This window comes from Netta rufina, assembly GCF_964035555.1.
Source record: "Netta rufina genome assembly, chromosome: 25".
Lineage (NCBI taxonomy): Eukaryota > Metazoa > Chordata > Aves > Anseriformes > Anatidae > Netta > Netta rufina.
In genome coordinates, this window is record NC_140149.1 from 1349959 (window position 1) to 1420708 (window position 70750).

Below are 70750 nucleotides of genomic sequence, written 5' to 3' on the forward strand. Positions count from 1 at the left end.
GTCTTGAGGGATTGTTGCCTTTTTCAGGAATGCTGATACTGCCCCTTTCAGGTTTTTCTTTCATTCAGCAGTCGCAATGACCAAGGAGTTGGCAGAGCAGTGGGCTGCAGGGTGTCCCGTGCCTCCAAGCATGCTGTGTTGGAGAAAAGAGCACACACATACTGAACTACTTCCCTCTGCCCGAGGTCATGGTCCTTATCACCCTCCATCCCTGGAAAGCAGTTGGATATTGTCTTCTCCATCCAGATTTTCACACCAGGCTTCTCGCTTTCTGGCCCACCCCACACACTCCTGCAGGTCCGAGCAACCACCTCGACCCTGCTTGTTTTGGGGATGAAGTGCCAGCACTGCCTCCTGCCAGCCGTGCTCCTAAATAGTAACACACACACACACAAGCGAGCACTTCCCGCTGACTTCGGCGAGACCTCTTGTCTGCTCCCCCCCGTGTCCTTCATGGGGAGAGAGAAAGTGGTGGGAAAGTTGTTTCCCAGGGCACCCAGCTGGCTGCAGCAGCGTCTTCAGGCTTGGAACAATGCTTGGAAGGGAAGATGAGGAAAAAATAGACTGGGATGACGGTGTACAGACTTATCCAAGCAGCAGCAGTGCATAGTTTGCGGTGGAAATGTCCTGGAGTTATTTCCTACAGAAATCTGGTTTGGGTTAGTCAGCCCTGCTAACAGGCTGAGATCTTCACAGCTCCAAGTTCCTCTACTGGACTTTCATGTATTTACCACCAGCTTTTCTGCTACAGGCTTTGCTTTTCCCAAAGGAAATCTGTTGGCCTTCTTCTTGGATGATTTTCCAAGGAATGCTCCCAAAACCACAGCTGCTGGTGGATCTCATCCACTGGAGAACATCACCCTCCACCTGGAGATACAGGGCTACAGAACCCAAGCCTCCAACCTCACTCAGCATCCATCTAGGCCCTGTGTTGGGGCTTCAAGGATGAGTCAGGGACCATGCCAGCCACTATGATGGCTGCAGTTGGGTGAGATGAACCTCACAATGTGGGTTTGTCCAGCAGAGTTAGGGACATGTGTGGTTTGGACCTCTTTGTGTCATCTGAGCACGACAAGAAAAGAAAATGGAAATCTGAGTCTGGGTACTGCAATGAGTCTCAGAATTCAGGGTGAAAACAGGGAAGGCAAGACCTAAAGACCTGTCAGCACTTCTAATACCAACCAGGATGCAAACCACATCTACTAGGTGTTTTCTGAACAAATCAACACTTGAAGACCAACTTCATGGTTCATAAGAATTGCACATGGAAAGTCACCAGCATGTTCTTGTGTTGCATCTTCATGCATATCACTAAGCTTAGAGCCCTCTGCGTAGCTTCAGCAGCACCTCCTCAGTTTTAGGATCCCACTTTGAATGGCTTAAACAGCCTTGCCTTTCCCAGAACACATCGGCAGTGCTCTCCCAAAAGCCATCCTCTTCTGGAAGTTGGTTGGCCAAAAAAACACAAGTTATTTATCCACTACCAGAAACTCCTGTGTTTATTTCTGTAGTTACAGCAACCTAAAACGAAGATGTCTCAAAATGACTGTTTGAGAAAATCATTAACAAGTTTGAAAGACCAGCCAGGTACAAGAGGGCTGAGCTCAGCAAAAGGGATCTGAGCCCTCACACAGCACAGGGCTGGAGGACCATCACCCACCCTCTGCTGCTTCTCCTCCTGCACCATCTCCTTTTGGTCATTGTCAAGGCAATATTTGGGCCTAAATCCTTCAAATCCTGCTTCTACCCACTTTCCCAATCTCATCCAGCCCTTATCTGCTGGCGGGCTGTGTCCATGCATGCACAGAAGGAGCACGCACTGGCTTGCAGATTCGTGCAAACCCATCCGGCGCGCGCATACCAGCTTACGACTGATTTGTATCAGTTTTGCTTGTGTGGTTAAGCGAGCTTGAATCATAAACCAAATTGTTTATTAAACTAATTTAGCTAAAATGTGCAACTTCTGGAAGCAGCCTGCACTCGATTTTTTTCTCCTCTCCTACAAGTCAAATACTCATGGTGGGGGAATCGAATGCTCCAGCTGCTGAGATTTCTAAATCCAGCCATAAAACTTTATTTGTTCTGTTTCTGTTTATCATTTCCATAAGCAATCCCGGTAGGGATTGCACATTCCTCGTTGCTAATTTTAATGGAGAAGGACTGCACAGATCCCCAGGCTGCAGCCAGGAATTCTCCTATGGAAATCACATCGCTGTCCCTGCCAGCATGCTGTGTCCACCAAGTGACTCTTCCCACCTGGCCCCTGGAGAAGGCTTGCAAATGCCTTTTTGATAACTTTTTGGGCTCACCTTGTTTGTTTTTTTTTTTTTTACTTTGCTGGTGGGTGAGCAAGCAATTGGCACAGACTCACCAGTCTTGTTGCTGATGATTCACCACCAACAGGCAACAGCAGCCTCGTCACTCTGGCTTTTCCCTGCATGTCTGGCTGCCACCACCATTTTGGGTTTGGGCTGAGAGGTTTTGGGGACTGGGACCAGCTTGACGCTGGGTTTGTGCAACCCAGGGCAGTCAGGAAAGAAAACATGCAAAATCACCTCTTGTTACTACTGCAACACTGTAATATTGGTGTTTGCAAGGAATGGGCTTCCCATTGGCACTGAGATAAGTTTCCAGCCCAGAATAAGATTCAGCTGAAAAAAAAGAAAAAAGAAAAAAAAAAAAAAAAAAAGCTCACAAAACTCATGAGAAAAGCCCTGTTGGTTTCTTCTATTTATTTTATTTTATTATTATTTTTTTTTATTGTCAGCACCTCTGCCTTCACAGCCTGGTGGTGCCACCACAAGAACTGTTACACATGCTGCTATGCCCACTGCTATGACGCATGACCTCATTTGGTTGAACTAGAAGGCTAGAAAAGCAAACTAAAAGCCACACAGGGTCTGTTCGAGCCATGAAAACCCCCAACAAGTCCCTCCAGTGGCTGATGGACCTCACTGGTGCACACGTGCTCCTTGCTTCCACTTGTAAAGCCCTCACCATGCAGCTTTGCTGCTGCATCCCTCATCTCTCCTCTGCCAAATGTCTCATCCCCATGGAGGAAGGGAGCCTGGGGTCTGGATGAGACCCTCTCTGCCCATGAGGAGTAGGATGGAGCTCCCACCACCTCATTCCAAGCCTTTCCAAATTTCCTGTCTCCCCGACTCCAGCTGTAAATAGCGGTGCTGTAGGAGCCCAAAAGCTGTTGTGCCACGGCCAGGCAGCGCGGAGATGTGCCTGACTGCTCCTCACTAATATTCCCAATTTCTCACCCCAACTCCAGGCTCATGCATGCCAGAGCAGTAAGCCTGGATGGCCATCAGACACATGGATGCCAGAACTGAGGACAGATCTCACCTGCCCACCAAAACACAGCAAACCCCACGGCAGCACAGAGCAAAACACCATAGGGCAAAACTACAAGCAAAATCTTGCAGAACTGGAGAACTCATCTGCAGAACTCCAAAACGAATTCAGTTCTTTGAATTTCTAGAGAGTCTGAGACCTATCTGCTGGGCTTTAACCCATTTGCTCAATTTTCAGGTTTAGGATTATCCTGAAATAGGGACCAATCCCTTGACCAGCCATATTGCCTTGTCTGGGGGTTTAATTCAGTCTCCAGACAAGTTCATACCATGACATGGGTATTTTTCCCTGGAGTTTACCAATATAATAAAGTTTTACCATTTAAGACAAATTCTGTCTGCTACTGACATGTTTACAGGGCAACATTTACATAAAAGCAACTTCTAAATGAAGCTGGAGTTTCAGACCAAATTTTTCTTAAATTTGCAGCACATTTTGAAAACCACCCTTTAGCAGCAATGCCAATATATTTGGGGAAAATGTTTACATAGGTCAAAATATGCCACTTCTATTGAAAAGCCAGAATTAGGAAGAAATAACATGTGGTTATCAGTGTCGGAAGTGCTTGTGGACATCACAAGCTGCCTTAAGACTTGCAAATTGCTTTCATACCCTTGCGTGACAGTGGTAACAGAAACCCATGCTGACCCAGAAACACACCCATGTATAGGTAGGTATTAAGAAAAAAAAAAAAAAAAAAAGTACTTCTTGATGTCAGTGTTGTCATGGTCTGCACTCAAAATGAGAGCATTGTCTCTCCCTTACATCTGCACCATGTAAAGCCAAAGGGGGGGTTTACACTTGTAATGCTGGACAGATGTGCTTGGTTTGGAGCCTGGCACCGTGATACACACAGCAGTGACCAGCAAACCTGTGTGTGCTGGCCCAGGATCACAATAAATTGTCTGAAAACCTGGAAAGGGTCTCTGTTTGGTGGCAGATTGCTGATAAGCAACTCGAGAGCTCTTTAGAAAGAAAAAAGGGAAAGCAAAAATCACTGCTGATCTACTATCCCCTCCCAGTGCTTCAGTGTTTTATCCAGCCATTTCTGGGGTAAATATTTCTGTTATAAAAAGATCGGTTCTCTCCTGGCAGGGCTATTGCTGGAAAGCCCCAGAGGCTCTGACAGCTTCGCCATGGGACCCTGGCACGGGGCAGGCACCTTCAGTGGGGCTGGTGGGGAGCAGCCGGGACAGAGTTGTGCCAGCATGTGTCCCTGCTGTGAGCTGCAGGGTAATGGCTTCAAACTAAAAGGGGGCAGATTTGGGTTGGACGTCAGGGGAAATTCTTCACTCAGAGGGCAGCAAGGCCCTGACCAAGGCACCCAGAGGAGCTGTGGTGGCCCCATCCCCGGCCATGGCCAAGGCCTTGGATGGGATTTGGGCAGCCTGGGCTGGTGGGAGGGGTCCCTGCCCATGGCAGGGGGTGGCACCAGGTGGGCTTTGAGGTCCTTCCCACCTAACCCCTTCCATGGTTTTATTGGAACAAGTTGAAGGGACCAAGGGCTGTGCCCCAGCCAAAAGCTCGGCGCTGCCTCTGGCCAGGCCAGCAGTGGCAAAGGTTTCCAGACTGCAGTGGGCTTTAGGGTTTACATTTAGCAGAAAAAAAAAAAAAAAATCACTTTTTGCCCCAAACAGCTCAACTAATCTTCACCAGCAAAGGGTTCTTTCACCCCCTCCACCCAAGGACAGTAACAAAATCCCACAATTTGAGACCTTCCCCTGAATTAATAGCCATGGCAGTGCAGTGAGTGTGAGGCCACTTGCTTCCCTTTCTGGGTTTATGTTGCGTCCCCCCTGCCCTTCTCCTCTCTTCTTAGCTGGCACAAAGAGCTCAGTGACGATTTTTGTTGGTGGGGATTGGATCTGACATGAAAGAGGCCGCATCGGATCTCAGACAAGCAACACCATGACCCCAAAAGGGAGAAAAGCAACAACTAGCTAACTAAATAAATAAGTAAAAAACGCACATATTGCCCACCCCAGCCTCCTGGACCAGGGTTTCAGAAGGAAAGGGGAAAGGTGACATGGAACTGGGGCTGTGCTTTGCCATTTCGTTCCCTTTCCATGCTGCCCTCCACTCGCTTTTTTCTTTTGCATTCGCGATGAAAAACGAGCTTGCGGTGATAGAGAGCCCGGCAGCTCTGCCGGTGATTTACGGGGAGCTCTGCTCCGACAAGGGCCTTCCGCTGGCCCAGACGGGGGGCGCGGGGGAGAGGGGCTCTGGGGGGGCCGGGGGCGGCGCGCAGGCTGGCAGGCGGATTGGAAACAGATGCTCATGGTGCTTGCTCCAAGGGATGCAAAACGCCTGGGAGAGGAAGGGCCACCTTGGCAGGGGGACATAGTGCCTCCATCCGCCTTTGCTCCTGGCAAGGTGCAGCCACTGATAATATTTCGAGTGTGCCCGAGCCCCCCATAGCAGATGGGTCAAAGCAGGATGGAGCGATGCTCTTTGGGGATGGGTTTGCTTTTTGCACATCATTGAGGTGCCAGAGGCTGTGAGCACTGGCGCCTTGGCAGCACCTGCTTTGTTCTTGTGGGATGCAATGAGTAATTGAGGAAAGGATTTGGTGAAAAGATGTGGGAGTCTCAGGGCTGGCAGGAGCAGCAGCACCCAGCTGGCTCCCAAACAGGGAGAAGTGTTTGTGTTTGTATGGTGCTTTTAAGCCGAGCGGAGGAAGTGGGGTTGCAGCTGGGGAAACTGAGGCACAGAAGTGGAAGAAGCTAAACTTGGTGACAACCCTGCAAGACACAGCTGCTGCCTCCAAATCCATGCTAAATCCATGATACGACCCCTGTGCTGATGCCTCTGGAGAGCAGCCAGCCCCTCGTGCCCTTTCAGACCAGCAGCAACCCCCTTGCTGCTGCCAAATCCCCCGCCTGGCTCCTGGAGCTCACTTAGCAAAAGCTTCCCTGGCTTGAGCAGGGCACGTGCTGCCATCACCAGCACAAAGGTTGCTGCAGGAGCAGCTGGGATGGGGAAAAACGTAGAAACGTTGAAGAAAAGAAGAAGAAGGAAAAAAAAAAAAAAAAAAAAAAAACATTGCTCATTGTGAGGGCTTTTATATTTTCATGCTTACCCCCGTAATGATGGTGTGTCCACCCAGAGAAACCCGCTCCTCTGCACCTCTGTGTCTGCGGGGAACCGATGGGGTTTGCAGAGCACTTCTCTCTGCTGTTCCCCCTGCACCCAGCTCCCCGCCCCCCCGGGGCTGTTTGGTTTTGGGCTCGTGGCCGCGGGCTCGCCGGTGGTCTGCGGTGGGCACGCTGGTGGTCTGCGCTGAGCCGGCGGCTTGCATGGCGCTGGCTTCGCCTCGCGGTTTCCAGCTGGTAAATGTCATTAATAGAAGCTGAAAATACATGGCACCATTCCTGAGACGACGCCTTTTCCATGGTGCCGGTGCTGCAGCGGCAGGGGATGCGAGGGAGGGGGCGGGGGGGGCTGCCCCAGGCTGTGCCCCGAGCAGGCAGCGCGGTGGGGACAGAGGGTTTGGGGAATGTGGGGGGACAAGAGAGGGAAGGGGAAGGGGACGGGGAGAAGAGAGGGCAGGGAGGCAGTTAAGGAGCAGCACAGGGCTGGGAGGGCTGGGGGGAGGAGGTGGGTCACGGTGCCCACCGAGGGTAATTCAGGGGTGGATCAGGGCATCGCAGCATCACCCGTGCGAGGACAGCGCTGCCTCGAGGAAGAAATAAGCTCACAGCAGCTTAATCCACCCACCCCGGTCCCCCAAAAGGATGCTGCAGGAAAGAGGGCGATGCAGCATCTCAGGGAGCATCCCCACCCCGGGATGCAGCATTTTGGGGACCATCCACGAGCCCCAGGACCCCAGCAAGGCGGCTGGGTGCTGGTGGGCGTGTGCCCTGCCTCCCCCCTCTCCCCCCCCACCGGCAGCCGCGTTTTGGCCCCGGCCGCTGCCTCCCCCCCGAGCAGCCTGGCACAATAGCGCATTGTGGGGCCGGCTTTCAAGCGGGGCCAGGGAATGGCAGCGCGGGGGAAAGGCCGCTGGAGGAGCCGGAAAGTTGCTGTTGGACGGCGTTCAGAGGCCTCGGCGCGGCGGGAGGGAGCCGGCCGCGGAAAGCAAACAGCGCGAGGGGAGGAAAGTGCTGATGCCGAGAGGTGGCCCTGGCACCCCCGGCACCACCTGAGGCAGCGCCCGGGCACGGCGAGCCCCGGGGGTGTAAGTGAGGCCCCAGTGCCTTGCACCAGCCCTACAGCCCCAGATATTCTGGTGGAAGGCTCTTGCTGTCCCCAGCAAGCACTTGGCCATCCATGCACTGCATGTGCAGAGGGATGTGCAGGCGTGTGCGTTCACATGCAAGTGTGTGCATACGTGTGCACGCATGTGCAAGGCCCAAGGCATGGAGCAAAGCTCATTGCCACAGGGCTCAGCTGAGCAAACAGTGCAGCAAAGGGGTGCCTGTCCTAGCAGGCTCCCCCAGGACACCCAGCCCAGTCTTTGCACCCTTCCCTCTCCATCCCTCTCCACGTCATTCCCTATATTCCCACTTCTCCCCTTTAAGAGCCTCCTTAGTCCTCTCTTTTTCTCTCTCAGAGATTTCTAGAGAGCCCTTCCCTTAGTTTAGTCTTCAGTAATTTCGGTTCCTGTTTCAATCTCTCTTATTTCCCTCAAGCGCCAGTTCAGATGTCTCATTTCAAGACACCAACCTGAAAAAGGCCGGTTTGCCCCTGGCCTCTATTTAAAGTAGCCATTCTTGGTGCTTTGTGTGTCCACCTTTTAGAGTGCAAAACCAGCTCCCCAGGGTCATGCTGCTGGCTGTGCACATCCCCGTGCTGTCACCTGGAAAAGAAAACCTGTGTGCTGCTCCAGCCACGTATGTCTGAGCACCGGGGGCCAATAGGCCATGCAAAATCCTCGTAAAAGTGCCATTCTCCATGCAGGCTTGTTTCTCCTCCTGAGGAAACAAAGCTGAACGCGGGTGCATTTTTATTAACTCCTGGCTTGCAGCCAGCTGGGTGCATCACTGCCACGAGCAATGAGCCCGGACAGCTTTTGGCAGTGGTGGTGATGCTTCTCCTGCAGCGTGAGCCCCTTCCCAAACCCTGCTTCCTCCTCCCAAAACTCCTAAGCAGGTCTTGCAGCACCCCATGCTGATGCAGAGCACCAGAAGAGGGGAGAGCATTTGCTTCATTCACCACCCCCCAATGCTTCCTCTGGGGGAGCCGTGGACGTTAACTGCTCGCCGTGATTTCCATAGCGAGCGCCGCAGGTGCACGGGGGCTTCCCCCAGCAGGCCACCCGCGTGTATTTTTAGTGCAAGCATTAAAGCAGTTGTCTCCAGGCTGTGCGTGCTGTCGGGGGGTGGGGGGGTGGGGGAACAAGGTGGCCCTGAGGGGGTGGCTGAGTGTCCGCAGGCTCAGCTTCCCATTCTTTTTGAATTCCTATAATCCCATCCTTCCCTCTTCATCGCAGCCTAGCACCACCCTCACGTCCTGCAGTGGTCTACAGAGCTTTGCAGGCACTCCCCTTGCACACCCGTCTGCAAAGGGGGCAAAACGCCCTCAAAGAGCTGGGGCACCCTCTCCCCTTTTGCTTTTCACTGCCTCCACCATAGATGGAGCAATCTGGGGGTCACCTGCCATGGGTCTCTGTTAGGCCCCTGTTCTGGGGTCTCACCTGTCAGAGAAGCCTCTCTGCCAGGCTCTCCTGTAATTAAACCCAGGGGTTATCCAAGTTTTGGAGCAGCCTGGGGCCACACTGCTGCTGCAAGTGGTATGGTGGTTCTTGCCCATCCACATCTCAGCCTTCAGTCCCTCCCTGGGACTTCTTGCTTCCCGCACGCCTGCAAGCTGGGCGTTGCTGTAAATGTTGTTATAAATATTCCTTATCCTGGATTCATCTGTTGCATCCTGATGCAACACACACCGATGACTCGTCCGCTCTTCTCAGTATTCACCAAGTCTGATTCGTGCATTAGTGACCGCATTCAGTGATGATTCAGGCGAACGAGCGTCAGTGACATTGTCCATGAGGAACATGGACATTCCCTATCACAAGCTCACCAGCCCTATGAATAAGTATCGTGTCCTGGGCTGCAAGAACCTCTGCAAGACCCTGACCCTGTTAATGAGGCCTCCACGCCAATGGGCTCTGCTCAGCCCCGTGCCACAGCACAGATTTCCTCCTGGCTTGAGGACAAGGTGATACCTGAGCTGCCATAAATCTCAATGGGAAAACACATAAGGCATTAAAAAATGTATTTTTTACAGATTGTGCGGTGGTTCAAGATGCAAGGATGTACTGAAATGCTGGATTTGCCCCTGGGCCAACAGTGCTGAACGGTGACAGTCTCTGAGGAGCTGGAGAGGACAACCTGCACATCCTCCTGCTGCAGCAGGAGAGGCTGGAAAAGCTCCTGCCACGTCTAGGTCCGCCTTGTCCCCACTGTCACCTGAACAGGAAAAGCAGAGGCAGCACCCAGAGCAAGAACAAAGGCTCAATAAGCACACGGAGACCGAGCGTTATGAATTATTCTTCTTTTAATTTCACATGGTTTAAAATACGATATGAAATAAGGCTACAGTATATAAAAAACTCTCCAGCAAAATGATGTGCCAGCATCAGCAATTAAAACAAAACCAATCCCCTCCTTCTTTAAGTATTCAATGTAGGAGGGACTTTTTTTGTATCCTTTAAAAAAACAAAACAAAACAAAACAAAAAAAACACAACACACGGACACACACACACATCGCTACATCTCTAAGCTACCTCAGCTCAGTTTTTTTAAAAAGCACCTGCTTTTTCCTTTTTTTTTTTTTAATCTTGCTTTTAAAATTTTTTTCCACTTTTAAAAAATATAAATTATATGAAAATACAAGTTGGAAAATAGTCGAACAGCACAATATAACAATCTCTTTTTTTCTTCTTCTATGTTTATCAGCTTAAAAAAAATCCCATGTGTAAAAACAAAACAGAACAAAAAAAACTTTTTTTTTTTTTTTAACTGAGGCAGTTAATTCCTGGAGATATTCCATTATAACATATACGTATACATAGATTTATCATTTATTTAAACCTCTTTGGAATGTAGACAACAGCTCACGGATGTTATATAGACCCTACCAGAGAGCAGAGCACGCCAAGGAATCTGAAATTTGCGACATTTATGACAAAGAAGCAACTAAGCCCCAAAGCCTCGCAGAAAACCCCTCCAGAAGAGAAATAGGCAGGAGGTGGAGACGCTTTCTGCAGCATCTGATTTTTTTGGTGCTTACTGGGACCGTTTTTTGGAGTAGGTGGTGCTTTGGGAATAGGTGTGGAGGGTAAATCTTAAAATATCTTTATTCTTGCCCTGTTGGGCATTTCTCCAGAGCGACCTCACGCTGAATGATCGCCCCTGGAGCTGGGTGGTCGTAGTGTGTAAATAATCTACACGTGCACACTCACCGGGTTCTGCTCATTGTACATGGGGATGGAATGGAGAGGCACAGGCAGCAGCAGATAGATCTGCTTGCTTTTTTTCATCTTTTTTTTTTGTTGTTGTTTGTTTTCCACCTTTTACTGAGGTCCTTTTCCCCTCATGTTCGAAATGACCCGTTCTCTGGGAAATGCACCTTAAAAAGCCAATGGGGAAAGGAAGGTCCCAGCAGGGCCGGGTGCTGCCTGCCAAACCCCAGGGACGCTGCTCGTAAGCGCTGCGCCCCCACGGCTGGGCTCAGGCTCTGCCAGGGGACGAAGGGGACAGAGGGGGACAGAGGGAGACGTGCCCTGCGGGGGTCAGACACCAAGAACAGCAGGTCACGAGCAGGACACAGGAAATACCCAAAGCCACCAAATGCACTGGAGAGGTTCCACACCAGGACAAAATTACCGGCTGCCAAGTGCCACAGGTATCTGCTGAGGGTGAAGCTCAGCTCTGCACAGAGAAACCAGCACAGGAGTGAGCCCCGTCCCTGGCAGATCTCTTGTCCCTCTCAAACCCATCCTTCTGGTTCAGCATGTGCATGGGTTAACCAAATTTTCGTGGCCTCGAAGAAGAGGAGGTCAGAGGGTTTGGGTTCCAGCACATCTGGTTCACACATCCCTCTCCACCAGTCACCATGCAATTAAAAAGCGGGAGAAAATAAAAAGAAACAAAAACAAAAACAAACAAATCTGCGAATTTCCAGTGTATAAAAACAGCACACAGCCCTCTCTGGGATGGTCTCTACAACGGGAACAAAAAGTAGAGGAAAATAGTGAATTGTGAACCTGGCTAAAGAATGTCCCTAGGACTGCACTGCCCCTTTGCTGCTGTACTCACACACAGGCTGTGATCCAGGGTGGCAAACAGCCATAAGAAATGGTGAGGAAGCTCTGGCTAGGGGCTACTTCCAGAAAACAGAGCCACTCTCCATGACCTGCCCTTTCTAACCTTTAACCAGTCTTCCTGAGATCCTTGGGCATGGACTCTTGTGGTCGGTGAAACAGGTTCATTTTGGAAACCTTCAAAAAATCAGCAGAGCAGAGCAGATGAGGGATTTTGCCTGGCAGAATGATGGGAAACTCTGTTTCCTTCCATTTGAGTGAAATGTCATCCCTGTTTTCTGCTCAAAGAAGGCACTTCAGCTGCAGCTGAGCACCTGATGGGCCAGGCACGGCAGGAGGCACTGTCCAGGGCACAGCACAGTGCCACAGACAGGACTTCCAAGGGCAGAAGGAGCAACTTTCAAAGCCATGCTGGAAGCAGCCCTTGAAGGAAAAGCTAAGGACACTTGGCAGCTGCATGCAAGACAGCAACCAAAAGCCTACAGAAACTGCTGGCTGCTGAAAACCCCACCCAGATGGTGTGTCCCATTGGGGTGCCCTTGTGCTCCTCGCCCGCTGCACATTTCCGTGCTGTTGCACCGTGCCTGTTCCTTGGCGAGCTGGTCCCTGCCAGGTAAAGCCGTGGCGCCTCGCTGCGGTTCCCCCCCAGTCTACATTTTCCTCTCTCCAGCTCCAAGCTGCTCCCTTCCAGCTAAGGAGACCACCTAAGTTTTACCTCCCAGCAGGCAGCGTCTCATTCCTCCTTTGGTGCTCCTTTCACCTTCCTCCCGTCCCCTTTTCCTTCCTTTCCATCCACCCCACTACTTTTCTGTACGCTCAGCGGGACGGTGTGCAGCCCCAGCCCCATGAGCATACCCCACAGCCTCCCTCACCTAAGCCCCTGGCTGCTTTCCCCCTGCACCATCCTGCCTGCCCTCGCCTGCCAAGCATCTCTGGAAGGCCTCTCCCTGCCTTGCCCCCGCGCCGCTGTCTCACAGTGCCTCTGTGTTAACGCAGCTACCTAAAACACACAGATGGACAGACAAACAACACACAAACAAGGTACTTTTGGTTCAAATGCATAATACTGTCTTTAAAAATAAAATGCCCAACAGCTCTCCAGGGCAAAAGCCCTGATTCTGCAGCTGGATCCGCACGGGTCCGGCTTTGGGGTCATATCTAGGAATTTTAACTTTTACTGCCCTGTCCTCTTTGTCGCATTGAGCCCAGCCCTGGCATCAGCCTCGGTTTGCTCAGAGCATCCCAGGGACTGCTCGATGAAGCAGGAGTTGCTGCTCTGCAGGCAAACCAGCTGCAGAAGGCTCAGAGGACAGGAGGAGCAGCTCCCCCCAGGACTGATACTGCATCAGTCTTGTGCATGGGCAGGCACACGAGGCCTCTCATTTACCCCAGAGACAACAGTCATATGCTTCATGTTAATCACACCCTGACACGGTTTGCAGGATCAGCCTTACAAAGGGCAGTAAAGAGCCCATTTGCAAGGCCAATTTCCTTTCTGCATGTGCCCGGCTGGTTAAGACATACAGCAATAAAGGTAAAGCTGGTCAAAACAGGAAGGAAGAAACACTTCCTTTTGGTTTTTCAAGGTTTTCTGGATTTTTTCCCCTCATCAATTTGTATGTTTTTCAGTTACCACATTCAAAATATGGGAATTTCTCCCCTACGACCCCCCAAAAAAGAAAAAGATCTTGAAAGCACCAGAGTGTTCCTTGAGCGAAAACGCGCCCTGGAAAACGTGAAAGCCATTTTCACTGCAAATCTCAGTACATTTTGGAAAGCCACTTTGTGCACAAAATGCAGCTGTAAGAAAAAAAGGCCTATTTTTAACAGCAACAACAACAAAAAAGCGCTGTTTCAACCAGCTTTATCAGCAAATGGCGGAGCAAAGCGCGTGGGACTCGAAGCAAGAGCGGCACACCCAGCCAGCATCACCAGGAGCCAGTTTGGAGTTAATTTTCCTTCACATACGATTCAGAGATCACGAGTCGTAGCGCTACACTTCTCCAGTGGGGTCTACATAAACTTTGTGTTTTGTTTTTTTTCCTCACTGTGATAAAACTCTCTGCTGGCATAACAGAAACAAACACACACAATATTGCAATACTGAGACCATCTTAGAGCTTAAGACTATTTAAAAAAAATACTGGCACAAAATTTAATAAAATAAAACTTTAACAAATTAAAAAAAAAAAGTCTTGATCCCTCCTAGCAAAAATTCTGCCTTTTGTATAAAAGAAGACAACCGACAGAAAGGCGATGTTACAAGAACAACAAACAGTTCTTGTTTTTTTCCTATATTGCCCCTCCCCAAAGCAGGAAGTTTCACCCACTTTTGTTTTCCCTCCCCCCCGAAAAAGTTTAAAATCTTCAAATCCTTAGGAATACTGTCATTTCCTGAACTGTCAGTTTGTTGTGCCAACAGCACAATAACCGAAGGGATCCGTTTGTTAATAGTTTTCTAAACAGCAAGGGATGGGGAGGATTTTTTTTTCTTTTTTCTTTTTTTTAAAGTGAGCTACATTTTTCTGGCTTTCTTAAAACTCAGAATTTCACCCCAAAAAAGCCTGTCTTGGAGCTTTCAGAAAAAAAAAGGCCCATCCTTCTCCAAAACAAACTTTTTAGGTTTCGACGAAAAGTTTGACTCTTCCACCACCCTCTCTCCCAACATCCTCAAAGCATTAGATCTGAGTTGCTCTTAACAACAAAAAAAATAACAAAAAAAAAAAAAAAAAGGAAAAAAAAAAAGATAAAGTCCCATCAACTCTCCAGAATGACACGAGGCCATCGGCCACCCCAGCCGGCTGCCTTCACTCATCAGCATCCGGCTTGACGTCCAGCATGGCATGGAGCTCCTCCGGCGTGTAGCCCAGCAGGCTCTGCAGGTCGCAGACGAAGCGGTAGACGTAGCGCTTCCCAGCCGTCTTGTGGATGATGTTCTTGTCATAGTAGTAGCGCAGGCCACGGCTCAGCTTCTCGTAGTTCATCTTGGGCTTGTTTTTCCTCTTGCCCCATCGCCTGGCCACCTGGGAGAGGGGTGGGGAGAGTTAGAGAGGGGAAGGACCGCATGGGGATGGACAGGGAGGGGCTTTCTGGCTTGCTTGGGCATCCTTTGGGTACAGAAGCCAAGGGAGGGAATGAACAGCCCACCCGTTTCCCAAAATCAATGGGAAGACCCAAGTCCCACCTGCACATCTTATTTGAAAAGTTCTGTCACCATGCCTTTCTTTACTGTTTCAGCTACTTCCCACCAAATGTGGGTGTGTATTACTGCTTCCTACATATATATTACTGCAGCCCAATTTTTAACAAGTTTCCAGCTGGGCTCTAATTCATTGTTTTTCCCTACATAAGACCAGAACAACATGACTGCCCCAAACTCAGCCATGAAGGGTGGAGAGAAGAATTATCCTAGCAAATATTTTAGTGGCGTTTGGGCTGAGCACTGAATTCCTGGGTACTCTACCTCATCTGGATCGGAAAGTTTGAACTCCCAGCCATCGCCCGTCCAGCTGATGAAGGACTGACAGGACTTGTCAGTGAGCAGTTCCAGCAGGAATTGCCACAGTTGGATGGGTCCGCTGCCTAGAAAGACAAAGGAAACATGAGACATCAATGCCAGGAAAGCACAGCCCCTTCTATCCTAGCCCAAGGGGGAAAAAAATCACATGCAATTGGTGCTCACTGGAAAAGAAAATAAAACCTACCAATGAGAAAAGAAAAGTCAGTGGCTGCAGGGCAAGATCTGGGCTGGGATGACAACTTGAGAGTTAAATCCTGCAGGTAAAAGAGCTTCCTATTTGCAGTAAGAGCTGAATATTCATGCACTGGAATGCTTCACTTCGAGTTACATAAATAGGATTATTTTTCTGGCACCCAAACAGCGAGCAGTCGTTGTCTTGGCACAAGAGCACCACCGCTTCCTACGTGCCAAAAACCTCCTGGCCATTGAATGAACTCCGGCAGACTCCTGCTTCCCGACCTTGACTCTTTGCTCCGTGGCTGTTTACTGAGATAAAGGGGACCCAGGTATGAAAATTATTTGGCCCCTTTCCAGGGCATGTTGCTGCAGGCACAGACTGCGCTGGCTCACTGAGATGGGCAGGGGCTGGCGGCTCTGGCAGGCAGGGCTCAGCCCCACGCTCCCCAGGGCTGCTGGTTCTCCTTACCCAGCAAGGCAAGAGCATCCCTTGCCACGGTTGTTCAGCCTCTCTTTACAGCTCCATGGTCTCCCTGTTTCACATGGATGCTGATTTTGGCCAAGAGCAATTTGTCTCGGGGTCCTGGGCCTAACACACCTAATGTGCAGTAGCTGGTGCACCGCACTGAGAGACTAAGGCTTCACAGCCTGGTTTTGTCTGGATTAATGGTGTATGTGGAGTGATTTAAACAAAAAACAAAAACACTTATCTTTTCTGTGCACTTGCATCCCAATCAAAGGTAGAGGAGAAGCCCTCAAGCCAAAAGCTCTTTGATGAGCAACTTTCAAATGTGGCCACAGCCGAAATATTGTGCTTAGCTCTAGGAAACGTGTTCTGGGAAAAATTCTGCAATGTTTTAAATGGAGCTTAGACAATCTCAGTAATAATAGTGACAATAATAATAATAAACAGAGCCAGAGGTTAGAGGAAATGATTTGTCACCAAAAAAATTGTGCTGGATTAGGATGGCAGGCAGGATGGGGTAAAGCCGCCTGCTGACACCAATGAGAACAAGCTTCAAGCGAGGAAAGAAGTCATTTAGTCAGAAAAAGGGATGGAGAACAGCCTATTTCCATGGATGACAATGGAGATGTCAGTGCTGTGGCTGCGGGATAACCCGCTGAGGGAGGAGAGGGGTGTTCCCCCTTTTCCACAATGTTTCAAATGACTCAAAAAGCAGACAGGCTGGTAGCAAGCAGGAAATGACAGCTCCAGGACAGGCGCATGGGGACTGGGGAATCACTGCGCCCCGTCCAGCCCACCCCGAAGGGCATAGCTCTGGTTTCCCCTACGAAATCCCTCCAGGTTTTGTGGGCTCTGGGTCCTCCACCAAGCCACGGGGAACAAATGAGCCCTGGCCGGCCAGCAGCATCTCATCCCTGGTACCCTGGCCCAGGCTGTGGGCAGGACAAAGCAGAGGGCTCAGCATCTCTGGCTGTAAATGAGGAGACACTTGGCAGGGAGAAGCTCCTGCCTGCTGTCCTCAGCTGCAGCTTGCCGAGAGGCTGACTCCGAGACCTCCGGCAGGGTGGAGGCAGAGCCGCCTCGCACCACCCGCAGCAGAGCAAGGGAGGAAATGCAGCTCACGCCTTCGCCTTGTGTCCCAAATGGAAGAGGCAAAAGCCCGGCCCAAAATGTCATCACATCTCAAAGACTTGGCCTATGTACAGCACCAAGCTCTACGTACAGGGAAGCTATTGGGCAACAGGGTATTTCAGCCTCCTGAGGCCCTCCACGGGGAATTGCAGGTGAATTCATGCAGGGACAATTTCTCATCCCATCTCACTTTACACCAATCCCCTACACATGTAAGGAGAGCAGCCAGTGCCAAAACCAGGTCAACAGAAACACTCCTAGGGCACAGGACTGAAGCACAACCAGGTTTGTCACCCTGATTTCTCTCTTGCCTAGAAAAAACAAATACTCCTCCTCTAATATATAACAGATGGAAACCCACCGCTTGGGCACCAGCTTCCTGGAGAGCGAATCCCTTCGAAATCCCCCTGGGCCACCCTGGAGGCTTTCGAGGTGTCGGGGACTTGATGCGAGAGGTGCCGCTATGCCCCAGCCAAGCGGCCGGTGTGGTTTATGCGCAGTGCTGGTGGCTCGGCTGCCAGCTGGCGTGGGGAGGTGTTGGGAAACCCAGTAATTCCTCGCCCTCTCTCCAGCGAGCAAGGTAGGCTCCTGCTGCCACGCTGGGCGCTGCTCTGGTGTGTATTTTGGGATTTTGAAGGAAGCGGTGTAATGCAGCAGCTTGTGCCTTGGAAGAGGGATTCCCAAGGTCTATTCCTAGCCGCCTGTGGGACTAGTGTAAAACCCCAAATTCCTCCGTGTTGGACAGGCAATTATGTCAAGAATGTGTTTACTGCACAGCTCGCAGGCATGTCTCAGCTCCTATAAACACACACCCTGCCAGAGGGGAAGGCAGCGGAGGCCCCGCAGATGTGCTGCCGCTGGGGTACAATGCTGAGATGTCAGCAGGGCTGACACGAGGTGGCAGGAACCAAGCCCCAGCACATGCCCAAGCCTGCGTGCCCGAGAATAGCGCTGGGGAGACCACAGGAGCGGTGGTGTCAGTGGAGGAAGGAAAAATGATCAGGGCAGAGGTGCTGGGCGGTCCGTGCATGGGCTGGTTGGGCAGAATAGCTGCAATTAGTGCTGAGAAGGCTCTCTTCAGAGCTTAGTTTCTTTTGCCTGCTCTGCAGCAAAGCAAGGCACAGGGAAGTGTTTCTCCCACCACCTAGGAGAGGATTTCCCCGTGGCACTTAGCTCGCACAGAGACATCCACCCACCCACAGCGCGTCCCCAGCGTGATGCTGCCGGGCTCATCTCCGCTCCCTGAACCTCCCCCCCAGCAGCTGGGAGCAGCGCCCATTTTCCATCCCTTCTGCTTACACTCATCCTTCCACCCCTGGCTGAGGCTTCAACTCCCCACCCAGATGCCCGGTCCAGCTCCCTGTGCTGCAGAGATGTGCCAACACCACCGCTGGCATAGCTCAGTGACTTCACCCCACCAGGAGACCCTGTTGCATTGCTCACCCCCGAAACACCAATTTTACACCAATCCCCACTGGAGCACTCCTGCAGCCTTTTCTTGGATGCAGCCCCAAGCGTGGGGTGCAGGGACACAAGCCACCCTTTATGGTGCCGGTTTCTCCATGCACACCCAGGGACTTCCCAGACCAAGCCGCCCGCCCCGCCGTGACCCCTGGCACCCGCGGAGGCTGCTAAGAATAGCGCCCGCCCGGGGGGCTCGCCGCCCAGCAGGGCCACAATGGGGACCCTGTCTCGCCTCGGTGGCACTGAAGAGGGTCCTTCAGCAGGGCCCACTGGGGAGTGTCACACCACAGGAATTCTCCCACGTCAGGGGGAAAATATGCCTCTCATGCTGGATGACAACCGGCCTCTGCTCAGGCTGAGCGGTGCCTCCTTGGCTGGTGCTGCACCAGTCCTCCAAAGTCCTCACAGCATCCTCGGACAGGTCTGGAGGTCCCCTTCTGCCTTCTTACCCCTGGCTCTGGAGGTTAAAACTAAAGTGCACCATCTCCAAAACCCTTCCAGCCCTTCTGCAAGAAGTGCTTTGCTAGCTCCAGCCTTTAACCCAAACTGCAGGCTGGGCACACCAACCAGCTCTGCCACCCTAAGAGTCCCCCACGGCATCAAATAAATGTGGTTGTGACTCTGAATCCTAAAATTCAGACCTGGAGAAGCCTGCCCATGTCAGAAGTGACTCCTAAACCTTCCGAGAGCTGGAAGTGTTGGCCCCGTTGGACAGCCATTTGTGGCAGCGCCTGGTTTTTATACGGAATTTAGGAGCCTCTGCAGTGTAATGCAACTGCTTGCATCTCAAAGGCCCTCTCCCAGAGAGGGAGGGGACAACCAAGACAAAAATTTGGGCAGGTCTGAGCTGGTTTTGTATTTGTGCCTGCAGCAAGTGAGTCTGGGGCAGGCGATGCCCCAGGCCCTCGTCCCAGCCCAGCACACCCCTGCCAGCCACTTTCCCCGTCGCCGGCACAGACAGGCGTGTGCACCATGCACGGGAGGGCCCAGCCCAAAACGCACCATCCTCACCGTCTCTCGAGCCGGTTTCACACCCCCACCCCTCTCAACGGCCTCTGTTTGAAAGAAGGAAAACAAAACAAAACAAAAAAAAACTTCAAAAAAAAAAACACAGCACACCTATGCTTTTTGCTCTGTGGTTTGTGGTTCCAACCAAACAGAGCGACTGGGCACAGCAACATCTCCAAAACAGCCTTCGCCTCCATCTTGTGCCCACCTTGCCCAAGCCCCCTGTGGTGCCGATGCAGTGCCGGGGTCCCGAGCCCCCCCTTGCCGTGCCAGGATTGCAGAGCTCGGCCCCATCGCTGCCGTGTCGGCCCCAGCCCTTGCCCAGCCGGGTCACACCACTGCACAGGGCAGGTTTTGTGCAGGTCAGAGGACACCGGGGTGCAAATCAAAGCATCTCCGAGGAGCAGGTGTGAACGAGGTGGGGAAGGACCCAAAAAGCTCCTTCCCTCCACGTGCTTACGGAGCAGCCAGATGGGCCACTCCATGCTCTTTTGGCTTTCCTGACCCATCTCCTCCATCTCAAGGAGAACCATGAGTATCAGGGCAAAGCATGAGGGGCTCAGTAAGCTTCATATCTCCCTCCTGACGGTGGTCCTGCCGCCACAAGCTGCCATGTGATGCCCCGAAGGGGGCACTGAGCAGCAGCTGCTGCTTTGGTCTCACCTCTGGGCTGCTGCGAAGCTGCTGAGGGGGCTGCAGCAGCGCTGGGGAGAGCTGAGCTGCTGTCACGGTCGGGCAGCAGTGCGTGGGGCTGATTTCACTGTCATTTGCACATGTCTGGCAGGTGGAGCAGGAGCCACTGAACCAGCCCCGCGTCCCACCCTGCAGCTCGGGAAGGGCTGCGGGGCCCAGACAGGCGCTGTGGGGGAGGCAGAAAAGCAGCAGGAGCTGCTGCTGGCCACACTTCAAGTCCACCTACAGGGGCGGGTAAAGCACAGGACACAAAACGAGTGAGCTAGCACCATCACCTGCATCTCCCGGGCTGGAGGGGCTGTTGTGTTTCTTCTGCCTGCCAGGGCCAGCTGGCTGCACCTCTGGGTTGCCCTAAGCAGAGCTACAAGCACCTGGGATGCTCATGGAGGCACGCTTCTCCAGCAGTGCGAGGCGCAGGAAGGAAGGATGCTGATGTTTCTAGGAAAGCAACTGCACAGGCTCTGGATGCCAAGGACACCCGGATCTCCGGAGCACAGCAGGAGAGGGGCCAGGAAAGCAGCTGCTAGTGGATTTTTGGATGCCCACAAGCGCAGCACATCTGGGGAGCTCGCTGGCTGGAAGCTGCAGGCCAGCAGCATAAGCAACAAGAAGGGAAGAAGCAGCACACAAGCTCTCTTGAAAGAGACCCACTTTCTTTGGCATCAGCTCGACTTTCTTGCAAAACAGCAGCTGCGTGCTTTCACTTCTGTGTCACAGATAAGCATCGCTCAGAAACGGAGGCTTGTCGAAGGCACAGCTTCGGGCTCTACACCACAGACACTTGGGACAGGGCAGACGGGTTTACCTAGCACATTTGGGCCATATCGACACGGTGCCATGAGTGCTGATAGCAAGGCTTGGGGCTGGACCCAGCCCAGGCAAAACCGTTAGCTGTGCAGACACGCTCCTGGGTGCTCGGGCCAGATAGCATCTCAGAGGGGTCGGCTATTCCCAGCACTACTTTCTGTCTTCTCTAAGGGCAGCACGATAACGAAGATAGCATCAATCTGTCGCTAAGAGAGACGGCCAGGTCCTGCGTGATATTAGCTGGGAAGGAGGCATTAACTCTCTAGGTGCTGAGATTGTCTGTAAAGGCTTCAGCAACTCCCTAGCCAGGCCTGTAGTAAAGGGCTGCAGTACACATGCAACACTGGCCTTGCTGACAAGGGATCGAGCTCTGCTTTGCAGTCACCTCACCCTGCTCATCCCTCTTTCCTCCCTTCCCCTCCCAAATCCGAGGGGAATTGCTGTGCTCCGCTGGTTTGGCTATTTGGAGCAGCACATCGCAGCTCAGCAGCAGGGCTCGGGCGTTGCAGCAACACAGGCAGCACTGCGAGATGGAAAGCCCCAGCCTGCACAGCCCTGCATGCCACAAAGCCAACACGCACATCTCAGCTCCAAACCCACGCAGGTGCTCAAGAAAAGCCGAAAGCAACTCAGCCCAGGGCGCCGATAGCCAACCACCACAGGAGCACAGGGTCTGAACCTCCGCTGGACCTGCACCACCGAGGACAGCAGCACAAGTAGGTCAGAAGAGTGGAAAAATAAACACAGGGCAGAAAGGCCGAAGACCAGTGCGGTCAGACCCACACCACAGGCAGCACTGTTCTCTGCTACGGCCTATTGGTGTTCATCCACCAGGTCTCACAAGGGATCAGGGTGGCTTGTTGGAGCCAACAGCTTGCAGGATCCGGCTACAGCGCAGCCCCAGGCAGGGTGCAGGTGGCAGGGAGGTGAAGCTGAGCTCGCTTTAACCCAGCTGAGCTCGGGTATGGAGGGATCTGTGTGCCAGCGTGCACCTAGCACGAGCCACCCGCCCACGCTAAACGCTGTGCGGCTGCACAGACCCGCTCAGATAAGTCAACGTGAGACCTAGCACATCTGCCTGCAGAGCAGATGCGTCCTGATGCACCCCGGATGCATTCTCTCTCCGTTTCCTAGGTCATTTCACAAAAAAAAAAAAAAAAACTGGCTCATTGTAAGACTCAAGTTGGCCAAGCCCAAGAGAGGCTGCCCCAAAACCCAAGGTGTCCAGAGTTGGCCCTCCCTGCAGCTATGGAAACTGAAGTTCACCAACTCCGGAGCAGTTACATCTCTCCTTCAAAAAAAGATAAGAAAATTGCATCAACCTCTATCTGAGCAACCATGGCAACTTGTTAAATTAGGTCAAGATGTGGGGGCAGATAACACAGCTTTGAAAAGCTGCTTGCGAGCAGGGTGAAGAACACATCAAACGCAAATGGCGCTTCCGCCAAAATGCACCTTCTCACCGAAGCATGCGCCTCCTAGGGCAGATACCATCAGCGATCTGCCGCGGCTGCGATAAAGCACTGTGCCACCTCCCAGGGCCACGGGCAAAACAGGCACGGTGACAAAACCCAAACGATATTGTCAGGTTCCTAAAGTGAACCCAGAGACCCTGGAGATGAAGGACGCCATCTGCCAGGCTTTGCCCTCCCGTTTTCACTCTGCGAGTCCTAAAAGACTCACGCTGAGACACCGTGGTGTGTCTGCTGGGTGCTCCAAAAGGCTGGCGACGGGATGCCCAGCACTGGACACATGCTCAAGGCATCACCCGAGTCAGAAATGGGAAGCAGGGGTCTCAGGCACTTTGGGGTGACACTGGGCTGGTAACCCCCTGCTCTGCTCGTTTGGAGGCTCCACTGCCTCACCAAGCTGCATAGAGCCCAGAATTCAAGTTCCTCTGCTCTAGCCACTAGACAGCACTTCCTCCCCTGAGTAAACGGCAAGTAAAGCAAATCAAAAAAAAATAGTAATAAATAAAAAGAAGAAGAAGCCAGGAGTTCTGCCTGAGAGTCCCCACTGTCCTTGCTCAGCTGGCCCAGGAGAGGTCCAGCACTTCTCCACGGCCAGCCTCAATTTTTTTTTTAATTTTTTTTGCAGAAATATGCTACTGCAAAGCAGTTTCAAGAGGGCCCAGTCCTCCTATGGTCTGTAAGGCAACATGTTCTCACTTGCTCTCGCTGTGACCTGCTTTCACAGCAGCCTGGCTTTGCCTTGCACCCATGCTGGGCTCCCTCTGCACAGAAAATATAAGGTGCTGACAGGTCAGTAGGCTTTAAAAAGGGACAGAGGACTTCCCTGGAGTCACACATCTGCAAAACTCATCTGTCCAAAGGTATTTCCCAATGGTGAATGCAGGCTGTAGTGGTTTCAGCACTGAATCACTGCTTAGCAGCCTCTGGGGCAAGTGCTGCAACCAAGAATTTGGAAGTGGCCGATGTTTCTGGAAACCTCCAAATTTCCTTTCCCCCATTTAAAGTTTCTCAAGTGAAGCAATGAAAAAAACTTATTGATCATGTCAAAATGCTTGGGCTGAGGGATTATCGTCCCAGCTCAAAACGGGGATTGAAATGAGGCAAGGGAAAAAGTTACGTGGCGCAAAGCCTTTGGAAGTGTGCTCTGGCACTGCGTTAACTGAGGTCTCGCTTTCCTGGCGGCAAGAGTCCAAGGACACTCTTTGGGGTGCTAATACCCCCTGGCAAAACAGCGGCTCCAGCTTCAGCTCTTTGCTGGCAGATCGGGGTGGGAATGCCGCCTCTCCACAGGGGCAGCGCTTCTCTTCCAGGAGCCAGAGCAAACAGGGAGGGAAGCAGCTTGGAGCAGCTAGGAGCTTGGGCAGCACAGCTCCTAGCTTTGCCAGTGCTCCTGTGCCTCAGTTTCCCCAGCTGTTAAAAAGCAACCAGTGCTGCTGCCCAGGCACCGAGCACCCAAAACACTTCCACAGCCCTGGTGAAAGGCGTTATCAGGAGAGAAGAGGAATAAAGAAGTGCATGGAGTGCTCACCAGTCTCTTTTCTTAAGAACATCAACTTCTGTGGCAGGGCAGAGGATGGTGTCTGGGGGCATAGCCCCTCCTACTGCTCGTGCTTCTCCCTTCCACATCCCCCAGCCAAAAACCATTCAGGAATGGCAGAGCACACTTTTATTTTGCATAGACCTGGTTGAAACTGGCTCATTCAGCAGGCCAGGCTAAGCGTTCTTTCTAACTAAAGCTATAGCAACAAACCACTTCCTTTTTTACACATAGCTCCTAAAATTATCTCTCCACCTCTCCTCCCCTCTGCATTTACCCCCAACAAAAACTAGATATCAGCCCTAAGACGAGCTGTGCGTGGGAGGAGATTTCAGGGACAGTCGCACCTCAGGATCTGCTCTGAACCTTTTGATGATCTTTATCTGCACAAACTATTTCCACTGCTTGGCTCCTCTGGGCCACAGCTGCTACCAGCTGGGGCAGGAGGGCTCAGTATGAACAAGGGAGAGGAACAGGCAGGAGTCTGTCCTACAAATTCTACCTGCAATTCAGGGAAGAGATACGGCACGGAAGGACTGGAAAGGATTATCCCAACATTAGCATGAAGCCCTATCCCACTAGGTTTCTCTCTTCTGGGGAGAAGAGATGGCCAGATTGCTGGAGGGCTGTCACATAAAAAGCCAGAGTTTCTGTGGTCTATCACCTTCTCATCTCTCCCAGCGCAGGGAATGGAAAATATTTGGGTCTGCTTTGGCACTGTCCCATTCCTGCCTCTCACCAACACAAAGAGCAGAGCACAGTCCGTCCTCGCTGCTGAAAGGGGATAAGATCATTTTGCATCATGCACAGCAGTGCTGAAACGCAGTCACTCCTGCCTGAGGTGGGAAACCACAAGCACGTGGCCAGCACGTTGCATAAAAGTGGCGGATGGGGAAACAAAGGCTCTCTAGTACTTTGTGTTCTCAACAATACACACCAGACACCAGCTCCTACACCAAACTCAACCAGGAGGCATCCAGGTGTAAACGAAAACACAAAGCATCAATTGCCCCGTGCTCAGCTGTGTCCTCGATCCTCCGTGAGGGCTGGAGTACCCCCACTCAAAGGACCTGCAGCTTTGGGGGGTGCTCCCACGTGTGCACACATGCATGTGGTTGGGACATCTCAAAAACCCTCACTCACAATGATGCAAAATTGGGCAAACCAAGACCCTGGAAGCTCTGACCTCTGCCAAAGTAGAGGTTCTACCTGAGGTGCCCAGCAGAGAGGTGTTTTCCCAAGGACCGTGATCCTACCTGTGTAGCCAGCGAGGGCAGCAGCAGGAATGACAGGCTTGTCCTTGTTCATATCGGCCCGATCTCGAACATAGTCCTTGAAGGTGCCCTTGGGCTTGTGGTTGGGCAGGGCGGCGGGGTAGTCCTCCGAGTCAAAGCTGTCGTAGGAGGGGACGCGCTGCAGGCTCTGGAAGGAGGACTGGCTGCTCCAGGACTGCGTCAGGCGGTCGCAGCTGTCGTAGCTCTCTATGCTCTCAAAGGAGTCCTGGCCACCCAGTTTACCTGGGTAGAAGGAAGGGCATGTGAGAGGTGCTTGGCCAGCACAGGGATGCTCCACCTGGCTGTGGCTATGAGCGGGATGCTTCATTTGCCCACAGCACAGGCAGAAGGCAGCCAGGCAAACACTGCTGTCACACCACACCTCACATCCAACCAAACTCAAAAGTAAGCCCTGTAACTGGGATACCTTTGGTATCTTCACAACTCAAAAGCAGGGCCATCTGAGCCCTGGAAAAGTTCAGGCAGCAGAGCAAGGCAGGCGGAATTTGGGGAAAAGCTCAGTCCTGACTCTATCAGAGAGAGATGTCGGGGGCTAACTGGAAATTGCCCTCCCTTTCAAAAGGCAATGGCAGAGAAACAAACTGCTTTAGACAGATATTTGGGGCTTGGTTCAGGTGCCTAAACATGGGAACTGCACGGCCTCTTGCTCATATTGCAGACCTGTATCTTTCTGCAGCAAGTCCTATACTGGAACTGCCAGCCCTGTGCAAGTGCTCCTCAGGCATGTTCAAGGGCACCGGACACCCGGCTTCTTGACTTTTCACATTTCCTACAAAACTCTACAGCAGCCTTTTATTGCCATATGTTACAACCGACTTCCACCTTCAAATCCCCAAACAGCAGCAGATTTGATGGAGGAGGAGAGCAAAAGGCTGAGAGCTCAAACAGCTATTTTTCCAGTTCTGGTAAGGTGAGCACAGCTGGCTTGTATCAAGGCTACTCTCCAGGGTATTTTTAGTAAAGAGCAGAACATGAGAGGCCAGATCCTCAGCAATGCTATGCTGATTTACACCCTCTAGGAAACAGCACAAGTATACCCTCTGTACTTAAAACAGAGAGCTAAAAAAGGATCCGAAGAACAAACTGAAATTGCTCTCTCTGATCTCCCTTACACTGACGATTGCTCAACATCTTTACTGACAAACTAAGTGCAACAGGATCATTCAAGTTCACTAATTTCCCAAACTGGGCTAAAAACAGCTGCTGGGATTGTGCAAGAGCTCCTGGAGAAATTTCCATTGGCAGAACTACCCACAGCTTGGGCCCAGATATTAAATCACAGGGGAACAGGAACGTGGAAGGACACTGGCACGTTCCCCCAAATATTTGTTGTGCTGTAGTTTGAAGAGCACTTGCTGCAAAAAGGCTTAACTACTGTGGGTGCAGAGCTGTGCCAAAAAGTCAGCTCTGCCCTGATTGCTGGCCTCAGCTACAGGCATCTTCCCCTTCATCCTAAAAAGATGCTCTCTCTTCAACCAAATCAAGTAGTGTTGTAAGCCTGGGATTCCAGCTTACGTTCACCTTCCCCTTAGCATGATTTCACTAGACTGAACATAGTCTTACATCCAACATTTCCCCTTAAAGGCCTTCCTGGTAGTTACTTCTAGCGAGTCCACGCTTCAAAATGATTCTCCTGATAATATCCACGCTAAATTCATTTATTTATTTATTTGTTTCTTTGTTTAAGGACTTCACAAAATATACTTGAATTCTGTAAGGGGAAAATAACACCGTTTTGTGCACGTTCATTGGCATAACCACTTCCCTGAGAAGTCCTGGGGTATGATCCCTTTTAGAAAAGGAAATAAAAGTCTGCCAGATGAACAGCTTCAGTGCTGGGGACGTGACTTTTGCTGTTTCACTGAAAATTCACCCAAATTTGACCTAGCTGTGAGCTTTTGCAAATCACGCCTTGCACCTACTCAGGAGAAGTTTGTTAAGAGTTTGGCAGCTACGCTTTCTAACCAGACGCCTTCACTGATAAGGCAGAGTGAAAAAACTCCCAGGGAATCACAAAATTAGCTCTTGCTGCCCACACAAAGAAAGGCGAAAGGCGACTGTCTGGAAAACCTTCACCCTGACTCTTGCTTAAGTGTTTGACTTTGCGACTGATTAACCTTATAAAAGAGTGGAAGGTAAATGTGAATGTAAACATAAATAAGCTGGACTCTGGTTTATATTAAGGCTTCTTTATACCACTCTGGGAGTATTTATGCCACCCAAAGGCCCTTCTGGGTGGCTAAAATTCAGTGTTAGTGTAAGCATGGCCAGGGCCTGTTGCATTTCTTCGACCACAATCAGTAAGTTAAAGTGTCTGCTAAAACCAGGGGCACTTGGTCCCCAATGCCAGGTTAAGGTCTCTTTCTTCCTTCCCTTAGAACCATGTTAGGCTTTCCAGTAGGAATATAACTGCAAAAGCATTCCTGAATCATTGCATTTCAATGAGTATTATTAAAAAATCACAAATGTTAAAGAATTCAAGAAAAGGGAAAGACAGAGATGAAAGATAGCCAGAAAAGTAATCCCAGAAAGAGAAGCTTACCTAGAATTATAACACCACTACCCTTTTGATTCACTATATCATCCAAGTCACCTCTCTCATATTAACACTCAACCAGCAGAAGCAGAGGTAATAATACAAATAATAACTTTCCTGTCATTAGCTCTCCCAGACTTGAAAAAGAATGAGCAACAAAAAATGAGCGCCGCTGTGCAAGGCATATGCGATGCAGGCCTGCAAAGGGGCTCCAGCTTTCACAGGGAACCAGCACATCTTCAGCTCTCGGTGCTGGATGAATGAATGGGTTTAAATATTCAACATCAAACCCGGCTCACAGCAACACGTTAGTATAATGAATTTTAGGCATAGAGACATCTGGATTCTATTCAGGGCGCAATCGCAGGCAGGTCAGATCTCTTCCCCATGCCTCAGGTTCCCTACCTGGAATCTGGAGATAATGATACCCCTTTGTAAGTGACTTTGAGCTCTATGGATTAAGCTGTTTCTTTGAATATATACTGTGAGCCAGATCCTCAGCCTCGTTTTAAGCAATGTAATTACAAAATAGTTGGGCATCTGGGCCCCATGTGTTCAGAATTTAATATTAATTGAAAAGGCACTTGGCCTCAGATCCTCAAACGTGTTTAGGTGTTTAAAGCCCATCGACTCAAACAGGAATCATGTACTTATAATTATAACTCTTTGGAGATGTGGGGTTGTAGCACAAGGATTCAGGGGGTTCTTCAGCTCTGTCATTGACCCAACTCATGACATCTGAGTCTCCTAACAAAGCATAAGGCTTGGGTTCACTGGAACAGATTATCGGTTCAAGCAAACAGCCATCAAACTCAACGGAGATAATGCATAAAGACTGGATCATCAAGTGTAAAACCTTTCATAGCCTCAGACAGTAATTCCTGATGAGAACTTGTGAAGGATTTGTGGGTTTTTGCCTGGTCTCCTAGGAAAATGAGATTTATACAACCACGCAGCAGTCTGTCCTCCCTAATAACCTTAAAGCCTATTTCAGCGTCACTCAAGTTTGACATCAAAGTACAGAGCCAGAAATGCTACATTTTCGCAGATGTAAAAACAGGCAGCAGAGTAGAGACAAGGAACACCTTGTCTCCCCCGGAGGGAATTATCTGGGAGTTCAACCCCATACGAGATACATGTAGGGAAACAGCTTCACTACTGGCATCGCACGGCTGCCTGTTGGCTTTGGGCCCCGTCAAGGACTATCTCTACAGAGGGGAAGGCAGCACTTGTAGATTCATATAAGTAGAGAAAGCAAGAACCCAGGCAAGCCCTGGGAGATGCCCAACTGTACCTCGACTGGCACGCCCCATGCACATGTTATCTGGCGTTACTACTTCTTGCTTGATCGTGAAGTAGTCTGTCTGCAGGGAGTCCGTCTGGACGGGGTCACGCAGGATGACTGAGTAGTCGTTCTCGTACTTGAGGGACAGAAGCTCTTCCGAGCTGATGGGATGGAGGGTCTGGTAGGACTCTGTGATGAAGCTGGGCTCGGAGAACTCGGAGGGAGGCACGCACTGTGCATGCTCTATGCCATAACCTGTTGGCAGGATAGGAGTGTCAGAAAGCAAAGCAAACATGATCAGCTTGAAGAAACCAGAGCACTGCTCACTGCCTCTCCAGTCTTCCACAGCACAGTAAGACTCAGGGTCTGTGACGCAGGAGAAGACTGTCTTTGGATATAAAACACCTGGCACAATTGGGGAATACTTTTGACTGAGGTTTCTAAAAGCTACTTACAGACGGTGCCTTATAATTGCAGTGATTTAAAAGAATAAGACATCATTAATTACACTGAAGTCCTCTCAAGCAAGCTGGTAGTGGGAGAAGCTGAAAAACCATGAAGAGCATACTCTCAGCAAAGAGCTATAGGTAAGAGAAATTTCACTGATGACTGCAATACATGAGTAACTTCCAAAGTCACCTTCCAGAACCTGGAATCCCAATTCAAGTGATTTTTGTTGTTGTTGTTGTTTAGTTGGTTGGGGTTCTTTTGCTGGTTCATGAAATACATTACAAATCTCAAATACTTTTCTCTTAAAGAACATCTCTAAATCAATGGCAATGGGCAGTGCAGGAGTTTGGACTGACGACTCAACTCTTTCTTTGCCAGGTTTGTACCTAGAAATCCAGAATTAAGCCTTCTTGCCCCATTCCTCCCCTAACCCCACACCTTTCTTGTTAAGTTTTTAAAAATTCTCCACGTTCTGGAGGACCTGGCTTTCCAGGTCTGCTGAAATACGCTGTCAAACTAACAGTGCTTGCAAAGTCACATTAGAGCATATCAAGGCAGCTACCAATAAATAACGATGGCTTCTACATAAGTCAACCCAAAGCAGCAAGGAAGACTGAGTTACACATTTTGCACACTCTGCCATGAAGGGGAAGTAACTGCACGGTGCAGTCCTCATGTGATGCAGACAAACCTCTAATAGGGGGCACTTTTACACCTGGAAGCACCATAATGATAACAGTAAGTGAGACTTACTAATGAAGTAGTCTGAAGTATAGCGGGATTCTGGATATGCTGCATTCACTCCGTTTGCGGGATACGGTTTTATCTCTTCTGCAAAGAAGAAAAGGAAGCAAATGTCACATGTCCATAGACATACCGTGCCTTGCAAAACTTGCAAGGTCGAAACTTCCTAAAATGCCCCTGCCAGGGTTAAACTGGGACGTTCAAAGAACAGAAGTGCACAGTTAGGTGCTGAAATCCCACTGAAACATGTACTCGATGCATTTGGGCTCCTTCAGGAATTCTTGCTGCAGGCATGCATAAATTTAAACAAAACAGTAGAAACAACAACCGTCTCAATCAGTGGCTCCAGGTGGTTCTGAAAAGCTAGTTAAAAATTAAAGAAAGCACGGAAATTATTTATTGTTTCTTTTTGTTTTCTTTTAAGGATTGTTGATTACAGTTACATGTATGAGCTCATAAAAAACAAAAACAACAACAACAAAACCACCATACAAGGACACCTGTTTTCCTGACAAAGCCCCTATTTTAGACCAGCAGTAGGTGTGAGCAATTGAGCGGGTTAACGCATACCAAACCAGCTCCTACAACCCTAAATTAATGCTAATTCCCAGCCTACATGGCACCTTTACCTTACACCTGATGAAAGCGGAGGATCCCATGCTCAGAGCAGTTTTGCCACCCTGCCCATTAACCAGCTCCTGATGCACACTCCATAGGGAATACACAGGCAGCACCGCAAATTTTAACCTTTCTATAGGCGTGATTCACTGAGAATGAGCAAATATCACATTAAACCACAGATTCTCTGCTTTCCACTGCTTTTTCCAAGAACTTTGGTACTCCTGGGCTTGGCGCTGAATTTGCTTTCCCATGTAAAAGCCGCACTGTTCCTCCCCTCACCAGTTTTTCCATTAACACCTTACTCATTCCAGCACGGCATGCGGGCAGAGATACCAGCATGGGAGATTTTATTTTCTTTGCAGAGGGTAACAAAAATAAAAATAAAATAAAAAATAAATAAAAAACCACAGACAACTCTGGGTTATGTTTATTTCTGCTGAAGCTAAAGAGAAGTGAACCGAAGATAACGCACGTTTGCTTGCAAGGAGCCTAATTTTGGCCCTCTCCTGGGGATTGCAGGGTGGAAAATATTCTCTAACAAAAGGAGGTTTTGTGCAAACAGAGAGACCTAATGAGAAATTCTCTTTTCCTCTCCCCACGGAGTCTGCCAAGGGGCAGGGTGGGTGACCACAGAGAAAGAGAGCAACCTTCAGCTATGCTTACAGTCAAGTGGAGGGCACTGCTGACTGCTGGTAACTGAGGAGCTTATTTTAGGAAGAAATTTGGAAAAATAGGCCTGAAAATACCCAAATCCATGCAGGGAAAAGTCGCCCATCTGCTGCCGTTTTTAAACCCTGAGCCGGCTGTGGTACATGAGTCACTCTCTCGGAAAGAGCTCACAAGGGAGGCATGTTAGCAGGAGGGACAACAAGGTCACAGCCTGTCCCAGCATGACCCCACTCCAGCAGTCACACCACCACAGGTAATGCCAGCCATCGAGGGGTTAACCACCACTCTCAGCATCAACACCCCTGAGCAAGGATGGTGGGCAACTGGGGAAGGCAGGAGAGATGGGAACTGGCCAGTTGGCTGCTGTGGTCTCACCAGCACTGTGACGCTATAGGTGAGCCTGGAGAAACGTTGATCTCTTCATGTTTCACATCCCCAGCTGCAAAACGGAGAGGCACATCTTGTCTCACATGGAGAGCGATGTGGCAGAGGCCATTTTGCAGCCTGTTTGTGGAACACCAGCACAACAGACCTTGTCTGGCATTTGGAGATGTAACACAAGTAAGACAGTCCCATGACTTACAGGCAACAGGAATTAGTCCTTGGGGTGAAGTTGGTTATTTCCTGGAAGCCCTTCTCAGTTACTCTCCAAATACTTCATAGATATTGCCCCTCTGGGAAATGTGTTAAGAACCCACCATAGAAGCTAAGGCTCAGATAACTTACGCAAGAAGTGACAAAGTCACCAGTAAAACAACATTGAACGGAGGTTTCTCGGTTCCCAGGGCTACACCAACAGTGTTGAGACAAACAAATCGTCTTACTCTTTTTCATCCTTCTGGAGGAAAAGCTGCAATAGGTGGAAAGATTTCCAGCATCTTTGTAAAAGCCCTTATCTACCTCACACCTTTTGCACCCTCATAACTGCAGCATCTGAGCACCCGCATGTGTCAGTGCGATCAGGAAACATGATTCCTACTTTACAGTTAGCAAATCTGCATCGCCAAGTTCATCTGCGTGCCTTGGGGGATCTGCAGGAAGAGCAGGGCTGGGAGCAAACCCAGCCCTGATGCCTCAGTTGGTACCTGCAGCACATCGCGCTGCTGTGGGTTACAGCACAGACAAATGAAGGAGGGTTGCAGGAAGGCAGAGCTGTGTTACAAGCACTGGCTTACAGCAAGTAGAAACTGGACTGACCACAACGCTTTGCTTTGTTTGGTTATTCTGATTGCTGTTGATATAAGCACTCATTAAAAATCATGCAAAACGAGAAGAACTGAACAGATATGGAGTCAAACAAAGAGCAGAAAAACAGCCTGTCATACACAGAGCCTGGGAATAGCCATGTTTACCTTTTGCAAACCACAGGTAGCAGTAAAATTAGTAATCAGCAATTAACATCCATCTGTCAATGGTTTCCTGGAAGGCATAACTTTGTTTCCCCTCCCCTTCCTGTCACCAATACAAGCCCACTGACAAGCACGCAGGGTCAGCAAGGCAGCACAAGGGATATTCCAGGAAGGCAATTAGCTCTGCACAGGAACACACTAGAGAAGGACCCAGGTCTGCTGCTGCTGCTCCTGCTCCTGACTTGGTTAAAGGTCTTAAAATCTTCACCTACTCTGTAGGAACCATCCTAGGTGGGAAAAGCGTTGCTTCTGCATCCTTCAGCCACACGCCATCCAAATCAACACCTAAAATCAATGCATATCTCCCCTACCCAACTAAAATAAATAATTTAATGCCTTCAAATGCTTGCAGGTGGCTTCTGCCATTCCTTCCTGTGTGGGACACAGCCACTCAAACTCATTGCCATTACACTCATGAGACATAAAACAAAGAAAAGCCGCTTCCAATTGCAACTGGGAAATTAGGGTGGGATTTCGGTGATATTGTTGTACTTAGTTGCACTGGAGGAAATAGTAAAATTCACAGCAGGAGCTGAACGATCTGATGAAGAATGCTTTGGAAAATCCCAACGTCGTTTCCAGGCAGGCAGAGTGTCCCTGCCTGCTGTGGATCCCGGCCAGGCGGCTGGCGTAAACACCCTTCCTCTTTCAACAAGTGCCAGGATTTGCACTGCCCATAGCTGGTTGGGATGCCCATTTGAAACCCTACTGGAAAGCTAGGCTTTCAAAGATGCTTTTATTGGGATTGCAGCCCAAGCTGAACACCTCATTGCACAGCCAGATTGTAAACCAAGCTCTTTGGAAAGGCCCAAAGTCAGAGTAGCCAGGACTGCATGAGCTATTCACCTTGGAGACCCCAGGACTCACCTTTCTGCAAGATCTCCAGATGTTCCCAAAGGATATCTCCCACAAAGTCAGGCGCTAGCTCCAGGAAGCACTCCTTGCCCAGGGCGCACAGGGCAGCACCATTCATGCAAAACTTCTGGAAATCCACTCCCTTCAGGCTGAACTCATTCACTGCCCACATCACCCAGTCCCGCACATGCGTCTCCGTCCACTGCTGGGGATCTGCACCAAAGGGTTGTAGAAAAGATCCATTAACGAGCAAGCACAAGCCATTTCTCCAGGAAAACAGGACACTAATGGTGCTACAAGTGGATAAGCACCTGCACAGCCTCATCCTGTAGAGACCGAAAATCAATTGGCAAAAGGGCAATATGCAGTGGGGGAACACTACATCTACAGCCAGTTTGGATCAGCCCTATTTGAAGACTTATTTCATACAAGGAATGAGCTTTGGATTTGTTTGGGACTTCTAATAATCCTAACGCTTCTCTGATTCCTTTTTCCACCCACATCTTACTTGGTTTCCCTGTTATCAGCCTCTTGTAAAGGGTCCCAGCTGCTTTTCCATACAGTGGACATAACTTGTAAATAGAAATCTCAGTCTCAACAAAGTGGCAGGAGCAGTCTCGCAGCAGAGGTTATCTCACTCTGTTAGCAGGACAGACAGGCACAGTCTGTCAGAGGGGTACAGCTTGCAAGCAGTACTGAAAGGTTTTGCCTCTATGTCTGGATTTTTCCAGCTGATGCTGCCTATAAACGAGGCAATGCTGCATGGAGGGAACCAGTCAAAGGGATGGCAGATGTGGGGCAGGGCATCCTGGCAGGCGGACACGATCTCTGTGCCTACCACAGCTGCTCATCAGGAAGCCGTGTCTTACCTTTGGGGATTCCCAGCCGCTGCTGCTCTTTTGCAAAGCCGCTGAAGGTGGCTTTCAATGCCTGAGACATCATTTCTTTGCTGCTGGGAGTTAACAAAGGCACATCTGCACATTCCATATCTGAAAAAAGCAGGAGAGAAAAACGTTCATAAGGATTGGGAAAGACAACAGAAGTCCTCTCATTACACTGTCCTTTGGATTGTTAAAAAATGAGCAATCCATTCATTTTTTGCTTTTGAAGTTTTTCACACCCTCCAGCACAAAATCTAAGCCCTGAGAGTCCATAACCAGACTTCTTACACACAGAAGAAAAAAGAATCGTGTGCTTAAAGGGCACAGACGAGCCCTGTCTGGTAAGCTGGGTTACACGGTGCATGTGGTCTCCCTGCAAGCCAACCACAAATGCGCTACTGGAAATTTGACGGTGGTATCAAAGACCAGCACAGACAACAGCTTACCCAGCATCATCACCCAGGTGGCTTCTGAAGCCTGGGAGATAGCTGAGAGGTGCCAGACACCAACGAGGGTAAAGGGTCCCACACCAGAGTGAACAAGACAGCATGGATAAAAACATCCCCCAATTACCGCACCACTTCTGGGCATCCCGGCCCATAGAAAAGCAAAAGGAAAAAAGTAATTTCGAAGAATCAACAGGCAATCCTGGAAGAAGTAAGTTCACAGCAGGATGAGGCATGATGAAGAACCGGCAGAAAACCCATTCAAGGAGGGAGGGAAAACAAAAGAGCTGGAAAATCCCACATTAGCACAGAGTTACATCATGCAAGGCCATAGCACGGCGGATTCGGAGTGAGTCACCGAGCAGCGCGCAGCCGCCCCCATAGGAGACGCGGGGCCAAGCCAAGAGCCGGGCCTTGGAGTCAGTCCTGATGAGAAGCAAAGGTCTTCCTCTCTTTCTTTCCTTTCTCTAATTTACTTGGAAGGAGGTGGATATTCGTAGCCAAAGAGTTTCACAAACAAAAGCAACTGTTTTTTTTCTTTAAAAAAAAAAAAAACAACTCCTCATTCTGAATAAAAGGTTTGGCTCTTTTTCATATATTTTAGGCATTCCTGAAAACCATCATTTGCAGAGAAGGAAAGCCTCTTACATTCACCATCTCAAACAACTGGACTTTATCAGCCCCATTGTAATCCTTCCGCCTGAGGCTGGTTTAACTCTGTAGCCTACTGGAAATTTTTCAATGAAAACTGTTCTCAGTGGAAAAATGACAATACGCACAAGCTTTTTTGGTGTTTTCATCAACATCTGGACATGAACATCAAAACTCATAGTACTCTCTGGTTTGTGGAAACCCTAGCCACTGTCGCCCCGCGTCAACTGAAGCTCTGGTTTAGCAACCCCGTACACCCGCACAGCAGTGCTGGCTGCGAGCGGTGGCCCCGATGCGGGGAGAATTGGGGTGCAGCCACCCAGCAGAGGGGTCCTGCTGTGCTCACAGGCAGCCAAACCTGCAGGTATCACCGAAACTCCACACAGCTGGGTTTTTTTCCCCAAATGATGACCTGGGGCTGTGTCAATAAGCGCCCGTGTTTGGCCCCACAGCCCAGGGCTGACCACACTGAAGAGTCACCCTAAATCTACCCAGCCCTACAGAGCTGCTTCCCTGCCTCCATCTCCGCACCTTCCACCTATTGTCCCCAAGTAAAAGATTTGCAAAATCAGCTCCCCTGTTTCCAGCTGCCCCTAACCTTACTCATCCCCTCACCTAATGATTCTTTGTTCAGGTAGCGCCAGTGAAATGCCCAACACTGAGCCTCTGGGGGCCTGAATCCTCCCCCCCAACCCCACCACATAAATCAAGGATCGCCTGCCATGGTGGAAGTATCAGGACCTTCAAAAGCAAATAATACATTCAAAGGCTATTTGGCAAATTACACTTCATTATTTACTGGATTTGGCTGGAGAGGGCACGGAAAAATGAGCAGGCACCCTCCCTATCTCTGTTCTCCATCTGCTGCTTTGAGATAACACTGGGAGAAAGTGGTTCAGTGCCCCTTTCCCTTCATCCTCATGTTACATTTTAATGCTTTGCTTTCTGTGCTCTGTGGTTACAGGGACCACCCAGGAATCTGCTCCCCTCCGCGGCTGGTTAAACGGCAGTTCGCTGCTCCCAGTCGCTATGGGAAGATGAGTCAGAGTTAGGCTACGAAAACGTTTCTAACCCCATTTTACACTGAATCACCCACGAAGACCTGTGCAAAGATGACCTCCTTAGGCACACCATGAAGGCAAGGGGGGTGACAAGGCTTTCGGCCGTGCAAAAGTGTTGCTCCATCTCTGCAACACGAGCACCGACCGCTCATCGCTCCTGCCTTCTCCTGCAGGATCCACGCGCTGGGGTTTGCACAGAGCCAGCGGACTCAATTTTTCAGTAGCGGGGGATAGGGTTTCGGTTTAGTTAGGTGAACGCTGAGCTCTGCACAAACAAAATGTCAAAACAGGGAACACTTAAAAGCGATTCCCAGAGAGAGGTCACCAGAGAAGCAAACGCCCTATTTTCAAATTCAAAAAAAAGGCCAAGTGCCAAAGGAGGTTTTCTATTTAAACACCAAAACAAACCAAAATGTGCATTTCGAGGCTTCTCCTTCAAAACAAGTTGCGTTGGGAAAATTCAGAATTGAAACATCATCTGCATTTTTTCCTGTTAGACCGCTAGTTGAAATTTCTTCAGAACACAAAACAGCCAAAAAGCCCCAAGCCTGCAAACGCTTGCAGAAGCCTAATTTTAGTCAGCAGTGTCCCACATCTATAGAAGAGCTCACATGTGTAAAATTAAATGGGTTTGTAAAGCTCTGCATACGTGTTTGTGGACAAGTCCTGGCTGCGTGATCGCGGCTGGGGGGGGAGGAGGGACGGGGGGGATGGACAGTTTTTATCTCAGTTCTGCCTTCACTGGTTTTCACTGGTTTTGAGATACTGAATTTACCTCGGTGGCATTTTCTTTGCTGATTCCTGTGTGTGCCAAGATTACAAAGGGCTTTATCCTGCTCTGCCCGGTGTGACTTTGCTGGGCGCAGGGACCTGGCAGCAGGATCGAGCCCTGGTGCTGTCCTCCAGCGCCCACAGAGGAGCCGCTCGCCTGCAGCCTGGGCTGTGCAAAGGTCAGAGCCAAGCAGAACTTCGGTAACAAAAGCAAGGCCAGGCTTAGCTCCCCTGGTTTCAGCTTTCACTGTCATCTGAAACCCGTTTCCAAGATTTTAATCAAATCTTACATAAATAAAATGTCCCCTTTCGTGTACCTCCCACTGCCCACAAAGCACACGCACGCACACACGCGTGCATGCACACGGGCTGCTCACGAGGAACGCACGGGCACAGAGCATCGGCCAGCGCTGAGCACAGCTGCTGCACCCAAGCCTGGCTGGGAAATGTCGAGTTTCAATCCGAAAAGCAAGCACAGCAGCGGGGGCCAGCTTTGCATCCCGGGCTGGGGTTGCTGCCTCGTTTTTACGACGCCCATTAAAGCCTCATCTACACGGCTCGCGCGTGCAGCATGCTGCCTCGATGCCACGTCTCCTGCTGCTGCCGTTGTACCGACAGGGAACTGCATTTGATTTTCCTCCTGGGAGACCAGGCAGGGTATTATGGTTTGAGTTTTAAATACTAACAGGAGTTGCAGGCACTCTGGAAAATTATGTCACATCATCTCCAGCATGTGTAGAGCAGAGATAAGTAATTTGCCTTACACGGTGGGAAAGCAGGGAGGGACATCTATGCAAGTGGCTGCAGCTTTGCAAAGCAAGGAGGGGTCTGGGGGCTCAATTTAAGACCATGGAAGCTTCTCAAAACCAGATCCCTGCTCTTCCTCCAGCTCCCTGACATCCTTGGGGACCAAACTTCAGAAGGGCAAAAGGATGCTAACAATCCTGCCACGGCCAAGAGCACTGCATCCCTACATGGCTTTTAAGCTAAAGGGGAGCTACCCCAAACCCACCACCCCGCTGTGCTGGCTGTTGGGCAGATGGACGTGGAGCCTGTGAGAAAACCAGACGGCAAACGGACCAAGAGGCCAAGATCACCGAGTTCATCTCCCAGCCAAATTCCTATCCTGCTCTCACCAGGCTCCGCATGTATAAACTATTTCTACACTTCTGATCTTTTTAAAGGGCTACGATTTACAAACTTTAGGGATTTTGACCTTAAAACACAAGCGACTCCGCTGCACGTCAAAACATTAGCATCTGATTGCATAAGCAAAATAAATGACAGTAAAGAAAAAAAGTGGGAGGATGGGAGCAAAGTCATTTTTCTCCCGAATTTCCACTCGGAGTCAATGCCCCCTTTAAGCTCCCTGCAGCCACTCACTTTGTTTCCCATCAAAAGCCCCAGTGTGGCCTTGTCCAGTCCCCGCAATTTTACACAGTAGCCTGCGTGTAAATGGATGCCCAGCGGGTCAGAGCGGGGGCAGCTGACCCGGCAGCCCCCTCCTGCCCTTGCTCTGATGGATGGACACCCGGGTCAGGAACCCAGCACGCTGCTGTCGCAGGTAAAAGCCCGCTCCCTGCCCAGCCTCCTCTCCTGGGGTGGAGGCAAATCCCACAGCCTGCTGGCATTGCCAGGATTTGGGGCACCTTGAAGGCCTGAAGGAGGCATGGGGTAAGTTTTGGGGAAGGTGTGTGATGGCATCGAACCAGGTCAAGTCAAGAAAATCAGCTCTCCAGGACCATGCATCCAACGGCTGCTGATTTACTCCTGAATTCCTCGTAAGAGCTCAGTCCTCGAGCCCCAGCGTGTGTCCTGAGCTAGCCAAGATGCTCCTGTGAGCACCCAGAGCTCTGGGATGCTCCTACAAGCACCATTTGGCTCTGCTGGAGGGCAACCAAAGGCCTCGGGGCAGCAAAGAGGCCGTGTCCCCCAGAAGCCTCACTCACAGCATCGTCCTCCTCAGCTAAAGGCTTCTGCCACCCCTGGGTTGTCCCAGTGCTGCCCACCTCGAGGTGCCCACGGTCCTGCACAAGTCTCCACTTCTGGATGCCTGTGATGGAGTGAAATGAGTTTCTCAGAGGCCCAGCAAGGGATTTTCTCTCCTACCTTAGCCTGTGAGCACCCAGCTCCAGCCCTCTCCATCTCCATCTCCAGCTCACCCAAACCCACCACCCTGGGGCTCCTCTACCACAGGCACCAGGAGCAAAACTAGGGTAGAGCTAGTGATGGGGGAGGCTGAAACACGGACAATTCCCAAAGTCTCCCAGCTGGCAGGGTTCAGCAGCTGAGAAACCTTTCTCAGGAAGAGAGGAGGCTGGAGAGAGGGGGGCCGGGAGCTGAGACCCTTCCCACGCCCCCCAATGGAGCAGAGGCAGCCGGGGCATGGCAGCACCATCTCCCATCACCTCCCACCACCTCCCACCACCTCCCATCTCAGGTTTTCCCCCCCAGGGCAAGGTTTGCCTTTCCCAGGTACCCGGCTCAGCAGCAGGGCAGGAGCGCCTTGGCGCATAACCCCAGCTGAGCCCCAGTTATTTAGGCAGGATTAGGCAAAAATTTGTCTGCACTTTTGAACTGTTTTCACAAGCGTAGCCTCTCACTCCCACGCAGGAAGCAGGAGCGGAGCCGGCCTGTTCCAATTAGGGCTCCTTGGACCGAAAGGGCAGTGAAACTCAGGGGGAAGAAAGGAAAAACGGGACAGAAAGCTGGAAAAAAGGGAATAGAGGGAAAATTGGGGAACAAGGAGGACTGGGGAGGAAGGACAAGCACAGGGAGATGTCAGGGACAGAGGGCAGGGAGAGGAGAGAGACTTGGTACCCCTTCCTGCAGCACCCTGCCAGAGACCGGCCCTCGTTCTCTCTCCAAGGCATGGCACAAAGGGGACTGAGAGTTGCTATTTTAATTTAAAATAAATACATTTTTTAAAAAAAAAAAAGAAAAATAAAGTTTTTTTTTCCCCTTCAAGCAGTGAAAAATAAATACTCTGAGATGAAAGCTGGGCTTGAAGAGAAAAACAAGAGAGGAAACCGAAAGCCCGCACTGCTTAGCGCTGCAAAAAGAACAACAAAGCCAGCTTTCTTCCGGCATTCAGCAGCTTTCTTATGGAGATGCCGTGTGTCATGGGGGCCAGTTCTCCCACTAAATAAAGGGCCTGGAAACTTGTCTTTCCTAAAGGCAGATGAAAGCATTTCTTCCAAGTTTGCACTTGGAGCATCACAGCGAGTGGGGAATGGGAAAGGTTAAGAGGCGGGTGGGACTGGCTGTCGGGGTGGGATGCTCTGGGATGGGATGCTCTCGCTGTTCAGCCTCAGGCTTTGGGATAAATTGTGTCACCCCTCTGCGACAGGCAGCCGGGCTCACAGGGCTTAGAGCATCTTCTGAGAGGGTACTCGATGCAGCCGTGTGCCCACTGCAGCACGGTGGGGCAGGAGGGCTTTAGCAGCTGCTGCCACGTCCTGCACTCAGAGAAAAGCTGCCCGGCACTGGATTTCCAAACCTGCTGGATTTCCACCTCCCTGCCCTGCTCACCAAAGCCCCCAGGAAACACAAGAACAGCCCTGCCATCCCAGGCTGTGCCCCGCAGGCAGAAGGGCTTGGGGAAGAAGTCCCTCTCACCCGCAGGGTGATGGCCCCCCAGACCATCTCACCACCAGGGTGTTTCAGCTCAAAAATCCTCATTCTGAAGAGGACTAGCTTTAAAGCAAGGATAGAGAGGAAAATGGGACACAGAGCAACCTAAAAGGGAGGGAGGGGGTGTCAGGATTTTTCTGGCTCTGGTTTTGTGCGGCTGCCAAGGAAGCAGGCAGCAGCACCGGCTGGTGAAAGGATGCTTCACCCGCCATCCAAGTGCCATCACGCTCACCGGCAGACCCTGCTTCGCCCTCCAAGCCTGCCTGCTGCCCTTGTTAATGTTTTTTTTTTTTTTTTTTTCCATTCCCTCAATCACGGCTTTATAATGTGGGTGTTGGACAGAGATCCTGGGAAAGTGGCATCCCCTGCAGTCACAGGGGCTCGCTCCTCCCCGGCTTTCATGGGGGAGAAGCACAAGAGAAACCCCTGGATTGAAGCAAAGCAAAACCACAGGGTTTGAGTCAACGTTCACTGCAATTATGGGAAAGTTTCCCCCGCCTCAGCAGGCAGCACAGGACCTATGGATTGTCCTCCTGCAGCAACTGGGAGCTGGGCTTCCCTTGGTGCAGGGTGTCGCTCCATCCTCCCTGTCCTGGCTGCTGGAAGGAGTGCAGATGGCTAAGAGCAAGCACTGAGAAGATGCAGCCAACTCTGGGGTTAGCAAACGCGGCCAAGGTTTAACGACACCCGTCAAAACTATGCAAAGCAGTCAGCGAAGGCAAGCAGAAAGATTTTTCCACCAAGATGAAGCAATGGCAGAGGTTAGGCCACGCTATGAGGCAGGCTGGTCGCAGCGGTTTAGCTGCAGCAGCATCACTGTCAACCCAGCGAGAGCCCCCCACAAACAAACACTCGTGAAGCAGCTTCGAAACAACTCCTCTGGCTTTACGTCTCAGAGCATCATGATTCAAAACTTGTGCAAGCCTTTCCCGAACACGCTGGCTGGCCTGACCGCAAAGCCCGGGTTTCATTCAACCCGTGCAAAGCCCACGCGTGTGCAGGCTGAACCCGCGGGTCAGCACCTCGCAGGTGGCCACGGCGGGAGGCTAAGAAGAGGTGCAGCCAAGAGAGCCAGCAAAAATCCTCTCCATGTGCCCCAGCCACTCCTGCCCAGGTGTGCGAGCCTCTTCATTTGGTGGTCAGGCCCTTATCACCCTACACACTCCTAATTTTCCTTGCAAACATCGCATGAGCCAGGGCATCCCTCTGATTATGGGATTAGCATCTCACTTGTGGGCTGCTTTGCCTTCAAGCCCCTCATAACAGGGCCGGGAGGACGTTCCCTGCCTCTCCCGAAGCTAAGGCTCTCCTGCGAGACGTGCTTCCCCTGTGCTAATTCACTCTAATCCCCACTAACCGCTTTGCTAAATAGCTCTAATCCTCATGCACAGGCACACACACACTAATGGGAGCGCGGGGTGGGCTCAGCAAAGCCTGTAATGGACACCCAGCCCCGGCTGGAAGGAGGTCAAGTGTGAATAGCGAGCCCAGGTCACGCCTGTGTCAGCCGCCCCGCATCAGCGCCCCGGCTCGGGGAGATGCTCCCCCACAAACCAGCAGCGAAAACCCAGCTTCTCACACCCCGTGTCCCTGCAGCAAAGCTCAAATTGCTCAACAGCAATGAGGGGGGGGAAGGGGAAAAAAAAAAAAAAAAAACACTCCCCAAAGCCAGTGATTGTGACTGAGCAAACAACCAGATATGCATTCGCTGCTTGGATTGGTGCCCGAGGTATTCAAATGGCTCACCCCTGGGCCCAGAAGCCTCTTGAAATTCCCTGCTCACTGCTGGTTCGGCTGGAAGCCCTGCGAGGTTTAATGGCCCTTGAGGTTTGCGCACCCACAGGAGCATGGCCTGAGCCCATCCCAAGACAAACCCACGTCTGGGCTCTGGCGCTGCAAGGAGGAGACAGCGGTCCAGGTCTGTGCTCAGCACTTCCCACCGTCCACCAGAGCCTCCTTTCTTCCCAACCAGGTGAAAAACAGGCCTCATGCTGTTCTTACCTCGGCCTCAGGCTGGCAATGCCACCTTGGGCACCTCTGATAAAGTGACACGACCGGAGGGTTCATCCCTGGCGCACGAGGCACCCCAGCACCGTGGCACAGATTTGTTGGGGACTGCACGAGCACGCACAGGTGCTATCAAGGCACTGCTGTAATCGCACCCGAGCAGTTCAGAATGCACATCTCCGTCCAAACGAGCCCTGCGTCTCTCCTCCAGATACCAATCTCTCTCCTCCGCCTCCTGGACACGCAGGCAGGTCAGATGTGCAGTGGGCATTCGGCTCCATCGCCTCCAGCTTCTCGCTCCGATCTGCCCCGTGGAGGCATCGTGCTGCCAAACCGCACGTGACAGCCTCCCGAAAAGGGAGAGCAGCGATGTCGCAAGCCAGGGCTGAGGTTAATCGGCAGTACGTTGTGTGAGGAAGATGCTGTCAGGATAGGAAGTGTGAAAAGGGAAGGCTGAGATCTCTTGGCAGGGCTGTCCTCTCGCAGCAGGGATACGGGCCAAGGGACTTTCGGTCATGTTTAGGCCTTCCACCACCCCACAAACAGATCCCAACCCCCAAGTCTGCTCCGACACACCTGAACAACGTGTGTGCCAACATATTTTGTTAGCAGCTACACACAATCTCACAGCCCGAGATGGTTTCGCTGCATATCCGTGGTCACAAGCAATGACTCTGTGCCCAGAATGAAAAATGGAGCGGCCGTTTGTGCCATCCAGCACCAGGACACGACACCCCCACAGTGCAGACAGACTCCAAGAATGTCCCTGCTACTGGGAGTCCACTGCCAGACTGGTCCTGTAAGGGATCGCGAATTCTCCTGGCCTCAGAACGGGATTAGACATGAAAGGAGGGGCTTGGCTGCGTGTCTGCTTTTCCTTCCCCTCCAATCTGTCCCAAGGAATTCCCCAACCTTCACTTGATTTCCAGCCCAAGTCCTGCGTAAACGGATCTCTGTGTCTCAGCATCAGCCCTTGCCCCGGGCTGTGTCGGTGCCACGTCACACCCGACACGTGGGTCCCACATGGCATGGCACAGGCTGAAGTGCCCTCGGGCCAGGATAAGGTTCGGGCCCTGGAATATCTCCCTCCACATCAAAGCTGCTCTCCTCCACTCGCCAGCTCTCCTCCACACACCACGGCGTGTCCGAGCTGAAGGGCAGGACCTGCCGCAGACAGCTCGGTGCTGGTGTCCACGCAAGCAAAACACAGACAGACCTTGAGGGGAAGGTGCCTACGGATACTCCTACGGCATTCCTCGCGCCCAGGACACGTCCACGTGATGCAGGAAGCACGAAGCCAGCCAGCCAGAAGCGACCAAGCCTCTGGCGAGGAAGGAAGGCTCGGCAGCTCTGGGTCACCTCCCGAGCACGCACGCTGCCCCGGGGCAGCAGGGTACGGGGGCGAAGCTTGCCACATCGCTCTGCAGCTGCAGATTCCTGCTGCCCAGCCCACCCCACCTCCGCAACCTCCCCAGCCAACCCTTTGCTCCGGGGCAGCGCCAGGCAGACGCAGAGCCAAGCCTGTGATAAACCGCTGCCGATTGCTCAACGGGACAGCACAAGTCACAGCGTATCACATCCCCATGGATTGCACAGGGACCGCCGCTGCCTTACCCGGAGAAAGCCCTTCGTCCATTATTAAGCATGTGATAGCATCTTTTTCTCCCCATGTAGCAGGGTTTTGGCTCAGCCCAGGAAGCATGGGCAGCACCCACGGAGGAGGACAAGGAGCCCGGTCACACCGCGACCACCAGGTCCCCGTCCCACTGCGTCACCTCGACCCTCTCTGCCCAGGGACCTGTCACGGGGCACGAGGACTCCAGGTCTGCCCTCCCGCATCAGGCCGAGCCGTCCGGCTATGCAGTTACAAAAGGAGAAGAGGAGAGATTAGAGTATTTAGCTTTGAAATCAAATAATTGCACAGGCTTTGGCAAACAGATTGGGGTTGGGAGGTCAGAGCGCGGCTGGTAAATCTCAGCACTGTTTGCTCTGACTAAATAATATTAGACCAAGGATAATCAATCATTTTAATCTACAAAATTATTTATAACTCTTTAGAACAAACAGTCAACTCTGCTGGCTGCTGCCAAGAGATCGCAGGTAGCGTAACGATCTGTATACCTCCAACTCCCCTGCTCTGTACGTGAACTTACTTCTTTGCATCACTGGATTTACTGCCAATGAAGGCTTGCATTGGCTAGTACCATGAGCTCTCCACTCTGGAGGTATCCTCCCTCCCTTTCAGTGACTCACAAATACACACAACAGCCCCCTGCAACTGAAATCAAAACCAAAGTAGCTTGCAATGTTCATTGCACGGCCCACGCATCTCCCCTGAGCTAGCTGCATCCCTCGGAGCAGCATCATTTAACAGGAGGGGAGAAAACACAACCCAACAGAAGGGGCTGGAGATCCTCAAAGCAAAGGAGCTCTTCTCTTGCTTGGTGCCTGGACAAAACAAAAAAAAATCATCTCCTGGGCTCCCCCAGCACCACAAGCATCAGGAACCCCTCAGGGCCGTGACTCCACTACTGCCACCCCACAGCTGCGAGAGGTCCTGAGCCCCAAAGGACACCTCCATGAGCACTACGAGCACCACAGCAGCAGCCAGCTCCATGCTGTCCTGTCCCATCCCACAAACAAGAATCACATGTGCCCTACACCCGCTGCAGCTAAAACATTTCCATGTAGCAGCCGGGAGACAGGCAGGCTCCAACAGACCATCTCAGCAGCCAAAAAAACGGGGAGGATTTTTCTGGCTGGGCTAAAAGCCGGACAAGTGAAAGTATTACTGCGGAAAGGTGCACGGGGATTGGCTGCAGTTGGCCTTGGGGCAGCGAGGGGACAAGGGACAAGGCCACGCTGGGACACTGCCTGCCAGCCGGGCACTGTTTCACCTCCCTGTCCCCGCTGCTGGGGCACACGGCGCCTCTGCGGGGCCAAGGGCAGCACCAGGCCGGCTGGCACACAGCCCGCTCCCATCCCCAGCTGTGCAGAGCTCCCTGAAGTCCACAGAAAGAGCCTGACTTCTCTTCTCCATCCACCTCAGAGAGCTGATGCATCCGCTGGAGGGGACCCTGCGTTGGTGTCAGGCACGGAGGAGACCAAGTGTGCAGGAAATCACCTTGGTTTAAGACGGGAAGCATGAATCCGGCCCCACTTTCTTTTCTCCACACTACAGGTTTTCCATCTGGGGTAAGAGGAGAGTGAACCAAGCTCAGCTCCTGCAGTGGTGGAGACCAGAAACAGCCCTGGGAGAAACCTAGGCTGCAGAGCTCTCCAGCCCGCGCTGGACAGTCCTCGGGAACACTGGTGCCAGACAGAGCTCATTTCACAATGTCCCAGAACAGTTCTAGTTCTCCTTCTGGTTTTATTGTTTTGAAGCAGACAAGGAAACAAAGACAAAGAACAAGGGGATTTTCCCAAGCACAAAGGCGGCTGAAGAGCCCTGGAAATAAACCTCCTCCATCCCTCCCCCCAGCTGTGTTTCAGACACCAGGTAGGCAGGAGCACAGCCCTCCCAAAACACAGAGCTTTGCCCCATTCAGGCTGCCCCATGCAGACTCTCAAGCAGCCCCACGAAGGAGAGCAGGGGTTTTCCCAAATGACCCCAGGAAGGTTTCCTCTTCCAGCTCCGACTTCTAGGAAACTTCCCACCGGGACAGGGACCAGAGCAGCGACTGGGCCAGACGAGGGAGGTGGGAGTGAGCGGGGGAAGGCAGCCAAAGGCAGGCTGGGCTGCCCCATCGGCTTCAGTCATCCCCATCCCGGCGCCAAGGGCTGTCCAGGACGGGGATTATGTCACCTACTGGCCTCAGCCCGGACAGCTGAAGGCTGGCAGGGACAAGCTGGGGGGCTGGAGGTGCTCCGACCTGCCCAGAGGAAGCCCCAAGTTTGGAAACCTCAGCACGGGCTGCGGAGAAGAGGGGGGAGAGGCTGAGATGCTCGCAGCCTCACATCCACCCTGCGCGCAGCATCCGGAAGCTATTAAGGAATTACAGCCTCGCTGGCCCCGAGCCTTCCCCGGCAGAAGTGCCTGGGAGCAGATGGTGAAAGGGCTGATTGAATTCGGCTGCTCGGGCCAAGAGGCTATTAGGAGGAGCTGCAAATGGAGAAGGGGGTGGGGGTGTCATTCGGCTACTCAGGAGCCGGGAGCTGGTGTCAGGAACTCCGGGAATCCTCCGAAACAAGCCCTGGGGTGCTGCAGCAGGGACCGGGCTGGGTGGCTCGGGGCAGCGAACATCCCCGCTGCCCTCAGCCCCAGGATGCTCAGGGGCTGGGGTGAAACCAGTAAGGGTACAGGGAGCAGGAGCCACGGGCTGGTTCCTGCCTGCAGGCATCTCCAAAGGCAGCAGGGACGCCGGCACAGTCCCTGAGGTTGCAGCCTCCCGAGCCTCGAGGCAGGGAGAGGAGGAGGACGAGGCACCCAGAGCTGTCAGCTCGGCAGCCCTGCCCTCCCACGGGGCCAGCAAAATGCAGGTTTGCAAAGGTCCTTGCTTCCCGACCTGGTCTCATCCCAGCCCGTCCCCAGAGGCTGTGGGAAGGCACTGGGCAGACCTCCCAAAGTGCCTTTCAGAAGAGGATGGGACTCAAGGGACACTCGATGGGGAGGAGGTGGGGGGAAATGGCCAGGGTGAGAGAGACGTACAGTATCAAAAGAAAAAAAGAAAAAAGAAAAAAGAAAAAAAAAAGTCTAAAAAGCATAAATATGGTTCATAAGTTGCCCACGGTGCCTAAGGCTGGTGCCCGACAGGCAGCTAGCAAACACTGATGGAAGAAACAAAATTGCCTGGAGGCAAAGGAAGGGTTTTAAAAACCCTGGGAAGTGGGGGAAGTAAAAGTTTGAATGACCCAAAAAGCAACACAAAGCCCGGCTCTGGGCTCCCTGCCCTGGCAAGCCAGCTCTACATCCCCACACCCCCATGCCCCGGGGGTGGGGGGGGGACAGGCACCGGCTGCAGGGCCCCGTTGTCTCCAAGCCCCCCTCTCCTTTCCGAGGAGCAACTCCCACCAAGTGCCCCAGGCTGCCTTGGCTCGCTCCCCAAGGTTGGGAAATCACAATCCTCGTCAGGGCTCTGACGAAGGCGCGGGCATGGAGCACTCCGTGACCGTAAGGGGATCTTTTCGGAGCAATCTTTTCCGAGACAAGTCATGAGATTGTTTCTTGCCTGGAATTCGCTCCCGCGGCTCCCATCGGCCCCGGACTGCTGAGTCAAGAGACCGCCGGGCTGTGCCCTCCAGATGAGTAAATAAATTGCCACGGGGAGTGGCGGGGTGGCAGCGGGATGAAAGGAGGGAGGGGTCGGCTGCGATGACTCCTCGGGCCCCGCGCACGCATTCGGCGGGACACGGCCGGGCTTGGCCGCGGGCTGTGCGGGGAATTAGTCACCGGGTTAGCGAGCGCAGCTACACGCGCTGGCGCGCAGCCGTTTAAAGGCACACTATCCCTCCCCTTCACTTTTCTTCTTTTTCTGGATTTTTTTTATTTCCAACTTCCCTTTCTAATTTATTTTTTTTTTTAGGCTTTCAACGAACGCTTGGGACTGGCAGCCCAAGCACACCCAAAGCACGCCTGCAGATGCCAAGGGGCGCGGGCTTGGTGCTGGTGCAGCCCTGGCACCAGCAGCCCCTGCCAGCCCTGTCCCTCCGAGCCCTGTTGACGTAACCCACTCCTCTGCTGGTTACGCCGGGTCACTCTATAGGATCCATATGGCAGCGGCTGCTCGGGGTTCAGCCGTTTGAACGCAGGAACATGCAAGAGTCATCCAGCTTGAAGGCAAAACACACGCACGGCCGGGGCCTTTCAAGTCGCGAGCTTTAGAGCCAGCTCCAAATCTGGAGCCGCTTAAAGGGATGGAAAACAGCGCCAGTGACTAAGTACCCTGCTGGGCTACGGCTACCGTGACAGCCCCGAAACCCCACTGCTGACGTTGGAAATCGAAACTTTCCCAGCACCGCGGCACCAGGCGCGCGCGGCTTCGTGGTGGCACCGCGCTTCCCAGAACCGGGGACGGGACCGCGACGGCGAGCCCGGATCTCACCGCTTCCCTTCATGGGCAGGGCTCTGAGAAATGCCACCGCATCTGCCCGACGAGGATGGAGCAGGTGACTTTTTCTCCTGCTCCAGCTCCAAAGCTGGGGTAATTGCATTTACGGACCCCACTGAGCTGTTTGGAGGGACGCAGGGATGGGTAATGAGCCTTGAGCGGTTTAAAAGAGAAAGCACTTGGCACTGCGCTGGAAAACTGCTTCTAACAATGATGTGTAAAAAAAGCCTGAACTTCACGTGTTCCACTACAGCTTTTTTTAATTTTTTTCAGTGGAAAAAGCCAGGAGTGCTCAGCTTTTGCAAGTTGTTTCTTATGACGGTTCAGGTTTCGGTAAACAATTTCTCAAAGCTAAAAGGTAAAAAAAAAAGAAAAAAAAGAGAAAAAAAAAAAAAGCCTTGCTGTTCGACAGCTTCCAGAACATTGACCAAAACAGAGTGGTTTTGCACAAACACATGCAGACACCTATGAAAAAAAAAAAAAAAAAAGAGAGAAAAAACTTTCATGTGGGTCAAAAAGCCACATTTTGATTACTGTGATAGATGGTGCTAACAGGAAAGAAAAGAAAGCAACACAAAACAAACCCCAAAGCACTTCCCAGTGTCCGGCTCCAGTTTCTGGGGCAGCTTTCCCTTAGTCAGCACTTTTCATCCACAGACCTCCCTCCAGAGGCAGCATCCTCACCTCTGGGAGTGCAAATCCCAGCCCAGTGCCACCAAGAGGACACACAGCCCTCATCCTGCTGCGCAGGACTCTTGCTTCCCAGGGGGAACCAGAAAACCTACACATGGAAAGCAGGGGGAGACCGGGAGCATGCAGCAGGGGATGTCCCCATGCCCTTGCTGCAGCATAATGGTGAAACCGTGCCTCAGTTTCCCCTAAAAAATAGGTCTCTGAGCCCTTCTCCTTGACATCTTCTGGTGTCAGACGACAGAATCAGTTCCCCTGAGGTTTTGGGGCTGAGCACCCCATGCATGGTACACATGAACACACGGCAAAGCCCCACTGGCTTGTTCCTCTTGCAGCCATCTGAAGAATGCCCTGGAACCACGTCAAATATTTTAAATGAGATGGGGAGAGAGGGGGCACTGGCAGGGGAGGGAGCGGGGAGCCGCTCGGCTTTTGACTCAGTGTCTGGCTTCTTTCATCAAACCCACATTCCTAATCATGCCATCACCCTCCGGGAAAGTGCGACAACATACATAATCCATGTGGAGCCAATTTAAAATCCCCTCCATGTAAGAAAACGCGTTTCATTCATTAACAAGCTCTGAATGCTTAGCTGGGGCGAGGAGCTGGCCTGCAGCTCCGCAGCCATCCCAGCAAGAGGGAGGTGTTCCTACACTGCTCTGGGGCAGGGCCACATCCTCCAGGGGACCAGTCCCATGCTACAAACCCACCCAGGGTGCAGGGTTCGGTGCACCACAGGCACTTGTCGCAGCCCGAGTTGTGCCGTGAGTGCGTGCACTGACCACCTGAGATGGATGGAGGGCTCTGCTTTTCCAGTAAGGCCAGGAGAAGTTGAACACCTGGAGCAGGGGACGGCTGCTCCATCTCATTTGCAGCTGACTTGTTCCTGCAGAGAAGCTGCTGCCCTGCTACGTCAAGCATCTCAAGCAAAAGGTGCAGCCTCTCGATCTATAATTAAGCTGAAGAGGTGTTTCAGAGGGGATTGTGGAAGCTCCCAACATCCAGTGAGGACAGTTTCCTAATGTAGCACACAGCGATCATGGGTCAAAACTAGAGACTCCAACAACCTGCGATGCAGCTCCCCGTGCACAGGAGGTCTCCAAAATCCTCTAAAGACCCACAACAGTGGTATCCCAGAGAGAACCACAGAAACAAGGGGGTTTCCTTTCTAGGAAGGAAAGCTGCTATCTATTCCTCGTGTTTGCACGCGACTGAGATCTAGGAGGGTATTTTTCAGGCCAATGTTTTGCTCCACAGAACCCAGATGCAAGACTGCACAGCACAGCAGCCCGGCTTCTTGCAGATATACAGCAAAGCTGGCACGCAGTGCTTGGAGCAGGGCGCTGAACGGCGGGTGCCGGGCATCGCCCGTGATTCGAGACATGCCCCAAAGCTGTGCAAGATCAGCGAGATCGGGGAGGTGATGGGGAAAAACGTATCGTGCAAACATGGCCCTGCACAGGCAGACGTCGTCAGTGACTTGATGCCATTCATGACACCAAGACCAAACCAAACCTTATATATTTGCCGGTTGAGTGGCAAAAAAATAAACTAAAAAAAAAAATACACCAAAGATGTGCAGTTTCACCTCACAGTTCAGAAAGAGGCGAGCAACGGTGAGCAGCCCTGGGTTTGCTCCCCAGCTAAATAAGCCAGAAGTTACTGAGCCACCCACCACAAGAGAACAGAATAACTCTGAGCACTTCTGAACGCAAGCACCGCGAGTTTTGCTGCCTTCTGAACACTCGCAGCCCTGCAGAAGCTCAGGTTTTGCATGCAAACTTTTGCAGTCTCTTAATGTTACAGGCACATGCTTTCAGACCCAGCAGTTCTCTACAGTCTAGATACGAAGGCTGAGCCCTTTAACCAAATTACTAACTGAAACCACCCTGATTTGTGTTTTTTTTTTTCATTTTTATTTTTTGCCATCTCTCTGGACCAGACATTGAACTACGGATCGCCTCTGGACAGGAGTCACTCCCTTATTCAAGGAGATATTCAGGCAGATAAAGCGACTTGTAGATTTGCACATTTTCACGTAATTACCACCAGAGCCTGCAGCAGTCACGGGCACAAATCCTGCAACCTGGGGCAGTCCAGACAGGCAGCTGAATGGAGCAGAACTACAGGCTGAATGCCTGGAGACACAGAGCGGTACCAAAACCAGCCTGCGAGGCTCCCCTTCGCATCCCAGCCCGCAGGAGAGCTGCTATCTCCAGAGCCATCTCACGGTTTTGTCATCAGGAGGAGCAAAAGTAAATTCCACAGAAACCCGGCACAGCCGCTGCAGCCCAAAAGAAGCCGCTTTGGGACTCAAGTGCTCTCCACCCCCCCAAATTCCACCGCACCTGGGAAAAATGTAGAAGCTTGTAGGAGAATCAATAAATATTTATTGTTTAACCAGCAGTATTTTGACTGGGGATGTAAGCATGGCCCGATGCCAGTGAAACCAGAGCCTTCTTGGCCAGCATTGCAAACAAATTTTTTTTTTTCTGTATCTAGTTGGGAGATTATAAACTACACAACGAAGGAAAAAAAAAAAAAAAAAGAAGAAGAAAAAAGGCAGTGAGCAGCTTAGTCACGGAAGAGGAACAAAAGAGCTGCGATGCATAACTATGTCGCGGGTTAAAAAAAAAAAAAAGGGACACAGGCCCAATTTTTGGCTGCCAGACAGCTGTACAGTTTGTATCAGCTACAGCGCTGAGGCTTTACGCTGGATCAGAGCATATATCCCTGGCTTCAGCAGAGCAAAGCTGATTTGGACAAGCTGCAAACTGGCCCGTAACTCACAGCCGACAAGTGAATCTGGGGAAGACAGATTTCAGTCGGTCCCCACCATTCCTGTCGGGATCCCCAGCTTCACAGTGCCATGAATGGTCAGCCCCTGCTCCCAGAGGAATCTTCACCTTCAAGCAAAGCTGATCACCCCTCCCGTCTTCACTTCAGTTGGTGCCCTGGCACCACCCTATCAAGCTCAGGTCTTCCCCTGAGCAAAATGCATAAGCCTGTAGGATGCCAGCAGCTCGATCCTTTCAGTTCATCCCAGGGACAGCAGTGACACTTGCTCTCCTAAATCTATCCTAGATAAGGTTTGCTCACCTTAATACAGCTCACGTGCCCATGCAGGTACCAGCTAATGGTGTAGAGAGGAAAAGACTCTCTTTAATTGCCTGAGACAAATCCACATGGATTTGTTCCTTTCTTCCCCCAAATCCCGACTGAAGTACTACAACTGAAAGCAGTCACTCGGCCTGACAGCCCTGCCTGCTTACACCCCTACACCAGATTCAGACAAGTCTGCTCTGACTCACACCTACCTCTTCCCTGAGAGGTAGCACCTGAGATGCATCTGAGTGCCTGAGACACGTCTGCTCTCACCACAACAGCACAGGAGGACACCAAGCCGCCTTCCATCTCACCTCCAGCATCAAGCTGGCATCTCCAGGTCTAACTGCAGCAATCTCTTCGGGATTTGGGGTAGCGGGATGGCAGATAGCTTGCTCCTCAGCTCCCTTTGGAGAGCTTGCTCCTGCACAGGACTGTGTTATCCCTTCATTTTATAAGGCTTATCAAAGCATAGCACGCCATAATTACATGGCAAATTAGAGGCCACTTCGTGTAACTACACTGCAATTGCACAGTTGTTACATGCTTTGGGGAGTACACGATGAAAAAGAGGAAGAAATGGGGCTTTGCTCCTCTTTCTTGCAAATATCACTGCCCTCTGTACCGAAGCTAAGAACGCCGCAGTCCGGGGCGTACTTCATGCCGTGGATCCCTGAAGGATGAAGGGTGAGAGAAGGCTGCACAGGGCATCATCAGCTGCCCCCTTCCCAGCTCTTTTCACAGCTTTGTTCCTTAAGTAGACACAAGTTGACACTAAAAAAGCTGGTGAAAGACAGATGCAGTCTCCTCCCTCCTGGGAAACTGTTCCCCCATCCTAGCTGGATACCACAGTGATGGGCATTTTGTAAGTGCATAGGAAGATAATTGCTCTTTTTCAGCTCAAATTCTCACCTCCTCCACCGGCAATCAGCACCGAAAATACCTCAGGAGCCAGAGGCCCTCAATTTATTAGAGTCTCCCTCTTGCCGGCTGAGGATTCATGCCCACACTGAACAATCCACAGCCGAAGAGGAGCTCTCACCTTTGCTGTCAATGCAGATGCAAAAACATTCAGAAAGATGCCGGATAAAATTCTGTGCTGCCCTGAAATCTCTTCACCCTTCAGCGTTTCCTTTCTCCGGGCTTTCCTGGGTTTCCAGGCAAACCCTCTCTCAGTTTGCATGCACACAGCCCGTCCCAATGGGTGCAGGCAAGCAAATGCTCCTCCAGCACCAGTACGCAGAGGAGAGAGGGGTAAGAGGATAACTTGAAGCAGAGAGAGGCAACTGCTGTTTTTTTTTGGTGCTGGGTTTCACCTTGTATGCAAGAACGTGGCCATGCAAGCCACCAGGACCAGTCTCCAGACAGCAACAGGGAAACTGAGTCAGGCAGAAATAGGAGTAGTCCCTCGGATGGGTCGCTGCTGCTGTGACCCTGTTCTGTGCACACACAGACTGCAGAGCAGAGGCGTGTTTGGGAAGCTGGGCTCTCCAGGACGCCATCCTAAGATGTGTAATGAAGACACATTCTGGCTTGTAAAGCACTTGGCTATTTCCCTGCAGCAAGGCACAGCGCAGGTGGGCAGATGCTTGACAGAACATTTGCATTAAATACGAACTCCCTCATTTGTGTATGTTAAAAGTGAAAGCAAAGGACAAGAAGAAGAGATTGACCTGTCTAGGAGAGGCTGTGTGATGCAGCAGGTCCTCCACCCAAATACACACTGCTCAGAGCCTGTCCACTTCCCTGCACCCTGCAGCAGGAGTTACCTTGCTTCAGCCCTGTACTGACCACATCCCAAACCCCAAAGAGAGGGAAGGGCTCCTGCCAGATAAAAACACACCCCTGGGATCCCACCCACACACAGGCAAATGGAAACAACGCGCCCATCTCCCGGACGTCCTTGGGGTCCACATGGGAAGCACCAAAAGGGATGGACGGGGTCCTGCCGCCTCCTGGAGCTGGGATTTCGAGGCAGACTGAGTCCTGGTTTCATGCCAGGCAGGAGCAGGCCCAGCACCAAGCTGCACCTACAGGGGAAGGAAGCGAGAGGGGAGTGGATGCAGGAGAAGGGAGCCCAGCATCTCTGCCTGCCATTGCAGCCCTCCTGCAGTACCTTGTGGGAAGCCCTGGGGCAGCAAGTCAGCAGCCTCATTAGCAAGAAATGCAGTTATCTCTCAGCACTTGGGAGTCCCAATTACACACTGCCAGCTTCCAGCGAGGGTTGCGGAGCTGCTTTTAACTCTGACCGCAGAGAACAAACAGAGCTCTGCAGAACTGGAGGAAACAAATTGATTTGCAGCAGGCAGCATTTACCAGTTGCAATGTTAAGTTCCCATTAGGGTTGATTTTCACCTGGTTTGGGTTCTGACTTCAGAGGATGAACTTTCAACTGTCTGTGATTAAAAAACAAAAAAAAGGCTGTAAACTAAATCCCACCAACCCACTGGTGGATCAGCCACATATTTGCAATCAAAACTGTGTTAGCATACGGTCCATCATACCATTACGAGGAAAACCCACACACACAGCCTGCACATTAAAGCAGGAGCCCACCACTGTGGTATTTGGGTTCCTGACCTACTCATCTTCCTCACACATTCTTGCTGGCAACAGCAGGGGAACTTGGCTTTGGAGCTTTGTAAAACTTCACATCCCCTTTAGGTTATTTTTAAGCCCTTTGGACACGCTGCAAACCTCGCTCCTACACACAGGGGCTGCCTGCACGTGCAGGCTTTTATTTCAAGGCATGGAGGGGGGACGTTGCAGTGCAGCCAACGCATCTCTACAGTTTTACAGGGCATCAAGCACCTGGCACATGAAACATCTCGCACAATTGAAAACCTCTGCCTGGAACAATTCTCCCTGCCTAGGATTAACCCTATGGATGCTGTGGAGCAGACTGGCTGCCTTGCTGGCATGTAAGGAATGAGAGGCCAGACTCATTTTGAGGCCAATGCCCATTTCAAAAGAAGGACAATGGGCACACTTAGTGGCAGATTCCTCAAGGAGACCAAAGGCTGGGTGAGCACGACCTCAGCAGCACTCCCAAACAGACAGGAGTAGAGAAAACTTGACATCTATCTCCTATGGATGCCTGAAACAGAAGCTGCCAGCATCCATGCTCCCTCTCTCAGCATCAGTCCGACCGTGCAAGAAAGCTGCAGCATTCTCTAAAAAGTTACAGGGGAAATGAGGTTAAGCCAGCTAATTGACAACACTGACCTTTCTGGCTCAGTGTTAGCACAGCCACCAAAACAGAAGCAACTGCAGCTGAAGTCGATAGGGAGTCAGCTCTTTTTTACCTTTTTGGTTTTTGTTTTTCAGCGCTCTTCCTGCCAAAGTTTAAACTTTGGGTCAACGCTAAAAACTGCTTGCTGACATAAGCTGCAAAAGAGCTTTCTCAGAAGAAAATGAACTTAAGGCAGCACGAAATGCTGCGTCCTCACTTGAGGGAAAAGGCAATTACATTGATCCCATGCTCCAACACCTAAACAACAAAGACGCCTCAGTAACACGCTGTCACCCACGCCAGGAGATGTTTAAATTTCAGCAGATATTTGGTCTGAATTGAAAGACAAACAAACCCCACATCCTCCCGGCCCTGCCCCGATGAACCAGGTGTTCTTCCTATCCCATTTTCTTCCTCTGCGAGCAAGAAACCTGCAGTCACGGCCTGAAGCACAGCAGTGAGTCTCCAGTAAACCTTTTAACCCAAGCTTTAGGAAATAGACACAGTCAGACCCTCAGCTACACCAGAGCCTCTCGCTTAACCTGCAAAGGTGCTTTGGAAAATCACCTCAGCATCTCCACTGCGTTTTGAAGCCTGACCCTTCGGAGCTCACACCTGAAAGCCAGGCTCAGCCTGGTCAGGGGCAACAGCCATAACCAGCGGCCAGGTCCTCTACGTGCTGCTGTTGTGAGATGGGTCACGCACAAGATGCTGTCCCCACATCAGACCCCGTGCAGCCCATCGGTGTGGATCCCACAGACGTGTGCAGACTTACTGGGGCTCTCTGCAGACAAGCTGATCCCACACAAGGCTCTATTTTAAGCCTGAGCGCTAACCGCTGCGCGGCCGCGGCCCCCTGCGCTCCAGCAGCCAGCTGTCACTCCATGTCCCCTCGGCAGCCTGAAATCATCGCCTGGTGGGACGTGATTCCCTTGCTGGATTTCCTAGAAGTTCACTAACTGCCAAAGACACGCACAGCTCTGTTTTCATTTCCTTCAGCACACCAGCGCTGTGCAAAACCCAGCAGCCTCCCCTTGAGCCTTGCGGGAGATGTGGCAGGGAGGGGGAAGCAGTGGGACCGCGTCTTGTCCCCAAGGCCAAGTTCTGTCCCTGCAGGCTCCCAGCACCATCCCCTGCCCCGAGAGCGAGGCAAAAGCCACCGCTGAGAGCCTGAGGTCAGCCGGCACCAGGACGTGCCCAACAGCCCTTATTATGGTAAAAACTCAGCTACCAGCATTAACCACAGCCAGCAGCAGCTAAACTTATCGCTAGGACGACAACAACAACAAAAAAACACGCCTCGCTGCAGTAACCCGCTGCTATCATCCCCGAGAGCTCCAGCACCCTTCCTCCACCCATTTCTTCAGAAAGGGGTGGAAAATAAAAAGTAAAAAAAAAAATCAGAGCCTCGGGCTCTCCGGATTTAAACGCGGTGCATCCTCAGCACCGCCCGAGCCGTGCTCGGACCGCTCGGGGCGTTTGCAGCGGGGACCGGGGTTCCCCGCGCCCCCCTCCTTGGGGACGCTTCGTGGGGGCTCCTAAAAGCCCGGCGGGGGTCGTCGTCGCCTCCCTCCCTCCCCCCGGGGGGCTTGTCCCGTCCCCGCTCGGGGTCCAAAAGCGTGAGACAAGGCGGCTGGGGTGCGGCGGTTCTTCTTTTGGAGGAGGGAGGGAAGTCTTGAAAGTGCTCCGAAAGCAACTTCGCCTTCCCCCAGCGGTGCTGCCGGGCAGCGCCGCTCCCTTGCAGCTCGCGGGTCCCCTTCGGAAGGACCCCCCCCAAAAAAAAAAAACAAAAACCACAGATCTCCATCCCCCCGGCCTCCCCGGGCGCTGAAGCGGGGAGGCGAGAAGGGATTCCCGCAGCCCCCGGGGGCAGTAGGGCGCTTACCGGCGGACGGGAAGAGATCGATGTCCACCTTCTCCGTCTTGATGATGGTCAGGGTGGGCTTCAGGTCCACCGCCGCCTTCATGGCTGAGGCTGGGGCTGGGACCGGGACCAGGACCGGGAGCGGGGGGCGGCTGCTGCGCCCCGCCGTGCGCGGAGCGGGGCGCCCGGGCGCCTGCTTCCTCCTCCTCCCTCCTCTTCCTCGCCTTCCTCCTCCTCCTCTTCCTCCTCCTTCCCCTGCGCCTTCGCTCCCCTCTCTCCCCTCTCCTCCGCTCCGCTCCTCGCCGCTCGGCTCCGCTCCGCCTCGCCCCCCCGCCGCCGCCGCCGCCGCCGCCCCGGCCCGGGCTGAGCCGCCGAGGGGAGGGCGCTGGGGGCCGGCCCCGAGCGGTGACAGCGGCGGGGAGGGACCCGCCTGGCCCTCCCCTCCCCTGCCCTGCCCTGCCTCTGCCCCTGTCCTGCCCCGGCCCCCGCCCCGGAGGCGGCCCCGGCTCGGTGGGGAGCGGAGCGGGGCCGGGGGGCGAGAAGCGGGGCTGAGGCCACCCCCCGGTCCCAGCAGGAATGAGGGCTCGGGTGGCGATCCCCGCCCCTGTCCCCTCCGTGGGTGCTGCCCCGCTTCTGGGTGCCCCCCTCCCACCCACGGGTGCGCCCCGAGCCTGGGTGGTCCGGGGGGGATTCAGGGCACACACGGTGCCGGGGGAGGCAAAGCGAAGTTTGGGAAGCAAGCGGGGCAAAAACGCTCCTAGAGATGCGCGATGAGTATCGTGCTGGCGGGCCGGGAGCTTAACAGAAGAATATCGGTTTTCACACAAAATATGTTTTATTATATTTAGGTAGCAAAAACTTCAGACCACAAACGGCAGAGCAGAAAGGAGATTATGACTCACAGATGGCAATTTACCGGTACAAGTGTAAAAAAAAAAAAAAAAAAAAAAAAAAAAAAGACATTAGCAACCAGCGTTTGTGGTTCTCTCACTCAGAAAGTCTCAACAGCCTCCGAGACGCTGGCAGGGACCAGCTCTGATCAAAGCTGGGCTCAGGGGAACGTCCCGGCTGTAACGGGGTGATCGGGGCCCAGTGCGTCAGCAGCTGGGCTTTGGGGCCGCCTGCAGCCCCCAGCAGGAGCCAGGGTCCCACTTGCAAGCACAATAGAAACCTTCAAACATAGAGATTGGCTGCGGATGCAAATGTTACAGCTCAGAATTATTTCTAGCTGCTTCAGAGCAGCTTTTCTCATTCGCCTGAGGCGTATTTATAGAAGAAAAGTCAGTGTAACTAGAGGAAGCTGTGAGGTGCGGGGCCAGAAAGTGAGAGCCTGATGCTAGTCGCTGCTTTTACCTAAGCAGATCACTCAGGATGCTCCAATGCTGGCAAGGCCAGGGGGGCAGCGAGCTCCAGGTGCCTCACCTGCTGACAAGCACTTGTATTTCCAATTTTACAGGCAGCTCTGTTTCCCAGTCACCATCCACTTGCAAGTTCAGTTCCTCATTCTTACAGAAAACCAGCGGCAGCAGGGTAGGACCAGTGATTCACCGTGTGACCAGTACACAACCGCTCCCCACGGATCCCTGCATGCTTTGGAGAACCTCTGAGCTGTGCTCGGTGCAGCAGGCAGGGCACAAGGCTGAGCATCCCTGTTTGGAACCCACCACAGGAATCTGAGAGTGCAAAGACAATGGCTGCAAGAGTAAAGAGTGGTCCCCACTGCCTCTCCCCATGTAGGATAATGGGCTTGCACCTGTCCTGTGTTTGTTTTTTTCCCCTCTTCCCCATACACGATGGACAGCAGTGACTGAAGGAAGAGACTGCAGAGAGGAGGCTGAGCAGAACGTTTCTAGTTCCAAACCAAAAGGGGATTCAGAAGCAGCAGCTGCCTCTCTGTAGGCGCCCTTCCAGAGCAGCTTGGGAAGAGAAACCTGAGGCAGCGATTGCAGCCTGAGGGCCCTTCCTTTCCTTTCCCTTCCTTTCCCTTCCCACACTTCTCTCGGAGCGCTGTGAGCACCAGGTCCCCGCTCAGGCAGGCTGCGGTGCACGGCGAGGAGCGGGGCCGGGCTGGGAGGGCGCGGGGGGCCCAGCTACGCAGCTGGCTGCGGCGGCGAAGCCATCAGAAAGCACCTGCGGTCCCAACCGTATTGAAATGACCCGACTGCTCCCCCGGCTCGGTGGTGCTCGGTAATCCTCGCTGCTCAGAGCGAGCGCAGCCTCCTGCAGCAAACCACAGTCCCCAGACACACACACAAGACGAGGCACGCAGTGAGGCCGCAGTGTCGCGCCCAAGCTGATAGGGACAAGCTGCTGACACGGTGCAGGAGAAGGTTCCCACCAGCAGAGATGGTCCCACATGGAGCAGAGTAGCCGCTGATTATAAAAATTAAAAATTAAGATTAAAAAAAAAGATTAAAAATCTGCACCAGAGGCTTCAGCTGCCTCTCCAGTGCCTGCACTTCAGCCCTGCTCCCGTGGGCTGATGTGTTTGGCTCGGCCTCGCCTCTGAGTGTTACAGTCCTAAGGACTGGCTCGAGTCCAATGCACCTGTAATGAGGCTCCTTCTCTTCTGGACCAGTACAAAGGCTCTAATAAAGACCTTTCTTGCAGCTTGTGTGTTTTTTATTAGAGAAGATACACACACTCTTGGCATGCCGGCTCAGCACTGATCCCGCAAAGCTGATGACATGAAGCCACAGCTTGGTGCAGCATGGCTGCGGCGAGGCTTTGAGCTCTTCCACTCCCCCACCTCGCCCCCACCCCTGCTCCCCAAATTTCTGTTTCGTCTTACTCCTGCGATGCACAGCCCCCCCTCCCTGCAGGACCAGGAGAACATTTCCAGAAGCACCTCTGGGGCAAAAGAAGTCAAAGTGGAGGAAAGGAGAGGGAAAAGAATGGAGAGGCTGTGGACAGAAATTTCCTCCCAGGGCAGCTGAATCTCTCCTTCGAACTCAACTCCGTCCTAGCGGCTGCCTTAATTTGTGTTCACTTCAGAGCCTGCAACATGAAAGCCCTGGCTCTGAACTCCAGCTGAGCCGCTCAATGGCTCAGTGTTCGCAGAAGGCATGGAAGGAATCCATTGATTAGTTTCTTCAGCTGGGATGTGACCATTTGGAGTCCAAGACCTGCCAAACATGACTTTGCCTCAGCAACTGGTTCCTATTTGCTGCTTACAGCCTTCAGAAAAATCTTTCCTCTTCAACATCCAAGTCTCACCCTCCTTTTCCACTCTGTCGTTATTCACCATTAATATCTATTCGCGCTCTCTCCTGTTGAGGGAGGGTGCTGGGTTGTGGACAACAGCCCTCCTGCCATTAATATAGTCAAAAGATCTTGCCGTTGATCGGAGATAACCATCTGCCCTCTCTCCACAATGCAGTCTGATTGTTTTTCAACAGTTTGGAACAAAGAAAGGACAGGCAATAATGCCACATTGTTCCCAGGGACGCTGACTAACCTTGGTCTAAAAGAATAATAATTATTATTCATTTAGCACCGAGAAAAGGTATTGCAGAGCCTTTGCTGTGATGTCCGAGGGCTCAGGGAGGGCAGGACTGTCTTTCCACCACCTTTTTCCAACCTGGGGCTGGCTCTTTCCATTTAGCAGGGCCAAATTCACTCCTGCCACGGCCCTTCTGCAAACTGGCAGCTGCTGGCCCTCCTCCAGACGTGGCGTGGCTGTGACGGCTTCTGGGATTCACCCGCTCGGCTGCTGGCTGAGTGAAGAAGGCGCTCTCCTAGCACTGAAGCGCAGCCACCTTTGGGGTGAAATACAAGGGCTACGTACCAACGCGGAGCAACACCGCCCAGCTGTTATGGACAGGAAATGAAGAACACCATAGCCAATTAAAACTGCAGGGGGATATTTATGGCAGAACGTAATTAGCCAAATTGGAGCCTTCCCCAAAACTGCCATGGGATTTTTAATGACTGCAAGCGGTCAGGGCCTCAGTTTGATGTTTTGTCAAGTAAACAATATCCAGAGGGCAGGAGGCAAAAATCAGGAGCAAAGGGGAAGGAAAAAAATAACACAAGAGTGTCCTGCAATCCCAGGGAGAAGCAGAGACATGAAAGGACTTATCGCAAGGGGGTCATTGTTGGAAAGAGCAGCAGCCACCACTCCAAGAAAGGAAGGAGCAGGGAGGTGGCTCTGGGTGTGGAGGTGGCCCGCTGCAATGAGAGGAAAGAGCAAGCAGCTGCCATGACCATTCCCCGGGGAGATACCTTTCCTGGAATTTAAAATTATATGAGAAATTCTTTCAAGCACCGCAAGAGCTGGGAAGCATCCGAGGGAGTTGTTTTACACTGGTAAAGGGAGGCTGGGTTAGTAGCTGGCGGCTGCAGCCTCCCCTTGTTGGCTCAGTGGCTGGCATGGAAGTAGAGCCTGTCAGCCAGCACGCACTGCTGGTGCCCCCGCACTCCCCATGGGGAGGGCAGGCAGCTCTCGCATCCAGCGTTCGTGGCCAGGAGATGGTGGCCATCACGAGAGCACTGGCTGCTGCGTGACCCAGATGGCTACAGCCTCTGGGGTCCCCTGGCCGCTCTGTGCCCGGAGTCACGGAGGGTCCCCGTCCTCTGCAGCGCCTGCACTAAAAGCCAGTTTGTGTTCACGCTGCGGAGACGCAGACTTCAGCCCCGAGCAGCCCAGACAGCGCTGCCACAATAACGTCCTCTGATTGCCCTCCAGGCGCGAGCAGAGGAAGCCGCCTCCGAGCCTCCACGACTCCTGCTCTCATTAGCTTCCCAGCGGAGATGGCTCACAAAAGCATCTTTGTGGCCAGCTTGGCGTCAGGAGCCCAGCTCACAGAGCCCCGCGCGGCTGCCACGGAGCCCCAGCCCGGCCGGCACACCGTGGGTACCTCAATCAGTGCTCCCGCAGGCTGCCTAAGCATCTTCGAGTGTCTCCTGCTATTGGTTTCCCAGCGATCCCACGCTGCTTCTTAACCTGATTAGCTAATCTGGGCTCAAGCGATGTAATTCTGCCTTGAATTTCGTTGGCGGGGGGTGCTGTCACTCACTTGTTACCCCGCTGGAAGAGCTGGCTGCATGGAAAATCCTTGTAAGCTGTTCTCCAGCGCTGTTTGTTCCCCTCTCCTCCTCAAGTAACAGCACCGAGTTTTTGGTAAACATAACCTGAGGATTTTTGCTGTTTAACTCATGATGCTTACGATTACCCTGAGCACGCACAGCCCGTACACATCAAACCTCATTTGTAGGGCCTCTCATCTTTGGTCAGATCTCCCAGGCAGCCTCCTCCGCAACAGAAACAGATGCAGTCAGATCAGACTCAGGCAGCACATCTCTGTTCACAGCTTCACCCATGGCATTCACAGATCTCTGGCAACAGAGGCTGCTGAACTGACTTCTGCTGGTCTCTGAACCCCCTTCCCTTGGAAAGAGGTGAGGGATCACAAAGGAGAGGCAGTGGGATCATTGCTAATACCCCCATTAAGCAAATCTCCTGCACAGCTAAATACCAGTCACTAACATTTCTCTGCTCCTTTCATCTTTTGCAAGCAACAGCAAGCAGAAAAGCCACTGCTTCAGAACATGAAGCTGCAGAAAATATTAAGCAACATTTTATTTTTACAGAGGTGCCAGAAGACACACAAGCACCTTCCTGGGAAGGTCAGCCCGGTGCCAACCTCTAGGATATGAACCGAGAGCCTGAGGAACAGCAGGCACCAGAACAAGGCGCCTGCACGCAGCCAGTTGGCGGTGGGAGGATCAAACCCTGGAGTGCGATGACCCTCAGGTTAACTCTGTGGCCAGGACAGAGAGGCTCAAGACATGGAAGTTTAATTCCTGGTCAATATTTCCACATGACCTCTTACAAACCTTTGTGCCTCCATCCCCCTGCTTTAATGGAAGGCTGCTTTCTCGCTTCACAAAGGGTCAGGAGCATCGGCTCAGCGGTCCCAAAGGAAAAGCTCAGGGGATGGGGACCATGACGGGGTCAAGCCACAGGGAGATTTGAGGGGGCAGCTCAGGACAGAGACGGTCCCTCCACACCAACCGTCCCACCGTGATCACGGCAGTGCCTACAGCAAACCCACGGAGATGGGCCTGGTCGGCCCAGCACACCAGGGTCACATCCTGAGCAGCGGCTGGTCAGGAGGGGGTGGCAGGATGGGGCCCCTCGGCACCCAAAGCCGCCCGCCCAGGGCATGCTGTGCCGGCAGGGCCATCCTCCCGCATGCTGTCGTGCTCCTTGGAGGAAGGATTCGCCCACGTGTGTGTTTCAAAGAGCAAAACCCGCACCCCGCATCGGAAACCTCCTCACTTCCAATTGTCTTCACTTGGCAGCCGGGCCCGCTAGTGAATAAACGACAGAAACTATTCCGCTCTACACGTGTTTGGGTTTTTCGGGGTGGTTTTCTTGGACAGCGGTCCTGGCTCTCCAACAATACCCGTCTTGTTCGGCCCCGCGCTGCAGAGCAGGCTTGAATAGATCTGTCTAAAATTATAAGCGGGCAGCCCCTAGGCTCTGCGAGATCACAGGCCACATGCTGGGGCTGAACAAAGCCTCTGCTATTTCCTAACAATTAGCCCAGCTAAAAGGACATCTATCTCCTTCTATTAGAGCCACCACGTGCCTCCCAGTCAGTCCATTGTGCAGCTAATTAAATAACACGCCTCTCTCCCCATGAGGGTCTCCTGATTAGCTCGCCTCAGCCCTAAATCCTCGGTGGTGTAAATGGGCAAGAGACAGCTGGTCGGTAGGGGCCTGCGACTCCAAGCATCGTCACCCATTATACAGCTATCATCATCACCCGTTATTTCAGTTTTTTAATTATCTTCTGAAAGCTGTTGAATGGAGATCTAGAGATACAAGGGGTTCTTCACACAAACTGGTTTGCTTCATGTCCGCTTGCCCACCGCCTGCAGCCAAAGTTGTGCAAATAGCTGATTTTTTATTTTTTTTTTTTTTATTTTTTGCTTTGCTGGTAGTCAGAGAGAAAAAAAAGTAGACACAAATGTTTTTTCTAAATATGTTCTGGGTTAACGCAAACCATTTTTTTTTTTTCACACGCTTTTCATTGGGCTAAAGTAGCTAAAAGAAAATAAGGAAAATCACGTGTCATTCATCTGAGCTCAAAGTATTCATTTTTGCACTTTTCAAATGGGAAGAAATTTCAAAATGAAGAAAAAGGTCAATTAAAAATAATCCATTAACAAGCCCCCTTTGCACTCTGTTAGTTACTTCACCAAAGTTTCCAAGGAAGGGACAGGTCTCAGATGCATTTTCAGCAGGGAAGCCCAATTCATGTTTTAGCATCAAGAGTGAGATGAAACAAAACACGTGGCTCTGCGTTGTAACACGGTGCTTGAGGTTTCCTCCCGGTCTGCAAATCAGTTCTGGCCAGGCAAGCCAAGTCGTTCAGAGATCATCAAACATCACGGGAGCTGCCTGAAGCATCCTGAGCGGTGCTGCTGGATGCTGGGGCCACCCCCACCCATTCCCTGTCCCTGGAGGGGATCACCATGGCTCTTCTGCCGAGCCCGACCTGCACCTGCTCCAGCCGAACTTGCCGAGCACCTTTTCTCTCCATTCATCCTCCTCAATTCTTTAGGATGAGTTACTCCTGCACCCCGCAGCCTTGCACGACAGCTCAAAACTGCTAAATCACTCCAGATGTTCAACACCTCAACCCACCGCTTCCCACACGCTCCCCAGACCCGGAAGAAATACAGCTTCTCTCTGCCAAGTCTACAGTCAGCAATAGCTGCAAATATTCCCTTTACCTCCTTTAAATCATTATTTTCCACCCTTGGCTATTTAAATCATTATTTTCACACCAAGAGAGCATGGCTGGAGAACTGGAATGTGGGTCAGCAGACAAATGAGCTGATTTCCTGTGGACCTGCGGCTCCAGGACTGGAACAGCTGGACCCGCACAACAGCCAGGGCTCTTTCCACCCAAGGAAAACAGAAAGACCCCAGCCCTCGGCTCTGCTGGTGGGGAGGCAGTGGGAGGAAGGGCCCGGAGGAGGAGGCAGAGCTTGGTTTCCTTCTGATGGGAACGGGGAGAGCTGACATGAAGCTTGCTCCTGGTTTCCCAACCCACGAGCTGCCCTCGCTGCTCACAGCCATGCTGGGCAGCAGCTGCTGCTGCAGCCTGGGTGGGAAAGTGCTGGGAAGCTCTGGAAACACATCAGAGCTTGCCAGGAAATGTATTAATTAGTGTTTGTGTGCGTGTGCACGTCCATAGGGTGTTATTGTAGAAAGCACAAGGATCAGCTCATTGTTATCTAAACCGTATTTCCCCTATGCTCAGGCAATGCTAACATTTTACACCAGATAATCAAATTTTAAAAGGATTTATCAACAGGGCCGGGTAAATTGTCATTGAAAGGTGCTATACAACTTGGTTCAAGGCCTACGAGGGGCTAGTACAGGAGTGAAGCCCAAAACAGAGCCTCAGCATGCCACTCAGCTCTCTGTCCACTTTCAAACCCAAGCAGCCAGGTCTGACTGCTCCACTCATCGGAAACGTACAAAAAAAGGGGAAGGAAAAAAAAAAAAAAGATGCCTTGTGTTAACTGCCTGCCTCCCCTCACCCAGCTAGTGCCCTTTATCCCAAAGCTATGGGAATGGCTCCACAGGCCACTTGATTAATAAGAGCCCAGGGGGGAAAAATCGTTTATATAACCTCGTCTTCTCTAAACTTCCTAAGTGCTTCAGAAAGTGGCTGCCCTGGAAACCCAAACTGGAAACGAAAAATATTATCTCTTCCATTTATAAACATCTCCAGTGCTAATGAAGTGAGGAGCAGCAGCGGCGGGGAGGGGAGCGGCAGGATGCACTTGGCAGGCGTGGGAGAGCCCCGATGAACCCATTTCGCTTCAGGTGGGTGCGGAGCACAAAGTGCCCCCGCTGCAGCCTGGTGCCACCGCTCGCTGCTCACTGCTCCCCGGTGAGGCCCCAGAGGCATGTTGGAAGACGGATGGTAAAAAAAGCATCTGCTACACCAAACACAGAGCCGGACCAACAGTCTCACGGGGTGCGAGTGTGGGGGAAAGGAAGATGGGGCGACACACAGAAACGCGGGAACAGATTGGTGAGACCCAAAAACAACAGATCTCATAGCTTGAAGCTGTGGCTCGGATGAGGCGTCACATCCCGGTGGCTGGGAAGGAGGGAATGAGCATTGCTGCTCACTGTGCACACCTCGTGGCACAGACTGGGCTCTTGCCGTGTGCCTGCGGGGCTGCTTGAACCACTCTGGTCTGAATGAGCACTCCGAGCGATCCAGATTAACCTCCTGGGTTCAACCACCTCAGCCTCACCGCCCCTCGGACACACATTTAAACGTGAGAGCCAGGGGAAGCATTCTGCAGAGCACTCCAATGTATTTCCCCATTTTTGTTCCATGTTGGCATTTCCCACGGAGATTTGCTTTTGCATCAGCTCAGCCAGCACCAGAAAACGCTGAGTTTTGCCTGGAAATGTTTGGATTTCGTTTTGACAAAACATTGATGATTTCTGCAGAACAATCCGTCACTTTTGGCAGTAACAACAGAGAAAAAAAAATAAAAAAAAAAAAGACAAAAAGCAGTATTTCATCTAGATAGGGACAGAGCTGACACCCAGCCTGGAACTCAGCACAAGTGGAAGGCGAAGCAGGCTACACACTTGCCTTGTTATCCTGTCACTTCGATTACTGTGAAGCGAGGGAAACTGCTCCTACTTTCATCTAGTAGCTGTTTGCCTGGATAGGAACACAACAAAAGCTGCCAGACAAAGGGAGCCTCTGGTCTCATAGGGTGAGGCAGTAACTGGATGCAGAGCAGGGGAAGAGAAGGTTTGAGCACCCCTGGAGCCATCTCACAGCACACACGGGTACCCCAGGCTTGCAGCGCGGTGAAGAGCTGGTCCAGGGCAGGACTAAGATGCCAGCTTAATTTCCATCCCAGCCTTCCATAATTATTCATGCCTCTCCAGCCTGCAAAACTGGGTTGAAATCTCCCAAGCGCAGGCTCCTCAGTGAGATGCCTGTAGCTGACCAAATTAGAAATTTTCCATGAGCAGGCTCCCTTGGGGCACCTCCTCCTTTTTTCCTATTCTACCTCAATGCTGACATCGCTCCAGCTAAACCAAGTGCCCTCTGCCCCCTTGAACTTTGCATGTGGAGAGTGAATCATGCAAACCAGGGAAGAAAGGCATTTCTGACTCCTGAAAAGTCATCGCTGATAAGTTAGGGAGAAGCAGCTTGGGCCATTGCTTTTTTAAAATCTCAACCAACTTTGGCAGAGCAATTTATTTTGCTCCGTCCCACTCCCTCAACGGGAAGCACAAATATCTACAAGTGTTTTTGCCATGTAGTGCTGCTCACACAGCATATGCCATGTCAGCGGCCTTGTTTCCCTTTCCAGGAAGGGAAGTCCTGCCATGAACTGTTGATCTTCACTGTATTGCTTTGCAGTGCACGCACCCACTCCCCTTCACCGAAATCAATGGCAGCGTTCCCACTGAGCGGGGAGAAGCCGGCCTGCTTTTCAGACGCACTGCAGCTGGCTTTGGGGTTTCAAGACTGGATCCTGGCCTTGAACCTTCAGCTGCCCTTGCAGCATGGCAGGGGAAGGAAAACCACCAAGAGGGAACCCTGCCTCCAAGAGGGGAGGGGACCAGAGGTCTCCAAATGCAGCTCTCGAAGGATGGACCAGCACTGACTCATGTCAGCTAAGAAGCTCCTCATGCCACAAAGAAGCCTACATGCAAATCCCACCCCAGGCTTCATCCCAAGCCTTTCCCACACCTAACACGAGCCACTTGGAAGCCGGTGAGCCTCCCACTGCAGCTCCCCAAGGCAACTCCGCTTGCTGGCAGAGAAACCATCCTCCCGACGCGCTCAGCCTCAACAGCCCTGCCTGCCACGGGCAGCCTCCCCTCCCTGAGCCAGCTGCAGGAGAGAAGCGGTATTTACACCATTGTGAACCAGCCAACAATTGACCCGCTGCAACTTTTTTCAAAGCCTATTGATACAAATCCCCACCGGGGAAGGCCCATCCGGTGGGCTGCGTAAACTTCAGCACGTGTTCCAGCAGCTATACATAGCTTCAAGGGGACAGCCCCGCCAGTGCCTCTTCACTTCAGATGTCTGTTCTGTTTTTTTCCCAGTATTGAGCACTTCTACAACACCATTCTCTGGAGACTTCCAGCCACTTTCCTGACCTCAATGAATTAAGCATCGCAATAAAATGTGCAATGAATTAATCATCTGTATCTCCGACGTGAGAAACTGCTCACAGGCAGGCTTCTGAATGACTGAGGCATCTAACTCCAATAGAAATCAGCATGGTTTAAATGCCTAAAGACTTTCTGTTAAGTCGTGTAGCTAAGGTCTTCCAAACTCCAGCTTTTAGACTCGGTCAGATCTCCTAAATCCACTTTCCTTTTCCCCCAGAACCCTTCCTCCAGAAGATCACTGTTGTGGAAGAGCCACCAGGACTGGGAGCTCAGGTGAATGAAACCACCCCACAGGCTGGGAAGGGAAGAGGATGGTGCTTTATACAGTCCGGGGGCCCTGGGGTGCTTTCGGTCAAACAGATCATGGCTGCAAAGCAGGAATGAAGAAAGGAGATTCTACAAGAGTAACAAGAGAGCACCAACCCCAAACAGCCCCCAGGAACTCCGGGCAAGGTAAGGAACTTCACTTGCACAAAGCAGGGTCTAGTAAACAAGGCACAGAAAGCAAACCACATTTGAGAAATCTCAGACCTTGCTCTGCTCTGAAAAGGAGGAATCACATCCATTCACAGTTGACCACACAGGCAGCTCAACCTTATTTCTATTCAATTTTAGCAAGGGAGCAGAGAGATGCCATCCCTCATAGAGCTTTCAGGGAACATCAGTCCTAACCCTGCCCTTACAACCGCATGGATCTGAGCAGGGCATTTCTCCTTCCTGCTCTCCATCTATCCAGCCTACATACAAGCTCTTTGAGCTGCACATGGCACACCACAGCCCCGTCCTGGAGGTGTCTGTGTGTTAGAAATAATAAAAAAAAGACAGACAGACCATCCTAAGGCAACTCACCCCCGCCCCAAACGTCTGACAGCATGGTTTCTCAGACTGAAGTGATGCAAATAGCTCAGATAAGGCTCAGATAAAGTATCTGAGCTCTCCAGGGCTTATCTGAGCTGAACACCAACTCGAAAAATTCTGAAATTTGCCCTGTGGGACTATCTCCATACGGCCTGATTTCCATCTGAAGCTTCGACCTCCAGAGGCTGCAGTAACAGCTCCTGTTCAAATGCATTCTTGAGATAGCGGGGTGGGACACGCAGGTCTGCAGCGCTGCCCTATTGCACGCTATCGGGGGCTTTGCCTTCTGGTGGGAACGCTGCAAGGGCCTGGCTGACGGCTCAAGGAACCGGTGACGGCACCTTTCACCGCCAGCGCTTACGCTGTAACAGATGAGGTAAAGCCTCCTGCAGCGGTGTCATTGGGAAGATCACTTTCCCTTGGCTACAAAGTGCTCTGTGCTGGGTTTTCCTCTCGGCTGTGCTCCCTCCCGGTGATTGCCAGCAGAGGCTTGCAGGGAGAGCACAGTCCCAGGGTGCCGAAGCGCAGCACCACGAACCCCAC

The 70750-nt window shown here is 52.0% G+C and overlaps 1 protein-coding gene across 1 annotated transcript; it reads right to left on the reverse strand.

The window, feature by feature from the left end:
* Window positions 1-9885: 9885 nt before the first annotated feature.
* Window positions 9886-58369, reverse strand: ETS1 (ETS proto-oncogene 1, transcription factor). The gene is made up of 8 exons (XM_084301425.1): window positions 58180-58369; window positions 34640-34759; window positions 33783-33983; window positions 30226-30303; window positions 29032-29277; window positions 25163-25423; window positions 15095-15213; window positions 9886-14654 (listed from the first exon to the last, which is right to left on the reverse strand). The coding sequence occupies exons 1-8, from the start codon at window positions 58259-58261 to the stop codon at window positions 14439-14441; spliced, it is 1323 nt and encodes a 440-aa protein (XP_084157551.1). The 5' UTR covers window positions 58262-58369; the 3' UTR covers window positions 9886-14438.
* Between the last annotated feature and the right edge of the window lie 12381 nt (window positions 58370-70750).

Bases quoted from the DNA above. Each gene is read 5' to 3' on its own strand.
- ETS1 (XM_084301425.1), bottom strand. From the start codon at position 58,261: ATGAAGGCGGCGGTGGACCTGAAGCCCACCCTGACCATCATCAAGACG. The intron at 34,760-58,179 runs GTAAGCGCCCTA...TGCTTTTTTCAG, and splicing joins CGATCTCTTCCCGTCCGCCG to ATATGGAATGTGCAGATGTG. The intron at 30,304-33,782 runs GTGAGTCCTGGG...TCTTCTTTGCAG, and splicing joins TCTGGAGATCTTGCAGAAAG to AAGAGATAAAACCGTATCCC.